The 72,089-nt window shown below is 36.9% G+C and overlaps 3 protein-coding genes across 3 annotated transcripts in view; 1 reads left to right on the top strand and 2 right to left on the bottom strand.

Moving 5' to 3' along the window:
- Positions 1 to 236: 236 nt before the first annotated feature.
- On the bottom strand, positions 237 to 13,010 carry LOC147069277 (aspartate aminotransferase, cytoplasmic-like). The gene is made up of 9 exons (XM_085951481.1): positions 12,804 to 13,010; positions 10,520 to 10,627; positions 7,652 to 7,725; positions 6,554 to 6,662; positions 5,714 to 5,931; positions 4,849 to 4,999; positions 3,233 to 3,398; positions 2,634 to 2,705; positions 237 to 496 (listed from the first exon to the last, which is right to left on the bottom strand). Exons 1-9 carry the CDS (start codon positions 12,913 to 12,915, stop codon positions 283 to 285), a joined length of 1,224 nt encoding a protein of 407 aa, XP_085807607.1. The 5' UTR covers positions 12,916 to 13,010; the 3' UTR covers positions 237 to 282.
- A 17,535-nt stretch (positions 13,011 to 30,545) lies between these two features.
- Positions 30,546 to 48,293, bottom strand: LOC147069278 (aspartate aminotransferase, cytoplasmic-like). Its single transcript, XM_085951479.1, has 9 exons — positions 48,081 to 48,293; positions 42,728 to 42,835; positions 41,623 to 41,696; positions 39,412 to 39,520; positions 36,511 to 36,728; positions 35,433 to 35,583; positions 33,360 to 33,525; positions 31,576 to 31,647; positions 30,546 to 31,010 (listed from the first exon to the last, which is right to left on the bottom strand). The coding sequence occupies exons 1-9, from the start codon at positions 48,190 to 48,192 to the stop codon at positions 30,755 to 30,757; spliced, it is 1,266 nt and encodes a 421-aa protein (XP_085807605.1). The 5' UTR covers positions 48,193 to 48,293; the 3' UTR covers positions 30,546 to 30,754.
- A 7,868-nt stretch (positions 48,294 to 56,161) lies between these two features.
- Mcm7 (minichromosome maintenance 7) overlaps positions 56,162 to 72,089 on the top strand; it is a 23,931-nt gene continuing 8,003 nt past the window's right edge. The window contains exons 1-9 of the mRNA XM_085950909.1: positions 56,162 to 56,290; positions 56,365 to 56,468; positions 59,203 to 59,343; positions 60,954 to 61,078; positions 65,813 to 65,904; positions 66,639 to 66,865; positions 68,964 to 69,146; positions 70,242 to 70,429; positions 71,463 to 71,784. Coding sequence (XP_085807035.1) covers positions 56,260 to 56,290; positions 56,365 to 56,468; positions 59,203 to 59,343; positions 60,954 to 61,078; positions 65,813 to 65,904; positions 66,639 to 66,865; positions 68,964 to 69,146; positions 70,242 to 70,429; positions 71,463 to 71,784 — 1,413 coding nt within the window. The 5' untranslated portion in view covers positions 56,162 to 56,259. The remainder of the gene's footprint in view (positions 56,291 to 56,364; positions 56,469 to 59,202; positions 59,344 to 60,953; positions 61,079 to 65,812; positions 65,905 to 66,638; positions 66,866 to 68,963; positions 69,147 to 70,241; positions 70,430 to 71,462; positions 71,785 to 72,089) is intronic.

Here is a 72,089-nt window from a genome sequence, read left to right on the forward strand (position 1 = left end):
GTTTGTCGCTGAAATACTTAGAACTTACTCACAAAAACTCACGAATTTTGGCAATTTATTATTCAGGTCCACAAATCTTGGGACTATCATAGTAGGTATCCATCCTAGAATATATCTAGCTCTATTTTCTTCGCCGATGGTATTTTCTTATAAGACCTACCTAAATTCATTTGAAATTCAAATTAATAAAACATATAGGTAGATATTTGATTATAACAGGTAATAAAAACAGTGATAATATTTTAATTTCATTATTTTATTCGTAAAAAAAATTGTACGATGCTAAGCTGGGATAGATACAATTGTATCATGAATAGCTTTAGCAGTGTACTTCAGATTTCTAGTATTGAGTCCACAGAGACTAACCCTTCCTGATATTGGCAACGAAATGTGGTGCTTCTTCACCAAGTATTCTACTTGGCATTCGGTAAGACCAATGAACGAGAACATCCCGAACTGAGTGATGATATGGTCCCATTTTCCAGGAGTTTTCAACCTAAAAAATGAAAAATGTGTTACATTCAACCCGCCTCCGTGGATTTTAACCGTTTTTTGTCCAATCTACTATTCGCATGATAGGCATATTTATGTTGTTAGTGAGAGGGGATGAGTTCCACAGAAAAATAAAGGGAAAGAGATAATAGATAGTCATACCCAAGCCCTGAACAAAAACGAACTGTAAGTACGAGTGAGAAAGCATTCGGCACGCTTATGTTATCCGCAGTGACATCCCGTGGGGGTAGGCAGATTGAGCACCGCTTGGGGGCGGCAATTACTCGAAGGGCGGCAAATCGAGGAGAATCATTAGGTGTACATAGAAATAGGTACCTAACTTAACTTAGTAATAACGGAAATATCTTTCTATTAAAAGATTGAGCTCACTGATTGGAAACAAAATTTATTAATTAACATAAAGGGCTTGCGCAGACAGAGAGCGGTCAGGCGGCCTGCGTTCCGCGTTCGGAGTTCTGCGTTCTTTGTACTGTATGGGTACACAGCCGGCGGTCAGACCGCGCCGGTCAATTGGAACGCTAGCGTTCTAGAGTTCTATTCCCGGAATTACAAAGAACGCCGTACCTCCCGTCCAGTCCCGTCATAGGAATTTGAGCAGTCACACAACATAGAGCGAAACCACACGGGGGAGTGAGTACGCAACAGCGGTGCTTTCTCACTTCCACTCGCAGTCGGAATATAGCGGTCTCGCATTATGCAGCGCCTGTATCACTACAACGTTTGTAAACAAATGGAACGCTTATTGTTGACCGCCACCTGTCTGCTGTCCCTGAACGCTAGCGGTCAACGGTCGGTTGAACGCAGAACTCCGACCGCCCTCTGTCTGCGCAAGCCCAAAGGGTTTAACAGGCCTGAATTTTTTGTCGGGTTCGCGATACCTAGTTTACTTTCGCTGTCCTTGAACGTCACATCCTTGATGATTAGCAATGACACGTACATATTTGCGAATTATGGGTATGTACATACTGACATAATTTATCCAAATATGTTTGCCAATCATCATCATTCACGAGTTTTGAAAGTTGTCATGTGTATATTTAAATGTATCTGAAACCATAGACACGCCATATTGTCTGTTGAAGTAGGTATGGCATTTAAATTATTTTGTCTAGGGACGTCACTGATTATCCGTACTATGCGTTAGAGTAAGATAGAATTTCTACGGGTTGATTAAATAATTTTTGTACACGTCGCCGGTAAATATTGGTTTGAATGACTCCATTCATTCAAAAACTGCGACCACGTATTGCGTGTTAAATATAAAGTTAGGTAGTGGTAATATTTTTTAGTTAATTTAGTAGAAATATGGTTAACTATGTTGTGTTTAAATTTGGTAGCCGTACTGAGAAGCAACATGGTGGTATAACGTTAATACTAATAAAATTGAGGTTCTACTGTGCGTTATACGTGTGGGAGTAATGTATGGTGGATGAAAGAGTCGAGATTTGGTGGTTGCTCCGATGGACGGAGGAGCGAGTTTTGTTTGCAGCGTAAACAGTCGGTACAAGAGTATTTTACAGTAGGTAGTTATGTTACAATACTTATGGTACTGTTCCGAGGTCCGAGTCTCGGTATAATGAGATGTTGTGCGGAGCGATAGAGAGACTGAGATACTAAGTGACTGGGAACTTATATTCTAGTGACAAACCCAATGAATTATGATTCGCTATTTTTTATTAACGTACTCACAATCAAAATAATATCTTTAAAAGAATATTTAGGAAATAATTATTATAATTGAGTCAGCTACTCTATATGGAGTTTACGCCATTGGATATGGCTGACTATGTGGAAAAACGGATATTGCGGAAATTATAATTGCAGTAAGCTATGTACTGAGTTTACCATAATTGACATTACGGGTAATGGATATTAAGGAATTCGTAATTGCCGTCAGTTAGTTAATATCGCCGATCAATATATTGACACGGATTGAGTTGTTTATCCCCATATACGCAAGAAAGACGGCTTCATATGGCTTAACAATACACACTCTCTTTCTCTTTATATTATTAGGTACTCTGAGGTCATAACTTAAAATAGTATTTTATTTTGATCAAAATACCTACCTACTTACGATAATGGTAATAATATTATTATAATGTTAAATATATACTTACGCAACTAATTCTTCGTAAAGAGCTTTCCTTATTGAAACGATTCGGGAAGACATTATTGCAAGACACTCCTTCCTGTAATGACAAAACTGTGGTTATTTTTTCAGTTAAAAAAAGGTTAGTTAGCTTTCACAAAAAAATATGAGTAGGTACTTACTTAACCCATTAAGTATTTAAATTTGTATGATAATAAACATATCCATTTGGAGCCTATTATGTACCCCATAATCAGGTCCACCATGTACATGTGTAAAAATATGCATTGCACAGGGACGGCAGTATTTGTGTCGCTAGATTTCAAAATCAGCCAAGTCCATAATAGATGAATAGGAGAAAAACAGCTTTTTCTTTTCTCAAATACAGTCACAAGGGTGAAAGTTTATATTATTTCGAGTATAGAATATTTAAAATTAATAAATTCCACATTTTGATAATGCAGAAATGTTAGAAAGCACTAGTTCTTCAGCAATTCACAAAAAAGTCAAAAATACCTAAAGGTGGACTTGGCTGATTTTGAAATGTATGACACATTTTAAAGGGTGATATAAAATCAATTATTTGTTTTCACTATTGTTCAGCAGAATTTTAATATATCTACACACCATTCCTGGAAAAGCTCGTCGTTCTGAAGAATTCTCGTAACAATTATGGGACCGTAAGCTGATGGTCCAGAGTACATTCCTCTAATATTGATACATATCCAAGACTTTATAATATCTATTGCAGCGATATCCTTCACCACAACTGCCAAGTTACCAGCGCGTTCGCCTGTTGACAAACGAGGTCTTTGTAGTAATGATTCAATTCAATTCAATTATACATATAAAGGTATAATATGAGGCACCAAGCCCAAACGGCCTTTTATCCTCGTCATAGCTAGTCTAACGTAATCCCAGTTAATGTTAATCCGCCTATCAGTGAAATGTGACAAAGATGAATCAACCCTTAAATTGGCAGTGCCGTACCAAAAGTGAAAGTTCCCGGCAAACCGTTTTAAAAATCAATGTTTGTCCTAATGTAATAAAACCAATGCTTGCCCAATTCTAATAAAACATAATTCTGCGCGGAATTATAAAATAAATACATGTGTTATCAATTTGTGCCCGTTATATTATTGTCTCTCACTCCCTAAACATCAAAAATGCCCGAATGAAGGACTCCACAACACACACGTGAGTTCCAAAAAGGTATTAATAGGTATAATATGAGGCATCAAGCCTAAACGATCTTTTATCCTTGTCATCTGTAGCACTCGAGTTTGTACACCTTTAACGAAGAGCGCATGGCTCTTCCTCGTGGGTCTGAAGAGGAAAAAATGAAAAGAAATGGGAAAAATAGGTGTTACCTATACAGTGGTTTATCATTCGAAATGACGGAGTCAACTTTCTAGGCCTTTTATATTTGGGAAAACTTTATGTGACTTGCTGAATGATCACCAGATTTTATCCATGTGACCTGCTGAATGATAAGTAACGCAATGCCAAAATACTCAGAAAGGTCATACGCATCTTAGAGTCGGCAAATAAAAGAATCAATATTGGGAATAACCTTTCTTAGGTTAGGTTACGTGGATGAGAGTTTCTCTTAACCACCTTCTGTGGCACAATTCATCGCTGATACTTCTCATGGACACCCCTTGGTATCTGAATACCAATTTAGTTCGATTTTTTCTCGCGTATCTGTTGCTATTAATTGTAAATTAATTGCTAACTATTAATTGTTAATAATAATAAAATTGAGGTTCTGCTGTGCGTTATACGTGTGGGAGTCATATATGGTGGATGAAAGAGTCGAGATTTGGTGGTTGCTCCGATGTACGGAGGAGCGAGTTTTATTTGCAGCGTAAACAGTCGATACAAGAGTATTTTATGGTAGGTAGTTATGTTACAATACTTATGGTACTGTTCCGAGGTCCGAGTCTCGGTATAATGAGATGTTGTGCGGAGCCATAGAGAGACTGAGATACTAAGTGACTGGGAACTTATATTCTAGTGACATGCCCAATGAGCTGTGATTCGTTATTTTTTATTGACGTACTCACAATCAAAATAATATCTTTAAAAGAATATTTAGGAAATAATTATTATAATTAAGTCAGCTATGGAGTTTATGCCATTGGATATGGCTGACTAGACAGTAAGCTATTTACTGAGTTTGCCATAATTGGACAGATTTTTTCTCGCGTATCTATTGCTATTAATAAAATTTAAAATTTTACCATAGATACCAAAGATCTTTGCGAATGACTGGGCACAGAACAGCTCAAAGCCTCGTTGAACAAAATATCTCACAGACCAACCATCCCTGTCTAGGTCTCCAGAAGCAATCCCTTGGTACGCGCAGTCAAAGAACGGGAACAACTTCTTTAACTGGAAAGTCAAAGATATTAAATAGTATAATAATAAATAGTAAGTCCTATTACCATTACCAATTCCATCTGACTGGTTCAGTTCGAGCTAGGCGCACACACAAGACGTTGAAAGGGGGATTTTTGCGTCCAGTCGCCCCCCCCCCCAGGAATGGAAAAATACTAATTATTTATGTAAATCAAATATTATTTATTTCTATTGCCCTAATTATTAATATTTTTTTATTTCCTTACCCGGCTAACATGAAAGTGATTTTCAGGTTAACCATAATGAGGCCTGAGTAACCTCGCCGTATTCCTTGATTAGTACTGAATCACTCACGCAATGTACTAATATACTATCCTCACGAGTGAGAGAAGATGTAAATCCATGCGTTTTAAACTGATGCGTAGTTTCTTTTTACCGTCCCACAGTAGGCTCTTAGCACAATATGACAACAATTTAACGATAAGTGCCCAAAAGACGACAAAATCATTTTCACGACGAATGAGAAATAGAGTAGCTATGTGATGATAAAATACAAGTGTGTCAAATATAATACGTTTGTCCAAATTTGAGTATGACGATAAAAGAGTGTGGTAGATCACCAATGGGACGTAGATCATAGCCTACTTGAAGTTTAAACATTGATGATGTACCTGCTTATAATATGATAAATATAATATTATACAGGTACCACAGTATAAAATTAACATAGGTACAATAATTTCTTACTTCCATGACGTCAGCAATGCGTTCCCATTGTTCTTTCGTAAGATCACACCCAGTCGGATTGTGAGCACATGGATGCAGTATCACAACCGACTTCTCAGGAGCCTGAAGAAGGTCTTCAATGAGACCTTCAAAGTCGACACCGTTTGATTGTGGATCCCAGTAGCGATAGGTACGGTGGTCAGTAAATCCGGCATTCATGAATATACGGTGCTGATTTTCTGAAATCGTCACAATAATGATACCTATTATCTTATTAATCAAGAGTCAGCGGTTTAAATACGAGTAGCTGTGAATTTTATTTATTACAGTCATAATATATTATGATACTATGGGAATGGATATAAGACTAATTTTCTATTGCGATACCGTATTTAATATCGCCAATCAATCTGCTGACACATGTAATAAGTTGTTTACCGGCATATGAGTCGCTGGGAATTTATTATTGCGGTCGAATAATTTGATACATTAAAAATAGATATTTGATCAATAATATACTGACAGCTACAAATCTTAATGTAATTTATATGTTAAAGGCTCTGGTTTTTATTTCTGTGAGTATTTATTCACTTCGTCTTTTCTTTCCTTTACACCCTGTCACCATATGAATGAATAAAACATCCACTAGGTATTATAGATAATTTTATTATCGAATCAATTTAATGGAATATAAATACAATCACAATTAGTGGGATTTTTTGTGACCGTATTAACACTAGTCTGAGTACATTCACTTCACAATCTAAAGTTACTAAATAAATCTTTCTTTCCCTTCGCTTAGCCTTATTATATTGTGTGGTTGAAAATGTTCTTATGTAATAGTAAAATAACTCGACTTACCCCATGTTTGTTGAGAATAGTAAAACACTTTCCGTTTCATCTGTTGTGCTAAAAAATCTGCCCCTACTCTCAAAGCACCCGTCCCAGAAAAGGCGTGAATACCAAAAGCCTACGAATAAACAGTCAACCACATATCAGATTAATACACACGTCATTAGAGGTGAGTTGGAAATACTGTCACCAGTTTGTGTACTCAAGTTTCGGATGAAACTACCCATACTCAGTAGGTATGTGTGGCCCAATAAACTTGTTCCAAAAAACTTGTGATGATAACATCGCCAGTCGCTGTTCTGTGCACTCGCCAGTTGCTAGACTCTCAACAATTTTGAAATTAAATGCGCGCGAACGAGATAGCACTTGAATATAGGTATATTTTAATTTATTTGTCTATTGCGTTCGAATGTTAATAGTTTTGTGTCGTAGCACAGTGGTGAGATGACGCACAGGCTTAGGCTTGTTATATGACCCCTCAAAACATGATTAAAATTAAAAAAAAAAACACTGTTATTCATTTTTGTTAACATGAATATTGTAACCTAACAGAAAAACAACTCATAAATTTAAAATGTGTTTAAAATTTTATAATAAATGGGACTTTTCGACAAGCGGAGCTCAGTGTATTTTTAGCGATTGTATTGAAGTCGATACACAGTCTGAGTTCCCTGAGCTGATACGTATTTCAAATACTAATTTGGAGTTGGTTTTAGTTTCAGTTGAGTATGAAACTTTTGTCGCATACGTACGCCAAACGCTCTATATAGTATTCCAAATACTACTAAGTATTTTGGAATAAGTTTCTATACTAAGTATTTTTTTATACTGGTAGTAAGTATACTTAGTCTTCAAAATCAACCAGTTATAACTCACATATTCCAAAAATCGAGTTTGAGATAATCATTAAAAAAGAAGAAAAGAAAAAAAAATGTAGAAAAGTAATGAACTGCCTTGATATCATTTTGAAATCTAACTATTTTTTGTAATCTTTAATGAAGTCCAGAGCCACCCATGGTGCGAGGCCCGATTAACCAAATTGCCATAAGGCCCGAGAAATTAAAGTAGGAATCTAGAATTCTGTTTATCAAATTTTCAAAAGTTTACCTTATCTTCAACAATGGCAGGACTGTCTGCTCCCAGGAGAAGTTTTGTAGCTGCCATGGAAAACTGAGCATCACCTACAGAAGAAAAATATTCAAATTGCAGAGACCAATATAATATCTAAATCATTACTACTTCTTCTCCATTGTTCTACGCCTCTTGGTTTAGCCGCGTACACAAGACCCGGGTTTTCGGATCCGGACCTCCCCCTCCTCAAGAAACAGCATCTTATTCTTAGCTAGGACCTCATGGCTGAGGATCCTGACCGAGATGATTTAACTGTCAAACAAAGATGCGGCTTGTCTAAAAGACAAGACAGCGCGGACGGCACAAACGGTCACTAATGATCTAAATAATAAATTATTATGACCGCTCAGCCACGCGTATTCGATAACCACATGTGGATGCGCAATAACTCGTACGCGAACAACCTTAGTTATACCTGCATGCCAGGTGTTTATCGCTAGACTCAAAATGCGGAGTGTCTGGGTATGTTTAATTTATCTGGAAAAGTTTGCTGTAGTGACGAGAAGCTATGAATACCTAGTAGGCGGGGTAAATGTGGAAGTCAGTGGCAGTGGTAGGTACCTACCTGTGGTAGGTGATTGGATACAATTTGAGTATGTATATATAATGAATTGAATAGTGGCGAAGGGTGGAAGTAGGCTGTAGAGATTCGACAGTAATTTTCCACACTAAATTGTCCCTGTCAGTCATAGGTAGGTAGGTATTTGTTTTCATTGAACTAATGATACAAATTGCTGATGGTATTGGTTAGTTTTTTAAGCCCTGCCTAAACCAAGTCATAATAGATAAAAAAAAGTATATATTTTATCTATTGTGGTGTGGTTTAGGTAGGGTTTAATTGATTTTTAAAAACTAACCAACACCATCTCTGTAATTTGTATCATTAGTTCGATGAAAACAAATACATATGACTGACAAAGACAGCGTGTGCATTATTTTTGTCGGATCTCCACAATCTACAATAGATTATGTAGTACACATCAGAGAACACAGAATGAATGGGAACTGAAATACGTTATCGGATGTGGAGTAACAGGCAACCGATCACGAGTGTGGAAGAATATGGGATAAACTTAAACAAATTGAATAACAAAAAACAAATTAGGGTTTTACAATGGAATGCCAGAAATATGAGGGAAAAAAGAATGATATTGAACTTTACTTAATAAGACAAAAAATATTAATAACATTAATCTCAGAGACTATTGGAGAATTGGAGGAAGGGCCTGATCGGCGGATCTTCTTTCAGGTGATATGACGCGATTTGACAATATCAAGTCACCAGTGACGTCCCGTGGGGGTAGGCAGATTGAGCGTCGCTTGGGGGCGGCAGTTACTCGAAGGGCGGCAAATCGAGGAGAATCATTTGGAATATATAGAAATAGCTACCAAAACTTAGTAGGTACAAAATAACGAAAATATCTTTCCATTAAAAAATCAGCTCCGTGGTTTTGTCGGGTTCGCGATATCTAGTTTACTTTCTTTGCCCTTCAACGTCCTTGGTGACCAGAAACGACACGTGCAGATTTGTGAATAATTACAGTCTGATATTTTGTTAGTAATGTATCCATACAACACATTTCTTAGATATTGGACTCATGAAAGGATGATAAAAATACTGTATAACAAATTGTCATGTTACATTTCACGTGACATGTCTACATTTCAAACGCAGACTTAAATAAATAATGTTAATTAATTAACAACAAAATTTGGCACAACCTTGTTAACAGTGTGTGTCAACCTTGTTTCTAAAACAATGACCGTTAAAAAATGAACCAATCAGGATTCTTCCCGCTTTTTTGAAAGCATGATGCAAACAAATAACTCATTTCCGCCCACAAGATCTCACTCCGGGATTAGATTCAGTGCAGTTCGGACGTCATCGGTTAACATATAGAAACAGTTTCAACGCCATTTGTGCTTCCCCTTCGGACAGGAAGATATACAGTTACAGCCAAGCTGAAATAGCAGCCATCATTTAAAATATAAAAGCTAAGTAATCAAAACCATTTAAAAAATACTCTATGACCCATACCAAACAAACGCATCTCGAATTTGTATTAAAATTTCTATTTGTTTTTTTTTATCAATTTTAAATTTCAATGTAGTACGCTTGTCGTACGAAATTGATAGTGTGTAATTGAATAACACTTTTAACAAATTAAGCTGTGTTCTTATTTTTATATTGTTATATTTAATTTGTAAATACACACAATAATATGTTCAAGGCGCCCAAAAATTATAATTTAATATTTCAAACGAGTTTGCAAATGACATTTTATTCGAGGTAGATAATGATTTATAAAGCATTCTTTACAGAAGGTTTAAGTTAACAGAAAGCCGAACTTATATGCTTGAGATTAATAGTACTAAATATTTCATGTTTTATCGATTGAATTAGTTGGCACTCCATGTTTAACAATTGTGCATTACAATTGTTAAACTCATTTCTATTATCATTCTAACGATACTACTTTACACTTTTTTATTTTTTTTTAAATATAACGAAATTGGGCGGCATTTTGGCGCTGCCTAGGAACGGCATTTTATCTAGGGACGTCACTGGGTTTTTAACCCGTGTCTTTTAATTTGATTTTCAGCCAACTGTTTACAAAGGTTTGCAATCGCTGGCAAACTTAAGCACGTGTATAATGACGTGTGTTTCATTTTCGTATGACACATTCAAAACCCTGCATCAAAATGTAGTGTGTTTGGGTATAGTCTATCTGAATTATATTTATTAATCTGTTCTGTGGTCCACATCCACCCTTCGCTACTAATATAGTACTTGTTTCCGATGAACCAATATTGTTGGAAATTGTAAAAAAAAATCGAACTTACCTAATAGTCCAAGATATTCATGGTCCAAAGTGAGGTCGTCAGCCATGGCCTTTTCAGTCTTCCGTACAACGGGAAGCAACCATGTTTTTTCATCGTCGTCTTTGTAAACTATTTAAAAACAATTACAAGATAAAAAGAACTTTTTATATACAAAGTTTTTAAATTTTCTGTCGAATCATATAAACTTGACTTGACTAGCTTAAACGATCAAAAAAATTTGTACTTGATATAAATACTGAATACTGAATAATTAAATGTCATTTCATATTAATTTCCATAGTAACGCACGTATAATATATTATTTAATAATTTAGTTGCTAGGACCCCCTAGCAACCAATAATGGTATCGAAATAACTTTTCATACAAAACAGAATTAACTAAAAATGAAATCAAAGTAATAAAAAAATGCATTGGCATCGTGTTCTGATATTTTTTTTTTTTTATTTAAATGTGTTCTGATATATTCTAAAAGTTTAAAATGTCCTACTAGTCGGGAAGTTAGTTAAAAATCGATTGCAAGATTTGTACCGGACAAATAATAAGAATACGAGCTAAGAAAAACGTTGTAATGAAGTATTTTTAATAATAATACAAGCTGAATTTTAAACCAAGTGTATTTTATTGTTTTATCTACTATTACGAAGGCGCATCTATTGTTTCGTTGATAATAATACCATCTTGATTAAATTTTAAAAATATACCTGTCACAATCATAAACAGGGCTCGAAATGGACCGGAACGCACCGGAGCGCCGTTCCGGTTCGTGACATCGATAAAATTATCGCTCCGTCTCGTGGAAAAAATATTTTGACCGTCTGAGCTAGATAGGCCATGTAATAGAAAATGTAACACATTTTTTTATGAAGTAGGTACTTACACATAAAATTTGGTAACTATGTAATATCTTCAGAAAATTGTCGAGCGCTCCGGTTCGTGAAATTTTCCATTTCGAGCGCTGATCATAAACCCCTAAATCCATAAACTAGGAATATCCAAAGTAAATTAAGTAAGTCAACCGTCATTCCACTCGAGTCCAGTCTATCAGTTCATTAATATAATCAATCACTTCCGTATCCGCGATTATAACCTCACGCTGTTATCTTTATTATTGTATTTATTTATTCTTGCGATATCGATAAATAAACACCTCTCCGAAACCGCCAAGCAACAACGACTTTATCTCCTCCACCTCATCTACCCAGTGACGTCCCGTGGGGGTAGGTAGATTGAGCGTCGCTTGGGGGCGTCAGTTACCCAAAGGGCGGCAAATCGAGGAGAATCATTAGGTATATATAGAAATGTGTACCTAAACTTAGTAATAATAATAACGGAAATGTCTTTCCATTAATAAAACTAAGCTCTCTGCTTGGAAACAAAGGTAATATAAAAGTTTTAAGAGGACTTTATTTTTTGTCGGGTTCGCGATGTCTAGTTTACTTCCGCTGTCATTGGACGTTACGTTCTTTGTGAACAGCAATGCCACGTGCATACCTAATTTAAAAATTTATCCAAATATAATATATATTATAATATAATCCAAGTTTATGAAGTTGTCAGATGTATGTTTAAATGACTCGCAATATTGTCTTTTGAAGCAGAGATGGCATTTAAATTAGATTTAGTGGTACCTATATATTTTGTTAGTAATGTATCCATACAAGACATTTCTTAGATATTGGAGTCATGAAAAGATGATAAAAAGTCCTACTGTATAAAAAAAATGTGGCGGCATTTTGGTACTGCCTGGGGGCGGCATTTTGTCTAGGGACGTCACTGCATCTACCTCCAAAGTGGTGACCCCGACGTGACCCTATACAGCTACCGCCAATTATTGAACCAGAATAATGTATGTATTGGTTATTTATTGGAATTTTCTTTTAGAAGTAGGGCAACACTTTTTCAAAAAATAATCTCCAAAAATAGTTTGCACGTATGCCAACTAGGTAGGCATTAAAAATATAAATAAATTATCTACGAATGATGCCAACTTTCACTCGATGATCAGTTTTCTAGATTTATATTTAAATATAATAAATTAAAATGTAGGTACTATGTAGGACTTTATAATACAAACAGTTAGGTAGGAGTATATTAGTATATTTAGTTAGTTGATGTCTCATGATATTATAGCTAATAAGTTTTATTACAAATGAGAATGATGTATGATGTCAATTTGAAAATACTGCTAATTCGTTTATAATCATCATTCATGATTCAATATAGATATTGTCCTTGAGGTCAAAAATATATAGGTATAGGTATATCAGCAAATAAAATACCTACCTCCAGTCGCGAGATTGACCTTTTGTGGAAATGTATCCTGTTGAAAGTCTCTGGCTAAATCGAATACTTCAATCGATTCCCCGTGTTGGAGGTTTGAGAATGCTGAAGCCATATTATTTTCACAAAACAACAACTAAATCTTATCACAATAATAATAATATGCAAACTCCCAACAGAACTGGCACCCGATCTTCTGAATTGAATACTAATTATTGATAATACGAGTATTATATTTGCGTACCTATACGTTAGGGTTGTCAGCAATCCCGGACGGGTAAATTTAAGTATCCAAATATTTTTTACCCGGTATCCACTATTACAGGGAGGGGCAAACTGCGGCCCGCGGGCCGCATGTGGCCCGCCGGGTATTTTTTTGCGGCCCGCCATCATTAATTGTACTTCTGATTACGAATAACTTTTTTATAATTTTTTAAGAAATATTGACAATAGATTAAAATTTGAAGAATTTGTTGTTTCGTAAATGTGTTATCTCAGTAGGTACGTCTTCCTTGCGTCTCGTCTCACACTATGTAACCAATATTTTCGACGTTGAACATCGTGACATATTTAAATACTTTTAACTCCGCGTTGCAAGGAAAAAAAATATATGCCCATGATATGGTAAAAAGTTTGATTGGATTTCAATTAAAACTCAAGTTAATCCTTCGACAAATATCGAATAACAACGTGGACCACTTTCCAACTTTGAAGTTGCTGAATATACCAGAATATAAATTTGAATAATATGGTAAAATTATCAAAGCTCTGAATGACGATTTTTCACAAAGATTTGGTGACTTCCAAAAAATTGAGACAAGTTTAGCAATAGTACGCAATCCATTTTCAATAGATATTGATAGTGTACCGCATGGCCCCCACAAGGGGGGAGCTGACAGGGCTCTAGCCTAGGGGCCCGGGCTCAGGGGGGCCCAGCGTGACGGGTCGACCAGATAAATGAGATAAACACACATCTTAATTTTGCTCTAATAGCAAAAAAAAGTCGCCTGCGGCGCTAGCTTACTTCTAACTTATTACCATTTTAAAACATATAGTTGTTGGGACGTGTTGAGAAATACTGTGTTAAAAAATCGCTAAATTACACTGAATTTTATTTGACCTCGAACACCATTTGAAAAACAATACTGGAGAGCGTCAGACTGCCTTTAACCATAGCGATAGGTAGGGGGCCCGCCCAAGACCCTGGCTTCGGGGCCCGCGTCAAGATGTGGGGGGCATGGTGTACCGACAGAGCTACAACTTAAGATTATTGATCTGCAGTGTGACACTGATTTAAGAGAATTGCATCGTCGTGAAGAAATCTCCAAATTTTACAAAGCCCTTAATTCAGACAAATTCGACCAACTTAAAGATTATGCAAGAAAAATGTTCGTTATTTTTGGATCAACCTATATATGTGAACAAACATTTTCGATCATGAACCTCAATAAAAATTCTTTACGATCAAATATCTCCGATGCCCATTTACAAGCAGTTTTGAGAATATCAACTACAAAATTAACACCTGAATTTAAAAAAAAATGTTCAAAAATGCACAGCAGTTTCATTCTTCTCATTTTTTTTTTGTAATGTTTATTTTTCGTGATAATAAATAGTGTATATCTAAAAATGGTATTTTACTTGCGGCCCGCCGCTCATTTTGAATTCTTGAATTTGGCCCTCCATCCAAAAAGTTTACCCCCCCTGCTCTACTATATTGGGCCAGTCGTATCAGATTCCTAACGCATTGTAGGTATATTAAGTCACTTTTCGTAATCAACAAAACCTCTTTCTGCCTTAGCTGGTGCTAGTGACTTCCGAATACATTCCCTTCATCCCAGTGGCGAAGGGTGGATGTAGGATGTTAATATCCGCCATAAATAGTGCACATTAAACTTTGTTAGTCATACGTACATGTTTTTATTGAACTTAGACACAATTTACAGATGGTATTGGTTAGTTTTTAAAAATCTATTAAACCTAAAAAATCTATTAAATGTTAAAAAAAACAGTTTCGTTCTTCTAATTAATTTTTTTGTAATGTTTATTTTTCGTGATAATAAATAGTGTATATCTAAAAATGGTTTTTTACTTGCGGCCCGCCACTCATTTTGAATTCTTGAATTTGGCCCTCCATCCAAAAAGTTTGCCCCCCCCCTGCACTATTATGTTAAAAAAACTTTTTTGGTTTAATAACACTTTTAATAATTATTTACAAACAATTAAAAATATATTATAAAAAACAACACCGGAAGATTGACAGATGAATTATTAACAAAACGATGCATACTATTTTCATCATCATCAAGGGCGCGACAACCCGGTGTGGGTCCTGGCCTCCACCAACAGCTCCCTCCACCTGTCCCTATCCAGTGTGGCCGCTTTCCAATTTGGTACCCCCAGAATACGGCAGTCACTGGCAGCTCCATCTAACCAGCGAATCTTTGGCCTCCCTCTTCTTCTACGTCCTATTGGATTGCTGGACATCACTCTCTTTGCCGGTTCATTGCCATTCATACGGTGCACATGACCTAGCCATCGCAATCTCCCAATCTTAATTGATTGAACTGCGCTGCAATCTTCGTACAGCCCGTAGAGTTCAGCATTATATCTTCTCCTCCAATTGGTGCCATCCCTGATCGGTCCATATATACGGCGGAGAATTTTTCCTTCAAATATGTTCAGGGCTCGTTCATTTCGCAGAGTTAATGTCCAGGTATCCGATGCGTATGTGAGCACTGGCTTTACAAGTGACTTGTAAACAGTGCTTTTAGTTCGGCGAGATAGTATGCGGGACTTAAAATGTCTTAACTTCTTGCATACTATTTTGGTCAGACTTTATTCTAGATCTAATTATTCCAGTGCCCAGGTACCTAGTGCTTATAGGTAAGTATATTATTAAAATATTTATTTATCAGTCTTATCAATTTATCAAACTATCATTACCACGTTGATAGTTCAATAATTATTTATATGTGATACCTACCTTAACTGAACTAATCTTTTGGGAAGTTCATCTGGTTATTTGGTCGAGCGAGTCATCAGATCTTGTTAATCTATCTTCGTGTACCGTTTGAAGTATGCTCTGCTTTTGTTGATTAATCTCTTTGAACTCTGAATAAATACTAAACCGGAAGTGGTTCTATTTTATAAATAAAAAAACAAACCTGCTATAACTGGCGTCCAACGTGGGCCCAAAGTGTTTCTATGTGATAAAACAATAAAAAACTATTCTATAGGTATGATGAATATTTCACACATTTGTACCATTTATTAGCTAAATCATTAGCATAATTGAAATGCCGCATGATTTTACTCTCAAAATTTACATAATAATATATTCATAACCTACATACTTACTTATTACTAGGTTATTATATTATGTCTTCTCGGTTGTTAATATAATGAATGTAATATACATATATGCAAATCTTTAAAAATAATTTAGACATTCTGTTGAAGTTTGGAAAAATAGCCAATTCCTTAAAAACCCATTCTAAATTGTTGAGTTTGCCAACGCCAAGAACAGATAATAAATAGAATACCGATAGGCTATATTCAACACGCCGCATCTTGATGCAGGGTTTTGAATGTGTGAGTGTCTTACGAAAATGAAGCACGCATTATGCACGTGCGTGTAATACACAAACATTAAATGAGCGTAAATGCATAAACCGAGAGCAGTTTTCAGTATTCGACGTAAACGGTAATCTTGAGACGTGTGTAAGTTTATCCCGGATTTTTCCTTACTCAAGTCGGTTACCTGCTATCGCCTTACCCGTTATGTATTTCAGTTCCCATTATTTCTGAGTCCCTGCATATCGCTTACAATTCAGAGTTGGCGAACCTTTTTACGTACGCGTGCCGAATTTCCCAAATATTACTTTTCGACTGTCTGATGTGCCGAGCAGTTTTTCATGGGGAAAAATAATAGTTTTTAAGATTGCTATTAAAAATGATGTTGTTCTAGATATTACTGAACATAACATTTATCACGTTTATCACGTTTTTAATTACGCCATACACTTTGGTCCACCAATTTTGAAACAGGCTGCCAGAATTATTACTTGGTAGGTATAAGCTCCATCAAGTTTTTGATTCTTATTTGGCACCTTAGACTATATATACATCTAGACGCCACCCATTGCATTGCTAAATGAAGCTGCGTGCCGTGCGTTTGGTTTGTGGGCGAGCGAACGCATTCGTATACAAATGTTCAAGTCAATAAACCATTTCGCTAATCCTCGCCCAAAGTGCTCGCACTAGACGCTCCGAATTAAAATATAATTTTCTATTTTTTTACGTTATATAGTATTTTTAAGCGGTCAAAATGCAACTATTAGGTAAAAATATCCGTAATTTAAGTTATTTTAAAGAAACACGGTCACTTGATATTAAAACATATAATAATATACAAATAAATTATCACGAACATATATCAAATTACCTATGAAACGTAATACCACCTACTTGCTTATCAGTACGGCTACTACATTTTAATACAACACACAGAACCATCTTTTCTACTTAATTAACTAAAAATATTTACCACCGACTTTATGTTTAACACAAAAATATCAATTTTAGTATCACGCGCTCGCAGGTTATCGACGCTTAGTTAAGCAACAAACAAAGATTTGGCGGCTACGCCGACAACAAAATCTTCTACACATCTGTAAACCTTTTATCTTACTCTAGCGCGTGTCGCAGAGAGTATAAGGGTGCCGAATACTTTCTCACTCGCACTTATGCATCGTTTTTGTTCAGGCCTTGTTTGGCACCTTAGACTATAGATACACATTGCTCCGATCAAACGAGGCATTTTCTTGCTACAGTGGTCTCAGTGGTGCAATTTGAGACATTTTTTTGATAATATACATTTTAAACTGTATTAATTAATAAATATGTAATTACTTACCTACCTATCTGAAAACATTAAAAACAAAAATATTTTTTATTTCCAGTCAAAGATAATCTTAAAATTTAAAAATATGTGAATTTTTTAGGATTCCATCTTATTGTTACATAAGTATTATTGTATTGTCATATTTATTATTATTATCTTCTCTTCTTCTTCTTTCAACCTGTCACGACCCAGCATTGGAGTATAGGGCAAGCACAAGTTTGCGCCACTTCCATCGGTCCATCACCAACTCTCGTGCCCCCTGCCATGCCAGACAGAGGGCGACGGACCTTCGAGTCTGTGCCACAAGGGTACGAAGTGTCGCACTCATAAACACATGTCTCAGCCACGTAAAGCGTCTCTTCGTGATTACCTCAATCACCGAAGACTGCTGTGTCCGCTCACGAACTCGAGTGTTTGCAACGCGGTCGTACCAATGTACCTCTAAGATTCGGCGGAGACATCGATTCTCAAAGCTCAAACGCCGAAACCTTTAAAGCTTAGGAATATGCCATGTCTCACAACCATACGGGAACACAGGTAGCAAGCACGCGTTTAGCAATCAACATTCGGTCCTCACAAAATACAGCCTTGACCTCCATGCGAATCCAAGTTGGCTGAATGCAGCCCGCCATACCCATGCGGATTCCAAACTCACTGGAAATACCACCATCATCGGCAACCTTGGCACACAAGTATTTGAACCTGGACACCAGCTCGACGGGCAGACCGGAAACCCGCAGAGGAATGTCGGCGTCGATGCACTGCACATGGATTTAGTCTTAGCCGCATTCAGATGAAGACGTGTGGCTCTTCAACTTTCGAGTTCGCGGCTAGTCTGTTCATGGTTACCTACAACAGCTCGATCGTCGAGTCAAACACGACTGCGTCATCTGCATACTCCAAATCGCACAATCTTTCTTCACATAGTTCGGTTGGGTCATCATGATGTAACTTACTTAGAATCTGTGGTGCAGTGCGTAAGGCGCTGGCCTTCCATCCTGGAGTTCTGGGTTCGATCCCGGTGAGGTCAAAATATATTTACATGATCTAATATGTAAATTCTACAAACCTGGGAGTTTTACCACTATTATTGGGCTTCACGGCCTGAGATAAAGAAACAAATAGGTAATAATCTTAGACTATTAGGTAATAATATTAAAAAATAAGTTTTATATATATTTTACAATTCGTTGCAATTAAAAAAAAAATCAAAAATAATATGCACGGTGACATATTGGCAGCCCTGCGAGTCAGAAAATTTTAGTATAGGTACATAAATTAAGAAAAAATGTTGATCATAAAATTACCGCAAAGCGAATAAAATGGTTTAGATGTCATTTGAAAAATATAATATTCTTAAAAAAACTCTTTTCGACAAAACAGTCTTCATTCTACATATAACTTCACTGTGAATATGAACTATTTTGTAATAAATAAAACAAAACTGCTCTAATTTCATGTTTTCTTCTTTCAAATACGGCGGTTTATTCGTGGGATTGCCATAAAAAAAATAAACATTCATCCACAATAATTTAGATAAAATTTTTAAACGACCTTATTATTTTAATGAAAGGAGTTTTACCTACTAATAAAACTCTTATTATTCATGTTGACTTATAAAGTCCTTCTTCTCCTCTTTCTTCTTCGCATGAGGTGTTATTATACTAATTTATATCCCTTTTGTGTAACTGTTTGTTTCCTTAATAAATAAAATAAAATATCTCTCGGGTATTTTTCTAACTAGGTAGTTTAAAGAAACCACCGCTGAGCGGAGACTGCTTGGTGGTTCTTGTAACCCTGCTTCTAACAGTACTGATCTTATCCAATTTCCTATAACTGACCTGGTGGCTGGTTTTGATGGTTCTCTTGTAGATATAAATATTTCCGAAGTATCCCCACCTTACTCTCTTCTTGGGTTTGACACGCAGATGAGTTTCCGTAACCAGACTACTGGGTCGATGTTCTGTCACGTAGAAGTGCTTATCTTCCATCCGGGTTGACGATTCTTGGCGGTATTTGTCTTTGCGCCAAACACTAACAATAAAATTATGTGGTTACCCTTATCCACTTATCCATTGTCTAGGTACTATACTGAGTAGTGTGAGGTCATGAACCCTTCGTCCCGATGAAAGAAGCAGCAGAGTAGCTGTCCTGCGAGACGTTTTGTATATGCTGTATTCCACCGGTGTTGTTTTACTAAGACGATCTACCACTTGTATTGGATCCCAAATCGGTAGTTTGACGGGTTTGGTTTTATGTACCGAAATTGTCCTTAACCTGTGTCGTACAACCACGTTGGTGCTTATATCTCCAATGACCATCGGTTGCAAAATGTGGCTATGGCCGCCTTATACACCAGGATGGTGTTGTACGACAAACTATCCTTGTTGGGTAAATAGGCTAGGTATCTGGACACTTCCATTGGTTGAGGGCTATTATGATCCATTAGGTTCGTAATTCACAATGTCTTCCATTTGTCCCAAGCTGGTTTGTATGTTTTAGAGTTGAAGGCCGCCATCCGGAAGTAAAGAGTGCCCCTTTTCTACCGTCCAATCTGATGTTATTTCTGCCCATCCAAAATTATCCATAGATGCTAAGATGAAGGTATAGCTCCTGGGTCCTTGGAGGTGGAAGGTTGGTCACCGTATCTGCTAGTGTCGTCTGTAGGTGAAGACGTATTGTATAAGTTGGTATTATCGCCCTTCATCGTAAGTCTACTCCCCGAAATCATTATTACCTAAGTACCTACTTCCATTTTGCTGAGTTCAGGTGAGATAGGACTCATGGAAGTAAGTTTAATGGGGGAAATATCTACGCCAGTCTGAAGTCCCATACTTGGCTGAAGGCATCGTGAAACAGAGCGCCACTGTCTGTAATGTCTCGTGAGACGTACGGTGCGACGACATGTGCTGTTTCGGATGTGAATAAACCCACCTCGAGAACTCCCCATCTTTGAAACAGGGGGATGGTTGTGGTTTTGATGAGGTGCCATTTGGGAATGAGTTTCCTGCAGGAGAGACGATCTGCCATGCACTTGTACTTTCCGGGGAAGTATTGTGCAGTAAGCGTGATGTTGGCTTGACTGGTAAATACTAGGATCTATCGGCCTAGGCTTAGGAGGCTGACAAGACTTTGTGCCGCCCTCGTTGTTGATGTATGCCACCACTGTTTTGTTGACTTTTTGCATAAACAGATCTGATCCATTGATTGTTTGTACCCGGGATTGAATTGCAGAGAGAATTGCAAACATTTCCTTCATGTTGGAATACCATGCTAACTGGTCTTGTTTCCACGTACCTGATAAGTGGTGTTCGTCCAGTTGGGCTCCCCAGCCTGTGACGGTTACGCCTGATATCAGGAAGTGATTGAATGTCGGTCTGTGTATACTACTCGGATGATCCTATCGCCTGGAGCCACCACATGATGTTCTGTTGGGCCTGTGGTGGGATTGTCATCAATTGGCGAAGATGGGACCTCGGCCATATTGATGACTGGAGCGTTGTAGCCGTCATCAATACAACCTTCCTCGTGGAGGTAGGATGTGAAGTTGAGTCGCCCCAGAAGGGATTGGATATGTGCCTGTCTGAGGGGCCAACTGCATTTTTGCACCTGCGTTAGCAGATGGTGATGGTGTGCTACACAATTCTCCGGCGACAGGAACTTTCGATTGTTGATTTGCAGTTGAGTCGCCCCAGAGGGGATTGAGGGACCAACTGCCTTTTTGTATCGGCGTCAGCAGATGTTTGTGTGTGTTCCACGTGATAGCCAGGAACTCTCGTTATTCCACCCGAACTGACAGTGTTTCTCCGGATTAGTTGGCCACCAAGAAGTCGTCTAGGTATGTGACTATTCTCAAGACATTCTTTCAGAGGCGTTCTCGGTGACCCAATTGGTCAGGGATAATGGAGCAGCTGACAGCCCGAACGGGAGACACGTGAATTGTAGGAGCTCCCCTCGGTATTGATGTTGATAAGCTATGGGTACCTGAGATACGCCTGGCTTAGATCTATTTTTACTAGCCAGTCTTCTTTTTGTAAGAAGGCTGGAGCCTTGCAATGGTGAAATAGTTTGTATGGGTTTGGCTGTAGTAACGCATTCAAACGCTTTAGGTTGGAGACGGGTCGTACGATCCCGTCTTGTTTCTTGATCAGAAACAGAGTTGAGAGAAAACTGGGGGTCGACCCGCTTCCTCTAGAACCCCTAAATTCTTCAACTCCTCGATCCGGAGAGTGACATCTGTTGATTGTCATGTTTGAAACTCTTTCCGTAAAAAATAAAGAAGGACTTACCAATGGTGGTTTCCGCACAAAGGGTATGCGGGCTCAGGCTGTCATTTTTAACAATGTTGGGGGAGGGGGAACCCTCCGCCATCCAGATTCCATGAAAGTCTCTCAGGCGGCCCGCAATATTGTTGGTCGTCCAGATGCGGTCACCTCCGCTTGGAGTACGGACCCCTGGTAGAGCTCTACCCCCTCTGGATAACCCCCTTCACACAGGACGTCGCCCCTTGGGAGGACCTTGGCCATGTAGCGAGGTCGAGTGCCTTCAGGGACGAAGCTCTCATGGAGAGGGCTTCCTCTGAGCTCCTCGGATGTTCCCGCTTGTCTGGACGAGGACACTTTTTGTTTCGTCCCGAAGAGTATCTCCGGTCCATCTGCCGGATGGAGGAAGGCGACCAGTTGGTCTTAATTAATTAATGATTCTGAGCTCGGACGATCATTTGATAGTGCCTACAGAGTAAACGTATCCTTCACCGGAGACAAAATCACCTGGCGCCGAGCTTTTATAATCTCGGCGCGTGTCCCAGTGAAAATCTGAGTCATGTCCTCGAAAATTTTATTATGAGTGGACCTGTCCCCAAAATCCTCCTCGATTTTCTGGTACAGGCCCGTGGCTGTCATGGTTGTTTGAGGATTGGTTGCCCAATCCACTAACCCTTCCATCCCTTCCAGAAGCCCGTTTGGAAAACATCGCATTCTAGAGGGCCGCGATTGTTCTCTCCATCAGATGGTTAGCTGATGACGAGTGGTCGCAATTCAGCCCTAACTCTACGAACTTAGGGGCCGCCAAGAATTGTTTTTGGGCGTCGGCGTACCGTACACCGGCCCAATCATCGGTGTCGAAGTAATGGAGTCTTGCCAATTCCGAGACTGGAGACGGGTCCGGTTTGAGGAACATCGGTTCCTTAACCGTGGTCTTAAACACAGGTACTTTGACCCCCAAGGTCGTTTAGGGGTGGGGGGGGGTCGGCACCTGGCGGCGGGCGTAAACAGCTCATCACCGATATTTTCTCCGCCTCAGGAGTTGGTGGTGGTTGTGCCACTCTTTTGCCGGTCCCTCTTCTGAAATAAGGTACGTAATGAGGATACCTCAAATGTCAGCGTCTAAAATGATGCTCTCACGTCGAACTCTTCTTCTTGTCGTGTAAAATTTACCTCACGGTCATTCAGATGTTGCGCCATAATCACTGTTCACTTAACCTTCACCTGACGATCACTTAACGTATGTCCAAGATTTTTTTTTGATAATTAGAAACGTCAAATTATAGGCAACATTTGAAAGTGTCAAAAGGCAAATCCATAATGAAGTAGAGGTACTGACAAAATTCATACGTAAAAAAAAGTGTGGCCAGTAAACTAAAAAGGACCAACGGCAAGAAAAAGGGATATAAATTAGTAGAAAAACACCTCACGCGAAGAAGAAAGAGCAAACCCTATCTCAAGGACTCAAAGTCAAATTCGAATAATATGTGCTTATGATATTTCCTTATACAATATACCCAGGGTTAAACTTACACTTAAAAGGGCCCTGCGCATCTATTCTATACACAATACTGGTATCGGCGGCTATCGAGGATAGTTTTTCATATTTTTGTATTAATTGAAGTACTTATTATAATTTTTACAATAAGCTAGTTGTAATTGTTACAATGACACCCACGGTGGCCGCGCGGCTTAAGCGTTGGACTATCACGCCGTGGGTCTCAGGTTCGAATCCTGGGTCTGGCAAGTACACATATTGTTTTTCAATTTGTGTGTGAGTCAGGGTATGAACCTAATAGGTTGAGCAAGTGGCTGACATCCATTTCTCGTAAAAAAAAAATCTGTTAATACAAACCTCTACTCTGTGGAGGCCCATATGATCCTATTAGGATCGGACATGGTCGGAAAAATTGTTACAATAAGTGCTGTGTTTTAACAGCACCTCTCTCGGCTGTGCTCAATTTTAGAGCGAAACCTTTAACGAGTTTTGGCTGTTTAAACCACGGGCTCCCAACCTATGGGTCGCGACCCCGAAGGGGGTTGCGACAGGTTTTCTGTGGGGTCGCCAACTTATAGTCAACTAAAAAAAATATTCACTACTTATAATGAAATTTTTTTTGTTAATGATGTCTTGAAGTTTGAATAATATCGTATATTTTTTTTGCCAAGTGAAGGCAGTCGCTTTGTCTGCCTGAAGGGTTTTTTTTTTAATAAATTTTGTCTAAAATTTTATTTTCGGATCCCAGCAGCCCTATGTTGTAACTTGTGACATGAAGTCACCCGACGACATGACGTAATTGTGACGTATGCTCAATACACGCATCGAGGCGAGCCGCCCAATGCACACGGCTCACCATAGATGTTATTATGCTGAAACACCTATTTGTGTATGGGGACAATGAATAACGCCAGTATTAGAGTAGCGTTAATTTCTCGAAGACTATTGACTCACTCCGGTAGTACGTCACAATTAGGGAATCCAATCCCGAGCCAAAATTCTGATCCCGGGATTTCGGGATTACAATTTAACAATCCCGGGATTGGCATTTTTTACCATTGTTAATATATTTTTTTTATATTTACAAATAACATTGATAAAATTGGTCAAAAATAAATCTAGTATAATTTATACTATTTAGGACATTATTGTTAATATTGTATATCTACGTTCAATCTTGGAAATACACAAGTTTAATGGAGTAAATAATATTGTAATATAAATAATAATGTGAATTTAATATGAGATTGCTGTTTCTGATAGTAAAGACTTAATGAATGGATTAGCGAGATTTTTAATAGTAAAGCAAATAATCATGGTGTACTTATGGCCTTTCCGCTTCATATATCTAATTAGTCAGCCAAATACGAAACTGCCGTAAAACCTATGAGATCATGGTGGAATTACTTTGTTAAAAGTGCAAAGCATTATTTTTTTCCAATCTTTCTCATTTTTATTAATTTATGTGAAAAAATAAAATGAATTGGCAACTTACACATGGGTATAAATCAAACTTCATTCAAACTCAGTTTATTTCTAATGTAGTTATTTGTTATTAAAAGTATTTTTTCTGTTATATTTTCGTTTTTGTTTTTTCTCCATAAAAATTGATAAAAAAATCAATCCCGGAAGTTTCGGGATTATGTTTACCAATCCCGGGATTCATAGGTATCTAAAATAGGTCGGGATCCCTAGTCACAATGATGTCATATGACGTCATGTCCCCGGGTGACTTCAACTCACAAGTTACAACATAAGGCCACAGGGACCCTAAATAGGCTACATGTGTATACCTACCTACCAGTGGCGAAGGGTGGAGGTAGGCTGTTAAGATCCGACATAAATAGTGCACACTAAGCTTTGTCAGTCATACGTATTTGTTTTCATTGAAATAAGACTACAGTTTACAGATGGTGTTGGTAAGTTTTAAAAATTAAATTAAGCACTGTGAAAACCAAGCCATAATAGATAATAGTCAAAAAATACTCATCTATCTATAAAATATCTAAAATTATGCAATTAAATCATAAATTACTTTAGATATTTAATAGATAGAATACTATTTTTTATCTATTATGGTTTGCATTAGACAGGGCTTAATGAATTAAAAAAATGAACAAACACTATGTCACTGTGTTATATATTATTAATCCAACGAAAACAAATAAGTATGAATGAAAAATTGTGCATAATTTTGTCGTATCGCCCATAGAATACCAAAACTATTATCGTTTGGTTTAAACAGAGTTTAATTGATTACCCTCAAAAGTATACGTATAGGTACAATATTAAAACAATTAAAATAAATGGCGATGTAATATTTTTGTCACTCTTTATAAAATATAATAAATTAGGATGGTAGGTATTCTTTCCTTAAAATCATAAGAAAATGAAGTCCTTTTTTTCAAGTGATATCTCGTTCGCGCACATTTAGTGTCGATAGTGTTGAAAGTCTACCAACTGGCGAGTGCACAGAACAGCGACTCGCGATGATATCATCACAAGTTTTTTGGAATAAGTTTGTTGGGCCACACATACTGAGTATGGGTAGTTTCATCCTAAACTTGAGTACACAGACTGGTGACTGACTGGAGTATTTCCAACTCACCTCTAAAGCCCATATTCCATTGGCAGATTGCGTCTGGCCCGATCGTCTGCCACGACTGTCAAACTCTATTCTCTATGGTTTTCAAGGATCGTGAGCGATCGGGTCGAAAGTGGAAAATTTCCTATTATCCGTCGTGCGATCCTTTCATTATCAAGCGAAGATTGCCGAAAGCGTACGAAAATAGCCGAATATGCGCCTGAGTCATGCAAACGGTCGTTCATTTCATTCTACTGGTCGATTTCAACTGAACAACTGCAAGATGGCGAAAACTTAAAAAATATATATGGAGTATCACCGAGGACACAGTCCTCGTCGAATAAATACACGCCAAAGATATAGTGTGGAACGTAAAAAAATCCGCCATATTCAATGGCGATCACGCTGTTCTTCAGTTAGCCAACTTTTGACCCAGTGTTATCGTTTACGGCGAGTCCTGACCGCCTGAGCCAGTTGAAATATAGCCATACTTGCTACAATAAATTAGTCTTTGGATTATTCGATTTCGATATTCGAATTACTCAATTGGTTTGGAGATTCAAGCTCGCCCAGTTATTCATGATGTAAATTAACAATAAGTATACAAACTTTCTATAAATGTCAAACGGCCGCATAAATTTTAACAGATCTGATGCTCGCTAGGTTTGACAGCTGACAGCTCAGTTTTGTTGACATAAAATTGCGCGGGAATGCGTTCAGTGTAGCCACCAATCTAAGAAATATCTAGTTTTCACTCAACCTATATTTTTAATAATAGCAACACTAGTATTATTTTAACCAATCAAATCAAGGACCAACGAGATTGAATCGTTGCGTGTAATTGCAAATAGCTAGCGACAACGGTTGGCGTCGATCGTTGGATCGGGTTGGGTCTGTGCGTCTGCCAATGGAATATCGCCTTTCACACACCGATTTTTTCAATACAATTGTTTTATCACCAATGTGTATGTGTTACACCGAATGTGCGAAATTGACTATTACATGAAATAGGCAAAATTTTGGCTAATTCATGTAATAGTCAAGCCTGTTGCCTTATTCATGAATTAGGTAATTTTTCTGCTGAGTACATGAATTCGCCACGGTATGGAATTCTTGAACTGTCAACATGACAGAAGAAAAAGTAAATTTAATACGGATGGTTTTATTAGTTATAATTGGACATAATATAATATTATTATTATTAGGTTAGGTTAGGTTAGGTTAGGTTAGGTTAGGTTTTGTAATTCTGAATTAAATTATTCAACTGAATGTCCATTTTGAGGTTAGCTATCAAGTGTCAACAAACTATCACAAACATTCAATCGACCTTTGCACAATTGATACCCAAGCACGAATCAAATCGCGAAAATACTTTTCAATAAAATTCTTCCGTTATCATATTATATTGTCCGGCAACTTGATCTTGGCTACGTGGCAAAACTGTGAACTACAATCGAACTTCCGGTTTCAAATTAGGAACGCCCCTAAATTATTCATTACATTTTTGACATTTGCATTGGACGCATCTATCTATTACGTAATTTGAAGCTTATTATATTCAAAAGATGTCCAAAACTATACGAAGTGATGTTCGAAATATTATTAGTAAACTTTTGATGTATTGTGAAGAAGAAAAAGAGTCGCATTTAAAAGGCGAGCCTATACAATTCACGGGTGGCGGCCATGTCTGGTATGTCAAAATTCAGTGTTGTAATACTAGAAATATTTCCCCAAATACTGGAAATTATGTTTGTTTATTATATAGTTGTGTGTATCGTAATATGTTTTATTCATATTTTTAGACGTATAATAATAAAGTATAAATGGTCATTTAAGTACACTTGCAGTGTAATAATAAATTAGCAAGAAGAATATTTTCAAGAATAAACATTATTGTAATTAAATCAATTATTACAGAGATGTAAAATTTACAAAAATGCTTAAAATTATAAAGATACTTACAGGAAGTGTATCATTAATTTACAGAAATATCCCCAAGGACAGTTTCGAGAATTAAGAAAGAAATGGCTACAGCGAGTGCCTCCTCTTCAAAAATCGTAACGCCTGGAAAAAAACGCCGTGGAAAAAATAAGATTGCATTGGACAGTATGGACTTATGTACCATACGTCAAAAAGTGCAGGAGTTTTATACTGTCCGCAAACAAGTTCCGACGCTGCGAACCTTACTAGTTTCTTTAAGAGAGTGCATGGACTTTCAAGGAAGCAAAGAATTTTTACGGCGATGGTTACATAAGCTAGGGTTTAAATTTAAAAAAAGCCTTTCTAAAAGAAATGTCATCATAGAGAGACACGACATAGTTGCGTGGAGAGGTAGATATCTCAACACTATGCGAAATAATCGACTTGGTGAAAATCGTCCTGTGTTCTATGTAGATGAAACATACGTGCACGCATCCTATGTTATGAATAAATGTTGGCATAGTGATGATATTAGAGGAGTTTTGAAACCGGAATCCGCTGGTCCTCGATTATGCATAATACATGCTGGGAGTGAAAATGGGTTTATTAATAATGGATTGGTAGTATTTAAATCTAAATCAAAATCTGGAAACTACCATGACGATATGAATACAACTAATTTTAAACAATGGGTGGAAACACGCCTTGTTCCAAACATTCCCACAAATTCTATAATAGTTATCGATAATGCCCCTTACCATAGCGTTAAAATAAATAAACCGCCAACTATGGCCAATAAAAAAAGCGTTATGAAAGAATGGCTGAAAGAAAATAATATTATATTCGAAGAAAATATAGTTAAAACTAAATTAAAAGAAATAATTGATAGAAATAAACCACCACCAAAGTATTTATTCGACGAGTTGATCAAAGAAAAAGGCTCAACAGTAGTTCGTCTACCACCATACCACTGTGATCTTAACCCAATAGAATTTATGTGGTCACTTGTGAAAAGAAGAATTGCAAGTAATAATGTTGATTGCCGAGCAGCTGACATGCAGAGGCTAACAGAAGATGCTTTTGGAACGATAACACCGGACGATTGGAAAAAACAATGTGAACACACAATACATTTGGAAGAGGATTATATGATAAAAGATAGATGTTGTGAGACTATGAGTGACCAAAGTTTAGTTTTTAGTGTCAATTTTGATAGCAGTAGTGAAAGTGAATAAATTAGTATCGAGTGATGATGAAGCCAATATGTCTGGTGTAGAATACCTCACATGATGATTGGTTTAATCAATTTTTAATGTCGTGTCCTTGGAAATGTACTTTTAAAAGTTGTGTTGACGACCTTACATATGATGTTATAAATTATTTTAATCTTATTTGTATTTACGGTTAGTTAATTAGTTGTCCTCTTGTATTTTTAAACCGATAAGTAGGTACATATTGTTTTAAAGTTTATAATGTTAGGTGAATATAATTTAATTTATAGAAAATTATTTTCACAGTAGGTATGTGTTTCTACAACAATTTTACTAAAAATACGATATAAAAGACGTCATTTGTAAATTATAAAAAAATGTGATTAGGTCATCAATATAATATTGAATATGTTATATCTTTCACTTCTACTTATTTAGTCATAATTTGTGTTATCCTAATTATTTAATTCATAAATACCTGCAGCAATATTATCAGTTAATGTGGGTTCAATGATAGATTTCCTTACAAATTCAATAATTACGCTGTATTAATTAACCTAATATAATAGTAATGAGGTGAAATTATTTTTCTATTGATACTTATCAAACAATAATTAGATTTATAAATTAATTACTTACTGAGAATAGAATTGTTATAAATTAAAAACCTAATTTCGCGAGATTTGTTTTCTCAAAAATGACAACACTGAGAAATATTCTATAAGTGACACGGGCGACTTCCTGTTGTCGCCTAAATAATGTTGTCGTACAGTTAGTAGTTCTAGAATTTTTTTGCTCATAGTAAATGGATATGAACGTCATTCAAATCCATAGTGTTCAAATCAATGACATTTGACACATTTGTTTAGTTGCAAAAAACACCACGGAGCGCGATCACCTATTTTGACCATAGATAATATAAATGTACATTTTGACCAATCCATGAGCATTTGATACATTTAGTTTAGGTGCAAAAAATACCACCGTAGCGCTACTATCTAATTTGTCCAAGACATGAAGTAGGCAGAAAAATTACTGCCGATTTCACGCGCTCTCCAGATATTTTGTCTAATTCATGAATAAGGCAACGGGCTTGCATTTTTCATGATTTAGGCAAAATTTTGCCCTTTCATGACGTAATATTCAATTTCGCACATTCGGCGTAACATATATAAAAGCATTGACGCAAAGAATATCTGTTCTGTGAACTATTGACGTCTCGTAAAGGGCAATTTGGTTGAGTACAATTTGTCTTGAAAGTTATTTTTTTGTTACCAGCTAACCACTATTTCGCAAATTTGTAAGTACAACATATGTATGGATCATTACAAATCCAGAGATACTCAACAAATAAAATTATTTTTAATAGAAAAATATTTAATTTATTATCATGTTTAGGTATTTTTATGTAACAAATTTATTTCAATTTAATCTGAACCTCAATGCAATACTAGGTAAGTATTCTGACGAGGCTCTAGGATTTTACGAGACGGCTCGCTTTTCTTCGGGGATTTTACGAACCGGTGCGCCATCCTCGTGATTTTTACTAACAGGAATGCCATCCTCAGGAATTTTACGAGCCGGAGCTGCGCTCCGGTGCATTCTCTCCCATTCTGAGTGCTGGGAAAGATACAATTGCATCATGGATAGCTTTAGCAGTGTACTTGAGATTTCTAGTATTTAGTCCACAGAGACTAACCCTTCCTGATACTGGCAACGAAATGTGGTGTTTCTTCACCAAGTATTCTACTTGGCATTCCGTAAGACCAATGAACGAGAACATCCCGATCTGACTGATGATATGATTCCATTTTCCAGGAGTTTTCAACCTAAAAAAAGAAAAAATCCATCACATTGAATCCGCCTCTAGGTGGAAAAAAATACCGATGTCTACTTCGAATATTGGATTTCAACCATTCATTCGCATGATAGGCATATTTGTGTTGATAGTGAGTATTATCCGCAATATGCGTTAGAGTAAGATAGAATTTCTACGGCTGAATTAAATATTTTGTGTACACCTCGCCGGTTAAATATATTGGTTTGAATGACTCCATTCATTTAAAAAATGCGAGCACATATTGTTGAAATTCATTGTTTTTGTGTTAAATATAAAGTTAGTGGAAATTATTTTCAGTTAATTTAGTAGAAAATATGGTTAACTATGTTGTCTTTAAATTTGGAAGCCATACTGAGAAGCAGCATGATGATATAACATTTCATAGTTAAGTTAATAATAATAAAATTGAGGTTCTACTGGTTATAAGCTAGAAACACGGCTTCATATAGCTGAACGATACCCACTCCCTTTATGTTATTACTCTGAGGTCATACCTTAAAATATTACTTATTTTAATTTGATCAGAATACTTACGATAATATTATAATACTTACGCAACTAATTCTTCATAAAGCGCTTTCCTTATTGAAACGATTCGAAAAGACATCGTTACAAGACACTCTTTCCTGTAATGACGAAACTTTGGTTAATTTCAGCAGTGATCCTGAAGATGTATCTATCCTACCTATCAGTTTAAAAAGAGTTAAGTAAACTTTTCACGATTATGAAAAGATTCAAATCCAAAGAAAAGTAGGTACTAAATAATGCGCATTAAATGTTTAAATTTTGCATAATAATATACCCATGGCTAGAGTTGGGTTTCGGGAATTTCCCGAAGGGAATTCTCGAGAAATTTTTGGGATTTTCCATCCCGAATCTCGAGAATGAAAATTTTTAACATTTCGGGAAATCCCGGATCTCGAGAATCTTTTCTCGGGATTCGGGATTTCTTTATTATCAAATATTAATTGAAAAAACGATTTTCTATATGGAAAAAGTGGACAGAAAACACAAAAGGACTGATCGGGGCATTTAACACAATTAAGCCAACGTCGAATCAAAATGAGTGCATTTTTTGCAACATCGGGGAATTTCGTGTCTCAAAAACGGACGCGATTGTCAGACGCAGCAATTGACAGTCTGTGTTTTTTGAAATTCTATTTTAATAAGTAATGTTTTACATTATTTTTGTTTTCCGACTTCTATTTTGTTTGTCTTCTTACATAAATAAAAAATAATCATATTTTTTTGGAATTTGTCTGTTTTGACACAGATTTTAGGATTTTTACAAGTTTTTTTGAAATTTCCCGACTTCTCGAGAATTCTTTTCGGGAAATCCCGAATTTCGAGATTGAGATTTTCTCGGGAAACTCTACCCATGGCCCCCATATCCTAAAGCAGGCCCCCAGGCCAAGATGTTTGGCGGGCCTCCCTACCTAACGCTAAGGTTAAGAGCCGTGTAATGTTCTACAATAGTGATCCCCAAATTCCCAAAAAAAAACTAAATGGTTTTCGAAGATTTTTGGCATTTTAAAATAAATCAACTTGAATTGTCGGCACGGTATCATAATTATTATGAAGCAATGCAATGTGCATTGCACAGGGGCGGTAGAATTTAAAGGGCGACATATAAATTAAGTATTTGTTTTCACTATTTTACCACGTTTTTCTTAGCTCGTATTCTTGTTTGTCCGGTGGTTGTTTATCCAGTACAAATCTTGCAATCGATTTTTAACTAACTTCCCGACTAGCTACACATTTGAAACTTTTAGAATATATCAGAACACGATGCCAATGCATTATTAATTTAATACTTTTAGCCATCTTTAAGTAGAATTGAATTCATTTTCAGTTAATTCTGTTTTGTATTAAAAGTTATTTCGGAAGAAATCCGTAATCCAATCCACTATTATTGGTTGCTAAGGGGGTGGTCCTAGCATCTAAGTTATTAACATATACGTGCGTTACTATGGAAATCAAAATGACATTTCAGTATTCTATATTTGTTTGTTTGTTTCTTTTTTTATTTACTTCATATCAAGTACAAGTTTGAGCATATTGAGCATAATAATTCAACAGAAAATTTAAAAACGTTGTATATAAAAAGTTCTTTTTATCTTGTTATTATTTATATATAACGGTAACTTTGACTATATCAAAGTAAAATAGCAAAATAGCAAAAAAAATGATTTGTTGACAATTTCCTTATTTGTCCTATATTATTAATTCATATAATTGTCAAATTTATATGATTCAACAGAAAATTTAAAAACGTGGTAAGTATATAAAAAGTTATTTTTATCTTGTAATTATTTCAGCATAATTTTAATATACAAACCATTCTTGGAAAAGTTCCTCGTTCTGAAGAATTCTCTTAACAATTGTGGGACCGTGTGCGGATGGTCCAGCGTGCATACCTTTAATATTTACACACATCCAAGACTTTATAATATCCACTACAGCGATATCCTTCACCACTACTGCCAAGTTACCAGTGCGTTCACCTGTTGACAAACGAAGTCTTTGTAGTAATGATGTAATTCAATTCAATTATACCTATCATGGCCCCCACAAGCAGTAACGTCCCATAGGGGTAGGCAGATTGAGCGTCGCTTGGGTGCGGCAGTTACTCGAAGGGCGGCAAATCGAGAAGAATCATTATGTATATATAGAAATAGGTAGGTACCTAAACTTAGTAATCGCGGAAATATCTCTCCAATAAAAAAATCAGCACACTGGTTGGAAACAAAATGTATTAATTAACATAGAATGTTTAACCGGAGTGTTTCTTTGTCGGGTTTGCGATGTCTAGTTGACTTCCGTTGTCCTTGGACGTCACATCCTTGATGACCAACAATGACACGTGCAGATTTGAGAATTATATATGAATTATCGGTAGGTACCTACATACTTACCTAATTAATTTATCCCTATATATTTTTGCCAGTCACTCGCGAGTTTTGAAAGTTGTCAGGTGTATATTTAAATGTATCTGAAAACCGTGGACACGCAATATTTTCTATTGAAGTAGAGATGGCATTTAAATTAGATTTATTGGTATATATTTTGTTAGTAATGTATCTACACAACACAGTTCTTAGATATTGGAGACGTGGAAGGGTGATAAAAAATACTGTATAAAAAATGGGGTGGCATTTTGGCTAGGGACGTCACTGCCCACAAGGGGGGGCGGCTGACAGGGCTCTAGCCTGGGGGTCCGGGCTCAGGAAGGGCCTGGTGTGGCGAGTCGACCCGATAAATGAGATAAATACAGATCACAAATTTACTCTAATAATAAAAAAGACGCATGCGGCTCTATTTTACTTCAATGATATTAATAATTTAAAATATTTGATTGTACAATTCATTTTTTATGTGTATGACGAAACTCCACAACTCCATAATTCAAATGGATGTAGGTACATATTAAAAATACAAAAAATCGCTAAAAATACACCTTAATTCTACCGCGTAGGCAATTTGGAAAACACTACTGCAGCGCGTCACACTGCCTTTACCCTTAGCGATGGGTAGGGGGGCCGCCAACCATCCTAGCCTGGGGACACGCTTCAGGATGTGGGGGCCATGGTGATACCTATATGATGATTGCTATAGGTACTTAAATGATAACTCCCGTGTATAATTTAGGAAACACTACTTTAGACCACCACACTGCCCTTAACCTCAGCGATAGGTAGGTGGGCCCGCTTCAGGATGGACAAAACAGAACAACGATAAATATAACTATGACCTTTCAGGAAAAATATAAGTTTAATATTGAAATTGTCTCATTATGTTCATAGATTTTTATCGCTAGAAAGGCTCAAATAAACGGGACTTAACTCGGTGTTGCCGGCAAGCTTAGGATATCTCATCTTAATCAATATAATAATATGTTCAAAATGATTGGGTGACGAAAGTACAACGAAATAATGAGTTTAATAATTCTGCAGAGATAACAAACGGAATTTTAGCTATTTGAAAATGTATTTTAATCTATCTATTAGCAATATTAGGGTGTCGGAATTAAAAAGGGATGGATAATTTAATCCTTAGGGTTTTCGTTGAATATGGACAAATACAAATTATTTCCAAAGCGCCATAAAATAAATGCATTTTATAATCTGTCCCATATCTTGTATTTTACCTAATTTGATTACATTATACAAAAATGCATTATTTTCAAAATAACCGTTTTGTAAAAAAAAAAATTATATATATACCTTGATGATTTCACTTAAAAATTGTTTTTTTTTAAATATTACATATTTATATATAAGTATACTTATGTAGGTATTTCGTTAAAAATTTAATTAATAAATAATTGCAGTAAGCTATTTACTTAGTTTGCCATAATTGGATAGTTTTTTTCTCGCGTATCTATTGCTATTAATATAATTTAAAATATTACCATAGATACCAAAGATCTTTGCGAATGACTGGGCACAGAACAGCTCAAAGCCTCGCTGAACAAAATATCTCACAGACCAACCATCCTTGTCTAAGTCTCCAGAAGCAATTCCTTGGTACGCGCAGTCAAAGAACGGGAACAGCTTCTTTAACTGGAAAAGACAAACATTAAATAGCTAGTTCCTACTACTTCCATCTGACTGTTCAAGCGGGGAGTTCGTGTTCGGTCCATCACATTAACGAAAAAAATACAAATTATTATTAATGTAAATCAAATATTACTTCTTCCTTTTGCCCTATCGTTAGGGTCGCCATAATTGCCAAGCGTTGATACGGGACGTTTATGGGCTAAATAAATGAAACATGAAAAAAGTGGGTAGGTAACGGTTTATTGTATTTTAATAAAAAAATGATAAAGTTTAAGAAATCTAACAAAATAAACACGTAGAATAATAAAAAAGATGCAAGGCTAATCCTTTTTAGCCCAGTCATATTTTGTAGATTTTGATTTTGTAGATATAAGAGTGTGGTAGATCACTACCAGTTTTAATGATGGAACGTAGATCATAGCCTACTTGAAGATGAACATGTCTCAGTTAGAGTATTAACACCAGTGACGTCCCTAGATAAAATGCCGCACCTATGCAGCGCCAAAATGCTGCCCCATGTTTTGTTCAGTATTTTTATCATCCTTTCATGAGTCCAATATTTAAGAAATGTGTTGTATTGATACCTACATTACTAACAAACTATCGGGCTGTAATTATTCGTAAATCTGCACGTGTCGTTTCTGGTCACCAAGGAAGTCAAAGGGTGACGGAAGTAAGCTAGATATCGCGAACCCGACGACACCTGTGAGCTGATTTTATTTAATGGAAAGATATTTTTGTTATTACTAAGTTTAGGTAGCTATTTCTATATATTTCAAATGATTATCCTCGATTTGCCGCCCTTCGAGTAACTGCCGCCCCCAAGCGACGCCCAATCTGCCTACCCCCACGGGACGTCATTGATTGACACTGATGATGTACCTCATTAAAATATGATAAATATACACACCACAGTATAAAAATTCTTACTTCCATGACATCAGCAATGCGTTCCCATTGTTCTTTCGTAAGATCACACCCAGTCGGATTGTGAGCACATGGATGCAGTATCACAACCGACTTTTCAGGAGCCTGAAGAAGGTCTTCGATGAGGCCTTCAAAGTCGACACCATTTGATTGAGGATCCCAGTAGCGATAGGTACGGTGGTCAGTAAATCCGGCATTCATGAATATACGGTGCTGATTTTCTGAAATCGTTACAATAATGACACCTATTATCTTATTATTTATTTAAAAAATATAAACATAATATAGTAGAAGCGCTATAGATACTATCGAAGATTCGTGTGTTTTATAAAAAAAACATGTACCTATTGATAGGTATAGGTTTACGTAGGATGTTGATTTATACTTTTCACTTATTAAAAACACTGATTCAGGGACATTAAGTATATTTCGCTTCACAAGTAACAATTAATTACTACGAACATTTGAAAACGCACGCTTTGGCGCGAAAAAGGTAGTAAATTGTATTTTAAAGGCGACGGTCAAGGCTCAACGGTAGGTTACCGACTGACCGTACCTACACTCGATCCTTCGTCCGCCCAGAAACAGATAACGGTAACTTTCTTTTTGTTTGTTTTGCTGTACATCCTGGTCTAGCCTTGACTCATTTACAGTTACAATAATATTATCATTATATTCCCAACTCTGTCGATTGGAAGATTTTTGATGGGGGATTTAGGCATTATGATATTTGGTATCACTATCTATGAAGGTAGACACACCCAGCGGATTCTCATCAACTTAGTGGCTGGCTGAAGGTCCCCCAAAGAAGGCAGAGAATATGCTGGTCTCAACGACATGTTCAGCGGTTGGATTTATCATACAAAACGAGACCCTAATATTACGGTAGAGTAGCCGTAACGCAGCCTTGCCATTTGGAATAGATTTTTTTGAATTAAAACGTGAATAAACCAATCGAGTGCTCGGAATTTACTAATACACCCGATCCTCTTTTTGCACGGGGGATACGTCCCAAAGACTACCGTGGAAAAAAGGATAAGGTGCCCATTCAAAAATGGTAGATAGGTTCCATTACTTAAAATCAACTAAAAATACGAAATTCTTAAACCCAAAAATTAAAATTATTTATACTTACATAAAATACATAGTTTTCGATTTAAATTAAATTTAGCAAAGAGAAATATATTCATTCAGTGTCGCTACTTGACAATAAACGTGCCCCTTTGCTGGCGAAAAATTACTGTCATCGCTGTAAATATTTAATTACGCTGACGCCGAAGCACGCGGGTCTCTCTTATCGAACCCTAAGTGACTGACTAGTGACGTCATGCATGTACGTTTGTATGTCTGGGCGGCATCCAGCGACAACATAATATGTATGCACCAGTGGCGTGCGGTCCATTGCAACGCATTTTTTTGATAAATACATATGTATTTTTATTTTCTTTTTAGTTTTTTTAAGCCGTGTTAAAGCAAAAAAATCAGTGTAAATAAATAAAATAAAAAAATCGGTACTTTTTTTTAAACCGTGTTATTTCGAAACCGTGCAAAAAGAGGATCGGGTGTACAATTATACGGCGTACGCGTGTAAACCAATCGAGTGCCCGGCTTTTACTAATACATTTATACGGTTGCGTATACACACAAATCCTTACAATGGCAAGGTTACGTGGAGGATAGTCTACCTACGTTTGCAGCGTATTCGATTGAGGCAAGCGATATATTATTATTATTTTCTGGTAAATTGGTCACCGGGAAGCTCAGCCAATGGACATAGATATCATTACATGGCAGTTCCATTATGTATTTTTGTTATGTGTGTATGTTTTATTAGGTTTTATTTCTGTGTGTATTTATGCACTTTCTTCCTTTTACACTATACGAATAAATAAAACATCCACTAGGTACTATATAGAATGTGAATATAAATACAATCACAATTAGTGTGTGACCGCTGTGACCACATTCACTACACTAGTGATTTCCAAACTGGGAGGCGCGGAGTGTTGCAAAGGGAGGCGCGAAAAGTTTAACACAATTAATGTGGCCACAGGTTTGCAGTTTGCAAATGCATAGTTTATAAAACGGCCGTAAACTACATAAAAAACAGTCCTATAAAAGGATGTTTGCAAACCTGTCTGAAAATATGGAGACTAATATTATAATGCCTCATATCATTATAAACCAAAATCGATAAACTGAGTTCTTGATTAGTTTGCTATTGCACTTATCACATTATTTTATTAATAGTATAATAATAATACACCTGCGGTGCTGTTTTGTTTCAGGGCTATTAAATATTTTAATTATGTGGTTGTGCGTTGCAATTTGATGTGATATAAGTAGGTACTTAAATGATAACTCCCGTGTATAATTTAGGAAACACCACATTACTATAGGTCACCACCACACTGCCCTTAACCTCAGCTATAGGTAGGTGGGGCCGCCAAAGATCCTGGCGTGGGGGCCCGCTTCAGGATGTGGGGCCCATGATAGAATCCATTTGTCAATGAACGATAATGAATTTGGATTGACTACTATTGAAATCAATTGTGCTATTATGTGTGTAGCACATTCGTCGCATCATGAAAAACCAATTAATTTAAAAATGAATATAATATACTTCAGTAGTAAAACCTTGTTTATTTTCATGTTTTTTTTTTATTTTTGTATTACTACATTGATGACTATTTAAAAAGGTGTCTGTATTATTTAATGAAATAAAGGGGGGGAGGCGCCAAGATTAGTTTTTTTTAAAGGGAGGCGTAGTAACATTAAGTTTGGAAACCACTGCACTGCACAATCTAAAGTTACTAAATTTAATAAAGCTTTCTTTCCTTTTGCTTAACCCTATTATGTGTGGTTGAAAAAATTCTTATGTAATATTAAGATAACTCGACTTACCCCATGTTTGTTGAGAATAGTAGAAGACTTTCCGTTTCACCTGTTGTGCTAAGAAATCTGCCCCAACCCTCAAAGCACCAGTCCCAGAATAGGTGTGAACTCCAAAAGCCTACGTATAAACAGTCAAGCACAGATCAGAAAATATTGAGACTAATTTTTATAATACCTCACTTCTATACTATTGTGAAACGCGTTCGATATCTCGTGAAAAAATAAAATAAAAGGGTCAAATCATAATGTTGAAATTTGAGGCAAATTTGTTTAGGAACGATAATTTTGTTGTTAAACTTGTCTATTTGGTTGAAATTTTATAAAAATTGAGTGAATAAATCAATTCAAAGACCACTAATGCATTCACTGATTTAAAAAGACAAAATGAAGGCATTCATAAAAAATTGGAGCTTTGGAAATCAAAATTACAAAAAAAAAAAAAATTCGCCATGTTTCCACTTTTAAATGATTTCTGCGCCATATATTGAAGAAAACAAAAATCTATTTACTGAGTTCTTGGTTAGTTTGCTAATGCACTTTTCACATTATTTTATTAATAGTAAAAAAAGTCGCCTACTTTCTTTCAGAGCTTATAAATATTTTAAATATGTGGTTAAGCGTTGCAATTTGATGTGATACCTATATGATTGATATACTTAATAATAACTTAACCCCCGTGTATAATTTAGGAAACTACATTAGAGCACCACACTGCTCTTAACCTCAGTCTGGGGGCCCGCTTCAGGACCTGGAGCCCATCATAGAATCCATTTGTCAATGAACGATGATGAATTTGGATTGACTACTATTAAAATTGATTGTGCTAATAACAAGCACATTCATCGCATGAAAAACAAATAAATTTAAAAATGAATAAAACGTAGTACCTAACACCTTGTTTATTTTTACATATTGTTTTTCATTTTTGTATTAGTAGGTACATTGTTGACTATTTAAAAAGGTGTCTGTATTATTTAATGAAATAAAGGGGGGGAGGCGCCAAGATTAGATTTTTTTTGAAAGGGATGCGTAGTAACATAAAGTTTGTGAAACCACTGGTTTAAAGTGACTTTTGATAGCCAACTATTTTTCTTTATATATCGGTTATCGGTTTTTGTATATTAAATTAAGGTAGATACGAGTATCAATAATTAAATGCCGTAATTACTAACCGACGTCGCGGATCACTCCATTAAGTTTGTATATCGTACTTAGAGTTGCTAATAAAGGGTGTTTTTTTTAGAGGTATAGAACTTTGAAATGGAATAAAACAAAGATGACTTTTTATATTGACATGAAGTTTACTTTATTCGAAAGATGCTCTTCTGGCATTATAATTTAAATATGACTTCTGGCATATGACCGCCACGGCTCGCTCGGGCGTAGTCTAATCTGGAGGTCCAATTTTCGATGGCTTTTTCCAACATTTGTGGCCGTATATCGGCAATAACGCGGCGAATGTTGTCCTCCAAGTGGTCAATCGTTTTGGGCTTATCGGCGTAGATTAGCGACTTCACATATCCCAACAGAAAATAGTCAAGCGGCGTTAAATCGCACGATCTTGGAGGCCAAATCATGGGTCCGAAACGTGAAACTATGCGGTTACCAAACGTTTCCTTCAATAAATCAAGTGTGGCATGAGCTGTGTGACATGTTGCGCCGTCTTGTGGAAACCACAGCTCCTGCACATCATAGTTGTTCAATTGATGAACGAAAAAGTCAGTAATCATGGCTCTATAGCGGTCACCATTGACTGTAACGTTCTGGCCAGCATCGTTTTTAAAGAAGTACGGACCAATTATTCCACCAGCCCATAAAGCACACCAAACAGTCAATTTTTCTGAATGTAACGGTGTCTCAACATACACTTGAGGATTATCATCACTCCAAATATGGCAGTTTTGTTTTTTGACGTATCTATTCAACCAAAAGTGAGCTTCATCGCTAAACAAAATTCGCTTATGAAAAAAGGAAGAAGGACACACGGTGGAAACCCAAAAATCTACTACGATAAAAAACCAACCGTGAAAGCCTCAAAAATTATAGATACCCAACAGGATTCGTGCCCATGTGGGATAGAATTTGGAATCGAATTATTTTTTGTCATTTTTTACGAAGCCCGAAACCACCTAAGGCGCGAGCCCCGGTTAATAAAATCACCCTAAGCCGGTCCTGCGTACTTTAAGTAGAATTTTATTTATCAAATTTTTAATAGATCACCTTATTTTCAATAATGGCAGGATTTTCTGCTCCCAGGAGAAGTTTTGTAGCTGCCATGGAAAATTCATCGTCACCTATAATATAATAGAAGGAAATTATTCACATTGCAGACTGCAGTTAACAATATAATATCTAAATAATTACCTATTATTTGTCGTTCTACACCTCGTAGGTCAAGCGCGCATACAGGAGGGTGGTTTTTGGATCCAGACCCGCCCCCAAGGTACGTCAAAAATACTAATTATTTAGTTAAATGGAATTATTCTTAGCTAAGCTTAGCTTCTTCATGGCTAAAGATGCCGACCCAGTTGATTTGGATGTCGAACAGCCCTCTGAACAGGATGTGGCTTGTTTAAAAAACAATACAGCGCGGACGACACGAACGGACACTAATGATCCAAATAATTATTATGGCCGCTAAGCCACGCGCATTCGATAGCCGCTTGTTGATGCGACAGCTCGCAATAACTCGAAAGTGAACAACCTTAGTTATACTTGCAGGCCAGGTGTTTATCGCTAGACTCAAAGTGCGGAGTGTCTGGGTATGTTGAATCTACCTGTAAAAGTGCTGTGTAATGACTAGAAGTAGGCGTGGTAAATTTGGAAGTCAGTGGTACCTGACGTTGGTGATTGGATACAATTTGAGTATATATATATAATATTGAACAGTGGCGAATGGTGGGGGGGGGGGCTGACGGGCTCAGATGGGGCCCGGCGTGGCTAGTTAAACAGATAAGTGAGATAAACACATATTATCATAAATTTGCTCTAATAGTAAAAGGCGCTATTGTCCTTCAATAATAGTTTTACACAGTTTCTGTACAATCTTTAATTGTGTAGGTATGGATACTTGACAACTCCATAATAATTAAAATGGATGTACGTATTTAAATATACAAAAAAAACACTAAATATACACATTAATTTTACTGCGTACACCATTTGGAAAGGCTAGGTACTGTAGAGCGTCACACTGCCTTTATCCTTAGATAGGGGGGCCCGCCAAAGATCTTAGCCTGGGGGCCCGCTTCAGGATGTGGGCGCCATGATACCCGTACTTGTTTACGTTGAATTAATAATGTTTGAAATTGTAAAAAAAACTTACCTAATAGTCCAAGATATTCATGGTCCAAAGTGGGGTCGTCAGCCATGGCCTTTTCAGTCTTCCGTACAACGGGAAGCAACCATATTTTTTCGTCATCATCTTTGTAAACTATTTAAAAAATTAAGTATTTCTTAATGAGAATACAAGCTGAATTTTGAACCATATAAATTATTGTTACCACATAACAGATTAATAAATAGAATTCAGATAGGCTATACATAATGTGACCAGACGTCCTGTTTCACCGGGACAGTCCCGTTTTCAGGCGGCGTGTCCCTGTGTCCCCGAACACAGCTTCGGGACGCCAAAATGTCCCGTTTTCGAAAAAAAAGAAACTTGTGACCAGGATACCGAAATATTTGATGAATATTCACTTTTTACGACGTTTTTCTTAGCTCGTATTCTTATTTGTCCGGTGGTTCTTTGTCCGGTACAAATCTTGCAATCGATTTTTAACTAACTTCCCGACTAGCTAGACATTTGAAACTTTTAGAATATATCAGAACACGATGCCAATGCATTTTTTAGCCATCTTTAAGTAGAATTGAATTCATTTTCATTTAATTCTGTTTTGTTTGAAAAGTTATACTTCTTTAGGTGCGTTTGGAAAATCAGATTAGAGTGTATTTTTGGCGTGTGACATGTAACACATAATTTATTTTTTCACACGAAAAAAATCGCAATCGATTGGATTCGTATCACAGATTGTTCGGTTATCAGCCGAACGCACTCCCTTTACGCCACAGTATGATAATGCAATCGTGACGATTATACAGTATAGTATTATAGCTTAGAATTGTTCCGTTACCTAGGCAGCGAATTTATTATTATATGTACGAAGAATTGTTCCGTTGCCTAGGAAACGAATTTATTATTGTTGGCCAAAATAAAATGAAAATAACGAGAAATAATTAAATAATTTATTTAGATATAAGTTAAATATATAAGCTAGTTATTTAGATATAAGTTAAATATATTAGTTAAAGTGTCTAGAAATAAACCAGCGTCACTCCAATGAGCGGTCTTTCTTTATTCTAGGTTTTTATTGATATGGGGCTATTAAAACGTCAATTCTATCTTATATCATACTTTATTATTTGACAGATCTGAAACATGACGTCTCGAGCAATGATGTGATCATAGCCGACCATAGTGACCATAGAATAAGGACTATGGATTATTTTGCTTGATGAAAAATATTTTTCGCGTTGTGAATTGTACCTACTCCTTTTTATGTGTGATTAGCTGTCAAAACTAAGCTTAATATTTTTAAGTGTGGTAGGTACGTTACTTTACATATTTAGTTTATATGTGAAAACTATTAACTAAACTGTTTGAATATTTTTGGTTGATGTGAATTTTGATTAACGCGATGTGCGATTATTTTATTTTGTTACGCCAAAGAAGTATAACTTCTAACGCGCGTACATAAGTACACACACACCGATTTTTTTGATAATAAAAATCTGTTAACCAATAGGTCAATCAATATTCTGGATTCAAGCACATTTAAAAACAAAATGTGAATTGCACAGGCACGAGATACGAACCTGCGAAACGGTAAGCCACGCGTCAACCACGGACGATAATATAGATATAATAAAAAAGGCAAACATGTAAATTATCATTATTTCTTGAGTGAAAGTAATAAGTATTGATACACTTTTTACGAGGAATGATTGTTAGGCATTTTGCTATATGCCCTCCAGTGTTTCCCAAAGCGTGGTACGGTTACCCCCTGGGGTACCTACGGGAAGAGTTTGGTGGGGGTAACCGCTGCACCGAACTTTGGCTACACCTGGTGCAACAAGCATTTTTACAACATCCATGCTAGAAGGTTTATCGCATTCGGAAGAAGAGCAATAATTGTTGGAATTAGCTTCAGACGGATTCTTCAAAAATAAATATAAAGAGTGTATTTTAACATCGTTCTGGTTGCAAATGCAACACGTGTATCAAGTTTTAACAGAGAAAGTCCTGAAATACATCTTGCCTTTTCCAACTTCATATCTATGTAAAGTTGCTTTTTCGGCATTTGTAGACAAAAAGGAACAGGCTTTTGGATGTGGAACCGCATCTTAGATTAAAATTAATAACCAGGGAACCAAATTATGATGATCTGTCGTCTCAACATAAACAATGTCATCCTTCTCATTGATTATAATGAATGCTATTTATAATATAATTTTATAATGAATGAATTTTATAATGAATGAATTTTATTTTTCGTTTATTATTATTTTGTTTTTGTAGGTAGGTACTAAAAAGGAAAAAAATAAATATATTTTGATTGTTATTAAAGTATATGCATTTTTTTTTGACGAGGGTACTCAGTGTTATGAAAATTATTGAAGGGGTACACACATGTCGAAAGTTTGGGAAACACTAATCCATTGGATCCATGGAACAAACAATCATTGGAAAATAATAACGTGTGATTTTTGCGAAATAATGTGGGATTCGAACCAGTGTCCACGGCATCAGAGACGGTACACCATGAACCACAATAAATATCTGCAATTTAGATAACAGTCTTCAATTTTAATGATGAAACATTCAATTTATACAGTATATAAAAAATATACAGTAATGTCTGAAGATAAAAATTTTCCCATTCACTGATTTTCAATACAGCCACCTTCAATTTGGCTCAAATAAAGTTGTAACTACATAATATATTAATTTATTACTTAGGTACTATAATAGGACTTTTTATCACTTCTCGGATGACTAGAACAATAAATAATTACAAGATAAAAAGAACTTTTTATATACAACTTTTTAAAATTTTCTGTTGAATTATTATGCTCAATATGCTCAAACTTGTACTTGATATGAAGTAAATAAAAAAACAAACAAACAAATATAGAATACTGAATAAATGTCATTTTGACATTTCATTTTGATTTCCATAGTAACGCACGTATATATTAATAATTAAGTTGCTAGGACCACCCCCTTAGCAACCAATAATAGTGGATTGGATTACGGATTTGTTCCGAAATAACTTTTCATACAAAACAGAATTAACTGAAAATGGATTCAATTCTACTTAAAGATGGCTAAAAGTATTTAAAAAATGCATTGACATCGTGTTCTGATATATTCTAAAAGTTTCAAATGTCTAGCTAGTCGGGAAGTTAGTTAAAATCGATTGCAAGATTTGTACTCGATAAACAACCACCGGACAAATAAGAATACGACCTAACAAAAACGTTGTAAAATCGATAAAACTCTGACATATCTACCTACATAATTGAAGCCATTTGGGCAGCCATAGTTAACCAGTGCAGCAGACGAAAAAAATCTCATCTCAATGAAATTTATTCAAACTAAAAAATTGTAATACTAGGATATATTCCATTATTAAATTTGCTGTCACTAAGCAACAAATTACCTGCCTACCTCACGATTCGCCACCGAACGTACTATAATTATTATATATCATTCAGCATTACACGGGTGACACAGTTTTGTTGTCGAAACAAAACAATGTAGTAAAAACGATCTTCAGCATTTCTTCAATCATAACTAAATCAGTAGGGTCTATTATGATTTGTTAATTGCAACAAAGTTTCTTGTAATATATGGACTGCATATTTTGTATAAATAAGAAGGACAATCCATAAATCCTCACTCTCTCATCGAATCCGTCACTTGACGCACCACTCTCACACCGAGTCCGGTCACTTCACATAGTCAACCGTCATTCCACTCGAGTCCAGTTTCCATTAATATTATAATCAATCACATCCGTACATTCGTACCCGCGATTATAACCTCATGCCGTTATTTTTATTGTTCTATTTATTTATTCTTGCATCGATAAACAAACATCTATCCGTAACCGCCAAGTAACAATGACTTTATCTCCTCCACCCCATCTACCGCCAAAGTTGTGACCCCGACGTGATCCTATTCATCTACCGCCAAAATATTGTACCAGAATAATGTATGTATTGGCTATTTTGTTAATAATTTTCTTTTGTATGGCAACATTTTTCCAAAAAATTAGCTCCAAACAAGGCCTAAACAAAAACGATGCATGAGTGCGAGTGAGAAAGTATTCGGCACCCTTATAATCTCTGCGACACGCGCTAGAGTAAGATAAAAGGTCTACATATTTTTGAGTCAGTTTCCAAAAGTTTCGATAATCTGCGAGTTCGTGTTGCTAAATTTGCTATTTTTTGTGTTAAACATAAAGTCAGTGGTATATATTTTTAGTTAATTAAGTAGGAAAGGTGGTTCTGCGTCTTGTATTAAAATATGGTAGCCGTACTGATAAGCAAGAAGATGGTATTACGTTTCATAGGTAAGTTATTATTATTTATTTTAATATCAGTGACCTAGTGTTTCTTTAAAATAACTTAAATTATGGATATCTTTACCTAATGGTTGCATTTTGACCGCTTAAAAATACTATATAACGTAAAAAAATAGAAAATTATATTTTAATTCTGAGCGTCTAGCGCGAGCACTTTGGGCGAGCACTAGCGAAATGGTCTATGGTCTCGAACATTTGTAGGCGAATGCGTTCGCTCGCCCACAAACCAAACTCACGGCACGTAGCTTCATTTAGCAATGCAACGGGTGGCGTCTAGATGTATCTATAGTCTATGGCTCCAAATAATTACAAGATAAAAAGAACATTTTATATACCACGTTTTTAAATGTTCTGTTGAATCATATAAACTTGACAATTCTATGTATTAATAAATACTTTTTTTGTACTTGATAGACCCGATTGATATGACCCACTTAGCAACCAATAATAGTTTTACTTTTTACGGATTTCTTCTGAAATAACTTTTCATACAAAACAGAATTAACTGAAAATGAAATCAATTCTACTTAAAGATGGTTAAAAGTATTAAAAGAATGCATGTGCATCGTGTTCTGGTATATTCTAAAAGTTTAAAATGTCTAGCTAGTCGGGAAATTAGTTAAAATCGATTGCCAGATTTGTACTGGATAAACAACCACCGGACAAATAAGAATGCGAGCTAAGAAAAACGTGGTAAAATAGTTTGCACGTATGCCAACTATTCAAAATACCTAGGTATTATCTTTGATGCTAACTTTCACTTCAGTGATCAGTTTCTTGATGTATGTACATAGAAAATGTACATGACTTTATAATAAAAACAGTTAGTTATATTAGTAGATACTTAGTATTAATGTCTATCATGCCATCATATATGTAGCTAATACATTGTATTAACAATGTGGATGATATCAGTTTGAAAATACTAGTAATTAGTTTATAATTTATCACTAATTATTCAATAATTCGATGTTGTCCTCGAGGTCAAAAATAATATGTCAGCAAATAAAAAAAAAACGTGATACCTACCTCCAGTCGCGAGATTGACCTTTTGTGGAAATGCATCTTGTTCAAAATCTCTGGCTAAATCGAATACTTCGATCGATTCTCCGTGTTGCAGGTTTGAGAATGCTGAAGCCATTTTTTCACAAAACAACACCTAAATCTTATCACAATAGGTAATAATAATATGCGGAACTGCAACCTGATCTTCTAAATTGAATAGTAATTATTGATAATGATAATATATCCACATGTACGTTAGGGTTGTCAGCAATCCCGGACGGGTAAATTTACATATCCGAATATTTTTACCCGGTATAAACTGTTAAAAAAACTTTTTTGGTTAAATTATTTTTTTAATTAGGTACATAGATAATAGATTTACTTTGTACCTATATTTATTTTGGATAACTTTTTATCACAGAACAGATATTAAATAGAATACCGATTGGCTATATTCAATACGCCGCACGTTGAAGCAGGGTTTTTGAATGTGTGAGTGTCCTACGAAAATGAAGCACGCATTATGCACATGCAATGTGTGTGTAATACGCCAACATTAAATGAGCGTAAATGCATAAACCGAGAGCAGTTTTTAGTATTCGACGTACAACGTATTCTTGACACGTGTGTAAGTTTAACCCGGATTCTTCCTTACTCGAGACGGTTACCTGCTATCGCCTTACCCGTTGGGTATTTCAGTTCCCATTATTTCTGAGTTCCCTGCTTTTTATCGTAATTTTCATAATAAAACTTGGATAATCACATTACTGCAACCTACATGAATGTACCGAATTTTACACGTATTTTCGGAATGCTGAGCCCTATTATAACTTTTAATTTTTTTAAATATTCTTCTCATAACTTTTGAATATATGTTTATCGATTAATAAACTTTTCTAGCTATTTTTCGATAACAACTTTACCTAGAGACGTCACCTAAGGGGGAGAGGCATGCCAGCAGAGAACCTAGCGGAAAAATACGAAGCTTGCAATTTGAGATTTTTTTGTTGATAATTTACAATTTCAACTGATTAATTAATAAATATGTATCTGAAAACATTAAAAAGATTTTTTTTTTAAATCAAAGATAAACTTACAATTGTAAAAAATGTAATAAATGCGAATTCGTTGCAGGGTCATATCTTATTATTACATTATATATCATGGTCATATTTATTATTAAAATTTAGTTTATTAAGTTTTCAATTTTTGACTAATTCATCGTTTTAATATTTTTTATATTTATTTTAAAAAACATAGATTTTTATAAAAATATAAATGTGTATAACTTGAAATTCTTTTTATTTATAATAATCTCTGGTGGCATCTGGAATACATGTCCCACATGGCTCTCGAACTCGAGAGTTTGTAATGCGGTCGTATTAATGTACCCCTAAGATTCGGCGAAGACATCGAGTTTCAAAGCTCAAAAGCCGAGGCGTTTGAAGCTTAGTAGATGCCAGTGGCGCACCCAAGATTTAATATTGGGGGGGGGGCAAGGAGGAGAATGTAAATTAGTCCCATAGGCTCTTTTTCTTCTTCACAGCCTAATTTCTCGTTTATCGGTCTTTTGTCTATTGCACTCGGTGTACCTACACCATGGTCCCCACATCCTGAAACGGGCCATCAGGCTAGGATATTTGGCGGGCCCCCTACCTACTGCTAAGATTAAAGGCAGTGTGAAACTCTACTTTAACGTTTTTCAAATTGTGTTTTAGTTCAAATTAAGGGTACTTAAGTATACAGTGAAGTATCGGCACATAATAATAAAAAATATATTGCACAATTATATAAGTAATTAAGAATGTTCATGGCAATGAAGTATAATAGCGCCACAGGCGACTTTTTTTTACTATTAAAGCTAATTTATGATGTGTGTTTATCTCACTTCAACCCGTCAACCCGACACGCCGGGCCCCCCACAGCCCTCCCCAGCCATGGCTTCGGGTGGACACCGAGAATTTTTTGACAGTTCCATTAGGGATTGGGTTTCTAAAAAAACCTGACATTAGTGTTTCGAAATTTTTGTGTTGGAAATTAAAATCTAAGAATTTTTTCTAAAAAGGGTGCTGGAGAATTATTATAAATCATTTTTTTGTCGTGTTTTTATTTGTCTAAGCCCAAAGGTATAGTTTATTGGCTTTCAATTTCAATGTTTAAAATCATTCTGATAATTTTCATGTTTGGGGGGTGCCAGGGCCCCTTGCCCCCCTCCCCCCGCCTGGGTGCGCCACTGGTAGATGCCATGTCTCAAAGCCATACAGGGGCACAGGTAGCACGCACGCGTTGAACAAAGGACATTATTTGGTCCTCACAAAATACAGCCGCGGCGAGCCTGTTCACGGTTACCTCCAACCGTTCGATTGTCGAGTCAAACACGACTGCGTCATCTGCATACTCCAAATCTCACAGTCTTTATTTGCATAGTTCGCTTGCGTCATCATGATGTAACCTACCTGGAATCTGTGGTGCAGTGCGCAAGGCGCTGACCTTCCATCCCGGAGTTCTGCGTTCGATTCCCGGTGTGGTCAAAATATATTTACATAATCTAACATGTAAATTCCACAAACCTGGGAGTTTTACTACTATTATTGGGCTTCACGGCCTGTTGTGGTGTTTAATAAAGAAACAAATAGGTAAAAATAATAAACAATAAGTAGGTGAATTTTATATATATTTTACAAGTCGTTGTAATTTAAAAAAAAAAACAAAAATAATATGCACGGTGACATATTGGCAGCCCTGCGTGTCAGCAAATTTTATTATACATAAATTACCGCAAATTTTTTAAATTTAATAAATTTCATGTTTTCTTCTTTCAAATACGGCGGTTTATTCGTGGGATTGCCATAACAAAAATAAACATTCAACTACAATAATTTAGGTAAAATTTTCAAACGAACTTTATTTTATTTGAATTAAGCAGAATAAAATATATGCATAAAATTCTTACCTATTGTATCGTTATATTTTTACCACGTTTTTATTAGCCCGTATTCTTGTTTGTCCAGTACAATTTTTTTCTTGTTTGTCTAAGATTTATATTGGACGATTCAAGATTTTTAACTAACTTCATGACTAGCTAACACGATGACAATGCATTCTTTTAATACTTTTAGCCATTTTTAAGCAGAATTGAATTCACTTTCTAATTCTGTTTTGTATGGAAAGTTATTATTGTTGGTTGCTATGGGGGTCCTAGCAACTAAATTATTAATATTATATACGTGCGTTATTATGGAAATCAATATGAAATGTCAAAATGACATTTCAGTAGGTATTCTATAATATTTATTATTCGAATTTGACTTTGAAGTCCTTGAGATAGGGTTTGCTCTTTCTTCTTCGCGTGAGGTTATATTCTACTAATTTATTTTCCTTTTTCTTGTCGTTGGTCATTCCTCCGTTTTTATTTACTGGTCATACCCGCGCGTCCATTTTTTATGTATGGAGCTTGGGATCCCTTTGTCTTTTGCGAGAACGTGACTCAGATCCTTACCGGAAGGATACCTTCACTCGAGAGGCACTATCAAGGATTCATCCGAGCTCAGAGTCCCAGAAGGCCCACTAACTCACATTATGGCCGGGGTACTCTCAAGGGGCGACGTCCTGTGGGAAGGGAGTTCTTCATCGGAGGTACGGGCTCCACCAGGGATCCGTACTCTAAGCGGAGGTGACCGCATCTGGACGACCAACAACATTGGGGGCCGCCTAAGAGACTTTCGGGGAGTCTGGATGTCGAAGTGTACCCCCCCCCCCCAACATTGGTAAAAATAATAGCCGTAGCCCGCATACCTTTTGTGCGGAGACCACCATTGGTAAGTCCTTCTTTACTTTTACGGAAAGAATTTCAAACGCAACAATCAGCATAGGTCACTCTCGAGATCGAGGACTTAAAGAACTCAGGGGTTCTAGAAGAAACGGGTCAAACCCCCAGTTTTTCTCTCAACCCTGTTTCTGATCAAGAAAGAAGATGGGACCCTATGCCCTGTTTTCAACCGAAAGCGTTTGAATGCGTTCCTACAGCCAAAGCCATTCAAACTAATTCACCATTACGAGGTTCCAGCCGTCTTACAGACAGAAGACTGGCTAGTAATAATAGATCTAAGCCAGGCGTGCCTCCAGGTACCAATGGTTTCTCAACATCGTCGATTCGTTCGACTAACCTACCAAGGGGCGCTCCTATAATTCTCGTGTCTCCCGTTCGTGCTGCCAGCCGCTCCGATTATGTTGGCATCCCTGACCAATTGGGTCGCTGAACGCCTACGAAAGAATGGCTGAGAATATTCACTTACCTAAACGACTTCTTAGTAGCCAACCAATCCGAGAAACAGTCTCGGTTCAGGGGAATACAGGATAACCTTCCTACAGTCTTTAGGGTGGTTAATAAATGAGTACCTTGGTATCAAAGTAGGACAAACGCCACCTCCCACTAAATTCATGTTTTAATTGATTATGGTAGTGCAAGTGATGCTCTTTTCAAAAAATCCACCAAAAGTATCAAAAACGGTAGTTTTCATAGAGATTTTTGAGTTTAAAGTTGGTATGTTATATGAAAAACAGACACTTTTCACACATGTTTGTGAGTCTCCTGTAAAATTTTGTAAATGGCTTATGTCCCACTTTGATACCAAGGTACTCAAATATTAAAAGATCCTGTCTCAACCCAAGCCAACAATGAGGGTTCCTGGACATCACGTAGGACACACACAACAAGCGGAGGTTTCTGTCGCCGGAGAAGTGTGTAACACTCCGTCACCATCTGCTAATGCAGGTACAAAAAGGCAGTTGGTCCCTCAGACAGGCACATATCCAATCCCTTCTGGGGCGACTCAACTTCACATCCTACCTCCACGAGGAAGGTTGCATTGCCGATGGCTACAGCGCTCCAGTCATCAATATGGCCGAGGTCCCATCCTCGCCAATTGATGACAATCCCACCACAGGCCCATCGGGACATCATGTGGTGGCTCTAGGCGATATGATCCTCAGAGTTGACACAACGCAGGTACAAAAAGGCAGTTGGTCCCTCAGACAGGCACATATCCAATCCCTTCTGGGGCGACTCAACTTCACATCCTACCTCCATGAGGAAGGTTGCATTGCCGATGGCTACAGCGCTCCAGTCATCAATATGGCCGAGGTCCCATCCTCGCCAATTGATGACAATCCCACCACAGGCCCATCGGGACATCACGTGGTGGCTCTAGGCGATAGAATCCTCAGAGTTGACACAACGCAGGTACAAAAAGGCAGTTGGTCCCTCAGACAGGCACATATCCAATCCCTTCTGGGGCGACTCAACTCACATCCTACCTCCACGAGGAAGGTTGCATTGCCGATGGCTACAGCGCTCCAGTCATCAATATGGCCGAGGTCCCATCCTCGCTAATTGATGACAATCCCACCAAAGGCCCAACAGGACATCATGTGGTGGCCCTAGGCGATGGGATCCTCAGATTTGACACAACGCAGGTACAAAAAGGCAGTTGGTCCCTCAGGCAGGCACATGTTCAATCTCTTCTGGGGCGACTTAACTTCGCATCCTACCTCCACGAGGAAGGTTGCATTGCCGATGGCTACAAAGCTTCAGTCATCAATATTGTCGAAGTCCCATTCTCGCTAATAGACGACAATCCCACCACAGGCCTAACAGGACATCATGTGGTGGCTCCAGGTGATAGGCACCTCAGAGTTGACACACATCAATCACTTCCTGACGACAGACGCAGCCGACACAGGCTAGGGAGCCCAACTGAATGAACACCACCTATCAGGTACGTAGGAACAAGACCAGTTAGCATGACATAGCATTCCAACAGGAAAGAAATGTTTGGAATTCAATCTCAGGTACAATTAATCATGGGATCAGATCTACTTCTGCAGACAGACAACAAAACAGTGGTGGCATACATCAACAACGAGGGCGGCATAAAATCTGTCACCCTCCTAAACCTATGCCGACAGATACTAGTATTTACCAGTCGAACCAACACCACGTTTACTGCACAATACTTCCGCAGAAATTACAACTGCGTGGCAGATCATCTCTCCCGCAGACAACTCATTCCCGAATGGCACCTCAACAACACCGCAACCACCCCCCTGTTTCAAAGATGGGGTGTTCCCGAGGTGGATTTATTCGCAAGCGAAACAGCACATGTCGTTGCAACGTATGTGTCACGAGACGTTACAGACAGTGACACGCTGTTTCACGACGCCTTCAGCCGAGTGTAGGACTTCAGACTGGCGTGGATATTTCCCCCACCAAACATACTTTCACGAGTCCTAGCGCACCTGAACTCAGCAAAAGGGAAGTACTTACTAGTGGCACCGAGCTGGAAACAATGCTTTTGGGGAGTGGACTAACGAAAAAGGGCGATAGTACCTCCTTATACAATGCCTCACCCACATTCGACACTAGTAGGTATGGAGACCAACTGTCCACCTCCAAGGACCCAGGACCTGTCTCTTTAACTATGGATAATTTTGGGTGGGGTGGAAATAACATCAAATTGAATGGTGGAAGAAAGGGCACTCCTTACTTCCAGATTGTGGCCTTCGACTCTAAAAACTTACAAACCAGCTTGGAACAAATGGAAGACAATGACATGGGTAACATGAACCTAATGGATCATAATAGCCCTCAACTAATGGAATTGGCCAGATACCTAGGCTACATGCACAACATGGAGGGTTTGCCGTACAACACCATCCTGGTGCATAAGTCAGCCATAGCCACATTTTGCAAACCGATTATCATTGTAGATATCAGCATCAACGTGGTAGTACAACACAATATGTTACGGGCAATTTCGGTACATAAAACGAAACCCGTCAAGCCACCGGTTTGGGATCCAGGACGAGTGGTAGATCATCTTAGGAAAACAACACCGGTGGAGTACCTACAACCTATTCGAAACGTCTCGCAGGACAGCTACCTACTCGGCTGCTTCTCGCATCGGGACGAAGGGTTCATGACCTCACACTACTCAGTAATAGTAGACAATGGATTAGTGGATAAAAGTGACCACATAATTGTATAGCCAATGTTTGGCGCAAATACAGATACCGCCAAGCATCGTCAATCGGAATGGAAGCTAAGCGCTTCCACGTGTCAAAACATCGACCCAGTATTCTGGTTACGGAAACTCGTCAGCATGTCAAACTCAAGGAGAGGGGAAGGTGGGGATATTTCGGAATTATTTATATCTTCAAGAGGATCACCAAAACCAGCCACCAGGACAGTTATAGGGAATTGGATAAGGTCAGTACTGTTGGATGCAGGGGTACAAGAACCACCAGGCAGTGTCCGCTCAGTGGTGGCTTCCTTAAACTGTAAATATACCCAATAGATATCTTAAAGAGAGGTAACTGGCGTAGTGAGTCGACATTTCACGACAACTACCAGAGAACGATGGACACACCACCATCAGAAGAGGAAAAGAACCCATTAACTTCTCTATTCAACCATATACATTGAAAGTCACGATGGTCTATACCTCGTCAATGAATCATTGTCACATACAGGAATTTGGCATACCCAAAACCAGGTGATAACAAACAGATATCTCAAGGACTTCAAAGTCAAATTCGAACAATGAAAGGAGTTTTACCTATCAATAAAACTCTTATTCTTCATGTTGACTTTGAAGTCCAGGTAACTTCTACCTGGTTCCTTGAGTCATATCATAATGAAGACAAAGGGATCCCAAACTCCATACATAAAAAATGGACGCGCGGGCATGACCAGTAAATAAAAACGGAGGAATGACCAACGACAAGAAAAAGGAAAATAAATTAGTAGAATATAACCTCACGCGAAGAATAAAGAGCAAACCCTATCTCAAGGACTTCAAAGTCAACATGAATAATAAGAGTTTTATTGGTAGGTAAAACTCCTTTCATTCAGAATTTCTATCGAGTACTTAGAAAAAAAAATATTTATTAATACATAGAATTGTCAAGTTTATATGATTCAACAGAACATTCAAAAACGTGGTAAAAAGTTATTTCATACTAAAATATAAATACGCTTAACCGTAAATTGATGCACGCATTAGCATACGCTTGACATAACGAAACATAATTTCCCGCCAAATATTGACAGCGACAAAGCAAAACGAGTGTGTGAAATAATTGTTTAACGTCACTTTTGTAAATTCTGTTAAACAGTATTTAAAGTCGTGTAACATTTGCAAACATGGTTGGCCGTGATTATGCTGCTGACAGAGGTTAGTATAAATCATTTGTGTGACATAAAATATTGTTTTCGCTGATATTTACCACCTATGTGTTTGCTTTGCAGAAACATTCAAATCTTTCTTGTCAGAGTTTTGTGCGTCCAATGACGACGGACAAAAGATCTTCAAATATGCCTTGCAGATGACTAAATTGGCTCACAGAGAACAGGTATTTATCTACATAACCTATTTAAAAGTTATCAACACATTGTTGTCTTTAACCAACTAAGTACTTACTGTTAACATCGATATTCTAATGAAATCGAGCTTTGGCGAGAGGCTTCCTCCACCGGCGACCAGGGCAACTTTTACAGTCTGATATTGATGACAATACTGCCCTTCCCGATCATCTTTTGTTCAACATTAAATTCTCAGTTTAGTTCAATTCTTTTAGTTTAGTTCAACAGCAGCTTAGGAAGGTGAAGGGTTCCAAATCTCCGTGTAATCCAAAGACTTCGTGGTCATTGTGCCGCAGAGGTGGACACGAGCTTTTATATATTTTTTTTACAAAAACAGTTTATTCCATGTAGACAATTATAATAAATACCTTTTTCTGTCAGTGCATCGGATTTTCGATCCAATAATCTTTAATTGAAAATTTGAAATTTTCATACATTTTGATACGCCATTATTACAAACTAAGATTATATGAGGTAATATTAGGTTGGGGTAGGTTAGATTAGGTTAGGTTTGGTTTGGTCTATAAATAAAGTTGTAAAATCTCATGTCCACCTCTGCGGCATATTTATCAAGTTCGTAATATAATAGATACTTACCTAAAACCGCCTGTAAACGTGCATGGATTTATTGGCAACAATATCGTGTAAATTAAACTATCGCGACAATAACTATTTACATACAAAAGTGCTGACTCTCACCAATCTCATTCTTCAAGCGTTAGCGACTGCTATTGTCATTGTATGGTGTTATTTGACAGGTTGTGAAAGTCAGTAAACGTCAAAAAGCTATGTGTGGTGTATATCGTATTTTCCGTGTCGGGTTCTCAAATATATTTTATACAGATATCGTGTAAGTTGCAACTATCGTGTGAAAATTCAGAAACCGCTGTAGTTTTTTGATCCACGCGTGCAGTCTTGCAACTTGCATGATAATACGTGTCATTTGCATTTTATACTTAGCAGTAAATCGATACATGTGTAAATGGGCTATAATAGCGCCTGTACACATGCATGGATTTATTTGCACCAATAGTATGTATTTTAGACTATCGCAATAATAACTGTTTACACGTAAAAGTATTGTCTGTCTCGCCAATCTCAGTTTTCAAGAGTAAGTGAGACGCGATGTTGTCATTTTATGGTATTAATTTGACAGTCGTGAAAATAGGTTAACTTCAAAATGAATGCGCGGTGTAGTTGGTTTTTTTTCCGGCAGGTTCGCCACTATCGTTCTACTGCACAGGCGTACATATCAAACAAATCCCAACTATCGCATGAAAATTCAGAAGCTTCCGAACTTTTTTACTTCATGCATGCAATCTTACACCTTGCACGATGATAATACATGTTAGTTTTATGGCCGCCATAATACGTACTGCCAGCTGTAAATCGATGCACATGTAAACAGGCTATAATGACAATTCAACAAAACCTTTAGAGCCGAGCCACACCGGGCGACTCTGGTCTCGAGACTAGTCACGCAACTGTGGTCTCTCGGGGGATTTACTCGGCCGACTTGCAGGCGACCATAGAGGCAGCCAATAAATAATAATAATAATGAATGTACACGCAAGCTATGTAAAAAATACGTTCTCTCCGCGGCGTGGCTGCCCATGAGCCCGCGACTGATCTCCCAGTGTGGCAGCGCTCAATACATAGCTACCGATCGCCCGACCAGAGAGACCGGGAGACCAGACAGAGCGCAAGAATGAGATTATACTGATCGCCCGACTTTATTGCTTGCGCGACTACTGGGTGACAAGGTGTGGCATGGTCCATATAACTGCATACATCGGTCTGGTCTCGGCGACTGGCCTCGAGACCAGAATCATCCGGTGTGGCCCGGCTCTTAGTGTGTTTGAATTGGTTCATAAGTAATAATATAAAGAGAGTGTGTATTGTTCAGCTATTATGAAGCCGTGTTTCTTGCATATAACGCACCGTAAAACCTCTATTTTATTATTTTTAACTTAGCTATGAAACGTTATACTTACCATCACCTTGCTTCACAGTACGGCTACCAAATTTAAACACAACATAGTTAACTAAAAATAATTACCACTAACTTTATATTTAACATAAAACAATAAATTTCAGTAATACGTGTTCGCAGTTGTTGAATGACTAGAGTCATCCAAACCAATATTTACCAGCTACGTGTACAATTCAGCCGTAGAAATTCTATCTTACTCTAACGCATATTGCGCTCACTCGCACTTATAATTCGTTTTTGTTCAGGCCTTGGTTGCTACCCATAGAAAAATTTATATTCTGAACATATATTCACCATCGATTGATACACTGTTTGTGATTATTCATCAAAGTATACTAAATAATGGTGCTTCAGTATTTTTGACTATGTACAATAATTAACAATGATTTGTTCATTCACAGACAGTTATAGCTACATTTTGTATTACAATATCAATGCTTTGGTGTAGTGCAGGTCGAACATCGGACTCGGTAATCCGGCACCCATATTTTTTCACCTATGCCGGATTATTGGATTTCTATAGGAAATAATAAATAATCTGTCAAGGTCGGGCACCGAACTGCCGAGTGAACAGCTCTCCGCTATGTAATCCGGCAGTTTAATGTGAAACCTGCCGGATTATAGAGCAGGAGAGCTGAGTAAGGTATTATAGTGGATACATATATTTTTTATTAGATTGGAGTGGTTTTCATCGACATCATTAATTGACGAATGTATTTTCATGTTTTAAGGTTGCATTTATAATAGACTTGGATGACGTTAACGATTACAATGAGAGTTTGGCGTCGGCCATTGTTGAAAACACTCGGCGGTACACCAACCTCGCTTCCGATGTCATATTTGAGCTCCTACCACAGTACAAGGAAAGAGAGGTAGGCTTGTTCACAATCTAGACTAAATGACTTCTTAAAACAATTTCATTCTGGTCACTAAACGGCCGATTTATGTCGCACTTCATTAAGGATGCTTATGTTCATAAAAATGTTCATAATATCTGGCCCTTAGTTAAATTAATTTAACGGTCTCTGCATCCTCTGTCATCCATCCATCCATAACCACATCCTCTGGGGATGTGCGAGAATGTGCTCCAAAAGAGAAGAGATGTTCAAGTCAGTTCAACCAGCTGTTGGACCCATCGGGCCGTCCGATCTGGTCGCCACAAAGGCCAATTTTATTGCGTGAAGATCTCTTCACATACATTTTGCTGTCCATATTGATTAGCTTTGTTTTTTGTTATGTGTATTATTAAATTCCTTTTCTTTATGTTGATTCTTGTGCCTTTCTCTACCACGGCACTTTGTATTAGAGTAAAATCATTAGAATCGGTCAAAGCTCACTTGAGAGCGTGTCTTTGGGTATCTGCTCCTGAGTACGGAAAACTGCTAATGCTTGACATCTAAATGTAGGGCCTCGTGATACACTCGATTGAGAACGAGTGGTGAGGTGGGTCTGATGTTTCATATCCAAACGTAGAGCCTCATGATAGGCTCGATTATTGAGACTGAGTGTGGTGCGAGGCGGGTTGGTTTGGAGGGTCCCACATTTGTGTTGGTCTCTACATCTGGCGATAGTGATGTTATCCCTTTCTAATTACCAACCTATGGGTGATATTATTGTACTTATGTGGTATTATTATTTTCCAAATTTCATTAGTCGCATGGCCCAATTGATTTTCAGTTTTATAGTTTCCTAGCTGAAGTATCCGGCTTCGCACAGCATCGTTTCGTTGACACTTTTATAAAAAAATATTTTATTAACAAAAGAATAATAATTATGTTTTTTTATTATCAAAATAACTAGGTATCTAATTGCAATATTATGTAAAAATGAAATAATTCTGACACTAGTAAAAGTCGAACAAAAGAACATCAAAATAAATTCGAATCCAAAATATGCAAACTTTATCTAATTTAAGTTGTGGTAAAAATTAAAATTTTTTTGGAAGGAACACTTGATAGGGTAGGAACTGGTAGGAACATTGTATTTTATGTACATAGATGTCAACGTTGCCAGATAATTATTTTACCAAATCTTGATTTTTACTATGTGAAATAAAAAATGAGAATTTAGGAACAAAAAGCAGGACAACCTAAAAAAATGCATAGTTTAATATTTACACAAACTACAAAACTCTCTAACTATCAAAATAATAATATTACACAGTATTTTTTCCCGACTCACTTCTTCCTGAAGAGTTTCTTTCTGATGCTTAAGTAATGTATTGTTAAAATTCAGCATATGAGTTATATCATGTCGAATTATACAAGTAATAATTCCGATATTAACAACTCAATAGAATATCTGTTTCTTGCTTCCGGCCATTTTAAATTCATCTGAGAAAATACTCGTTCAGTATATCAATTAGATGTTGGCATGCTTAAAATAAATGAAATCAGCTTGAAATAATTTTTTGTTTCTTTTCTATCGCCATATGATTATACATATAAAATATAACATTGTATTATTGTGTTTTGATCACTAGGTGATTGCAAAAGATGCTTTGGACGTATACATCGAACACCGACTCATGCTGGAGTCTCAACACCGCAATGTCGGAGAGCAGAGAGACCCCCGCAATAAATACCCTCCAGAGCTTATTCGACGATAGTAAGTAACCAATGATATGAGAAACCATATTATGATATCAGGCATTTGACAGTTGAGGGACTATAAATGGTGTTTCAATTTTCAGTATTTAATCTCCCTCTTTCCATCATTGTCATTCTTTGTCGCACAATCTATTATGTACCCGAGCCAAAAGACAGAGGACTGTGGCTGCCCATCGTGAATCTCAAACATGCCTAATTTATTTAAGTAATACCTACATAGCATTAAGCTGAACCTTACAATACCATTTATGGAGCCTTCATCAAAATCATGTTTGAACACGTACGCCAAAAGTCACCTCTGTCGCCATCTAGATAAAGTGACCTTTGCTTCAGACGCAAGCCTGCATATTTTTTATCAAATCGCTTAACTCTTTTACTCCCAGCTGATTTAGCCTAGCATATGCGAAAACTCCCAAGCGTTTTTTGACAACAAATCGTCGATTTAGTTTTTTTTAAATAACTAATTCTACACATGTTTTAAAAATTTGAAACTTTTTTTGTGTGTTCTCAATGGTGTATAAAGCAATAATAAGTAATAATATTGATAGTTTACATCAATAAAACAAAAGAAAAAAATAATGTATCAATATTTATTTAGAAATGAACGGATAAAACTATGTTTGAACAACAAAACAAGTGTGACAACATTTTTTTATTTATAATTGATATATCAAATTTTATAATATAATCTATCCTTATGTAGTAACAGAAAAAAAAATAAACATATTATTATTTCTCTATGAAATAGAATTTTTATAAAGTAATCAAAAAAAATCGTATAGTGTCAAGGTATTCAAGAATATTATTCAATTCACGAAATCGCAAGAGAATTCGATACAGTATCGACGACTAACTGATATGGAATGAAGTAATTTCAAAAAATAAGTCTCAAAGCACTAAATCATTTATAATATTATTTATATTCATGTATTTTTTCACCATCTTACCAAAAATACAGTGGCATCCATTGTTAGTTCAAAAATTACAAATTTCATTTTGTAATGTGATATATGAATCATAAAACAACTAAAAGAAATATCAGAATTTAAAATGTGTCATAAAAATAATGTTTTATTATTTTTATGACCCTCTTTGGTCTCAAGTTCGACAGCAGAGCAATTATGACTTGTGAGTTATTAGGGTATGGCATAATTATAAACAATGCCGACACTAAAATAAATGTTAGTCACCACCCAACACACAGTGAATATAATGCTTCGTCTACATGAACGAAATATGACGGGAAAAAATTTGGAATAAATCGTAAATTTGGTTCCAAACTTTCGGCCGATGGATCGGCCCAGATGGAGTTTTCGCATAGGTATGGTGGGCCGAAATATCGGCCCCGTGGGAGTAAAAGGGTTAATTCGCGAATTCTTGGTTACAATGTATAATACGGAACAAATCAAATTGCACATGTTAAGCAATCCTTTGAAAGAAAAATATACAAGCAAAGGCGAGACAAATCACCGCTAAATAAGTTCGTTCAAGAAAGTACTGACCTCTGCCCTATCTTGACGCCCTTCCATTGTATTCAAACCATATAAAACGGGGGTATTTTTACCCGCCAATATACACTCAATTCAAATCTCTTGCAACGCAATAACATCCGTCGAGCCGTCATTTATCTCCGACACAATCTTCGTAATTATCAATTATTATAATTTAGAATCAGTAATATTAAATACTAAACGTACCTGTAAAATTGTCAATTTAATAGAAGGGAATAAATAAATTCAGAGGATTATATTTCACACGCCATTCTGTTCATTCATTGGAGTCAAGCAACCATACCTCTCCTCACACGCATCCCAGCTATAGGACAATAAATCATTCGATTTGTTTATGTTCTGCTACTGTTTTAACGGACGAGATCAACAAACGAGTAAAAAATTCGAGCATTGACTTTTTTGTGATGGTCTTCCGATAATCTAGAAATGTGGTGTTATTTACATAAAATAATAAATAGGATTGAAAACAATATAGACGAATTTTTTAAATTCAACTAAAAAAACAATTGCTAAATCTTTTATTTTCTAATAGACGGTTTAATAAACTATTCAATAAAAAAAATTAACAATTACACTTTTTTTTATCCAAATGATTGCGTATTCATGTCAGTTCGGACTCAGCTTCGGACTTCGGATTCTGTGGACTCAGCGAGTAAAATACCATATTTGAAATCCAATAAACCTGGTCTGCGGACTCGAAATTCTGCAGATTTATAGTACTCCATGCAAAGAAAAAGTCCAAAGACTAAATCATCTGACTACATGGTATGCCAATGGAGCAAGGGCATTATGGTGTGACATCATAATTATATGGACAACCTCTTATACGTTGTGGCCAGTGGATTCATTCAAAACGCACACTTTTGGTGGTTTATTAAAGCGCAAATAGCAGTCCTCCCACCTAGCGAGATAACGATGCAGATTTATTCTATATTTTATAGCTGTGCGCGTGCATACTCAATTGTCATGATATTCTGCTTTTTACAACATTTTTCTTAGCTCGTATTCTTATTTGTCCGGTACAAATCTTGCAATCGATTTTTAATTAACTTCCCGACTAGCTAGACATTTGAAACTTTTAAAATGCATCTGAACATGATGCCAATGCATTTTTTAAATACTTTTAGCCATCTTTAAGTAGAATTGATTTCATTTTCAGTTAATTCTGTTTTGTATGAAAAGTTCTTTCGGAAGAAATACGTAAAAAGTAAAACTGTTATTGGTTGCTAAGTGGGTCCTAGCAACTAACTAGCGTATGCATATAACAGCAAACTGCATTCAACGTATTTAATGCAAATTTGCATGCATAAACCTAAATAGAGACAGTTGAATAGTGACGTCACGTTGCTGACGTAACACGCGTCATGCCATGACTAACGTTACCAACTTTTAAATTTTGATTCCCCGATAATTAATTTAAAATTTTGAAATTGTGAATAGGTGTAAAAATGTACAAACGGTACCATATAAATTTAATAATTATCATAAACTTTATATAATTTATTTGTTACAATATCATATTTATTTTATACTTCAATGCACAAAAGGATAAAGTATACCCAGTAAACATTTCCATAATATGGCAATACAGCTTCATGGGCTCATTGACAATATTGACATTTCCATCGATCCTCGATATCTGTATATATTTTTACAATTTTAGCATGTTTACCATCATGAATCCATCTCTAGCCCAACGTCGACGGGCAGTTAACTTCAATCAAGACGAACTAAACCTACTAAACGCTTGTTGTGATGAACTCATTTTAGACATATTAAAGTGACACTGTCAGATCGCGCAGATCGCCACCATTTTAAGTTTGGTGCGCATTCCTGTACGCATCTTCGTGACATATGCATTTTTTATAGTTTTCTTATTCGGCCGATAAACCACTAACTGCGTTGAACGCGGTTCGAAACTGTATCAATACGGCTGTAAATTATTAATATTAATATATACGTGCGTTACTATGGAAATCAATATGACATTTCAGTATTATTTCTATCAAGTACAAGTTTTTTTGATCGTTTAAGCTAGTCAAGTCAAGTTTATATGATTCAACAGAAAATTTAAAAACGTATATAAGAAGGTTCTTTTTGTCTTGTAATTATTTATCTGCGGACCACTGAAAATTGGAGAAGCATTTTGCGTACTGCCAACTCAGAAATAAAAAATATTATTTATATAGTAACATATAATAATGTCTGATCACGATTGATTTTGTCATGTAAAACCATTAATCTATTTTAAGAACGAAATAAATGCACAAAAACTTTTCGCAGGTGCATGGGTTTTGAAGATTTATTGGAATTTTTAGCATAGGCATTTGGACGCCGAACTCGCAGACCACCTGAAAACCTCTGCGGACCACCGGTTGAGAAACACTGATTTAAATAATAATAAAAACAACGAATGTATAAATTCAAGGTAGATTGGGAATAAACATTCTTTTATTGTACATAATTAAAGATAATAAATGTGTTTGCTTATTGTGCCCACCATTCCATCTTTGACTATAAATCTTCACTGTTCTGGCAGAACCATTGATATACTACTAGATGAGCAGTTCCCATACAAGTGTCATTTTAAAAATGTACCACTAAAGATATAACGAATATCGTCTTATAATATTTCCTTGTAGGTATAATGCGTTAAGACCGTTAACATGGATTCCCGAATTTCACCCGTATTGCCCTGGCTGTAAAACTAAATTTGCGTTCTTGGAATAGTGAACCTAAGGGTGCTGCAACGCAAAACAGACAGAGCAAGTCGTCATGCGCTGACTATTAGTTAGAGTAAGATGCAAGCTAGACCGGGCTTACTCAGTAAGTTTTAACAAAGGCCGACTCGCTGAAAATCGGGCGTCATTTTAAGAAGCATATGATTCATTCAGTAGTATATCAATGCGCAGAACACACTAACTGGAGATTACTAGTTTTGAGTAATTTGAAGTTGTTAAAATGTTTGAAATGGTCTATCATGTGAGTTTATTAAGTAATCGTAAAAAGGATGACTTTAAAATAAAGACTGTTTAATTATTAAGAAGGTTTCCAGACGGTAAAGTTTGAAATAAGGAACATTTTGGTATAACTAACTCAATATGTCATTTTTTCGAATTATTGTCTTCTGCCAGATAATATTATTGTCATGATGAAAATAAGGTAGGCCTTTTGAGATGGTATCAGAGCCAATGCTGAACGTAATTTTATTTAATTTTCAGTGAAATCTACTTCAAGGACATGTCTACAAACAAATCTCTACCAATTCGAGAGGTCAAAGCGGAGCATATCGGAAAATTGGTGACAGTCAGAGGTAAAGTAAATTCTTTCTTTTTCATCTTCATCATCAAGGCAGCAAATACGTTGACTGACAAAGTTTAATGTGCACTATTTATGTCGGATCTTGACAGCCTACCTTCACCCTTCGCCACTGGTTTACATGGTATGTTTGCAATAGTTTTTTTGTATGAGTACTTTATTCCTAACTTTCACAACCAAAATTCAACTCGATGCGAAGTGTCTGGGACTCACAATTGTAAGTGTGCGGTGGTATGACTTTAGGGGCAACGAGGAGATAAGGGAATGCACCAAGCAGCTTCTCATTACGCTGAGAGTGAAGAGGCGACGTTGGACCTGGCTCGGCCACGTGCTGCGTATGCCAGAAGAGAACCTCAACCTGGCTTGCCTGTTCTTCAAGCCGACCGGATCCCGGCGTCCTGGAAGACCGCTAAATACTGTCTATAGTGTATACGGCGGAGCTACGGGATACTGGTTTTTACTTGGAACAAGGCAAGAAGACTGGCGAGCGACAGGGATTCTTGGAGGTGCCGTGTGGTGTCCATATGCTCCAACTAAGGGGCGGATATGACTGAAGAAGTATAGAATAGATGCGCATGCACCAATATTTTTTCTTGGCATTGTAATGCATCAGTTTGGAACATAACCTCATAACGTCAAAAATATGAACACTGCAGACTTCTGTCCCCTTTCCTTTGCGTTACGTTTTTGTCTGTAAGCTTGTTAATAATTTGTATATTTCCATCATAGGCATCGTAACCCGCTGTACAGAAGTAAAACCCATGATGTGCGTGGCCACGTACACCTGCGACCAGTGCGGAGCGGAAACCTACCAACCGGTCCACTCTATGACCTTCCTTCCTCTGGGAACCTGCATCACCGATGACTGCCGGGTGAATAAGTCAGGCGGGAGGTTGTACTTGCAGACCAGGGGATCGCGGTTCATGAAATTCCAGGAGATTAAGATTCAGGAACATGTAGGTTATCTTTGACTTTTGACAATTGAATGCGCTAAAACAATTGTTCTATTCGTGACATCAGGGCTAGATGGCCTATGGCCCATCAGGGCTATGGCATGCGAAAAAATTCTGTTGTCACGCGAATGATTTTAAATTAATTTTATTGCAATATATTATATTACATTACTTGATTGTCCAGATTAATTGGGGATGAAGGTAATTCGTGTAATGATAAATCCAGATAATCGAAAATATAATAAAACATCAGCTGTTTTACTTCCAGAATAAACCTTTTTACAAACCTAATATGTAGCAATTTTTGAAGAATTCACTCTTTACTAATCATATTTAAAATAAATTAAACCCTTTTCTTATCATATGAAATGAATGATCAAAAAAAAATCCGGAAATCTGGCTTGGTTTACGCAGGGTTTAACTGAATTTTAAAAACTTAAGTTAAAATTTGATATTATTTTTTATCTATTATGGTTCGCTTTAAGACGATACTTCAGTGAAACGGCAAATAATTTTCAACTATAGGCGCGACGAAATTTTGGACTCGCTGGCAATCTGAGAGCGAACGTTAGGTGTGAATACGTCAATTTGTTTCGTGATGGCGACGAGGGTATTAATTCTTAAATCGTGTAAAGATGACTAAAAACTTTACCCATTTAGTTGAAAAAGACAACATGTCAATGAATATATTATTATTGTTACTAATAGAACAATAAATAGAACATTAAATGGACGCATATTGGATTTATATGACAAATTATATTTCGTTCGCATGCGTCATTTGCACCCGCGACCCGCAATCCGCGCATCACCTAGCCACGATCTTTTTAGACCATGCCTCAACTGAAGTATAGCCTTAAGCAGGGCTTGGTGAATTAATAAAAACTGACCAACACCATCTGTAATATTATTTATTCTTAATTCAACGAATACAAATAAGTATGACGGAAAAAGTATGCACTATTTTTGTCGAATCGCCTATAGTATACCTCAACTATTATGGTTTGGTTGGCAGGGTTTAATTGTATTTTGAAAACTAACCAACATTATCTGCAACTTATAGTCTTAGTTCAATGAAAACAAATAAGAATGACTGACAAAGTTTAGTGTGCACTATTCGCTACTGATATATATATATATATATATTCTATATCTCTTGGTCGTTCCCTCATGGCTGAGGATTGTGACCACCTTGGAATGTTGTCATCTTTTGAGCGATTCCACCCTTTTCTCAGGGCAGAGTGAATACTGCCTCCAGTCAGCTCCTTCACTTGGTCGCGCCGATGCTCTTCCTTTGCTTTGCCTTCCCTGAAGGTTACCCAAAACCACCAGTCTCAAGTTATCCGGTCCGCGCCGAACAATATGTCCAAAAAACTGCAGAATGTGTTTCAGATATATTGTCGAGAGCCGTTCCTTTATCTGTAGTCTCTGGATGATTGACTGACTTATCCTGTGCTCTGTTCGAGAGATACAAAGCATTCGGCACCAACACCTCATTTCAAAGGCATCAAACGCCTTCCGCTCACTTGCCTTCAGAGTCCATGACCATACAAAAATTTGGAGATTATTAATGTTTGCACAAGCATCATTTTCGTGGCAATTGAAATTCCCTGATCTTTCTATATAGTGGTAAGACGTGTCATTGCATTTTTCACAATCTGTGTGTGCCTTTTTATCTCTATTTCACATCCGCCTTTTCCACTAATGGTCGGTCCCATATATCGCACGGTGAGAGGAAAATTAAGGCATCTGCAAATTTTTCAATTTCGAGATTAAATGCAAAAGTCGTGAACTTGATAATGTAAAAGTGAAGTAACTGAAAGAACATGCAATATAATGTAGATATAAACCAAATATTATGTTTTTTTTTTATAAACTCTTTGTCCTAACAAAATGAAGACTTCAAACCCTAATATATCCAAAATATATCTTTTGCAAATGCCTTGGTTTTACACTCATGGTGCGATATATGTATATATTACATTAAAATGTTAACTGCTACATTATGACCTAACCGTCCTAACCTAACTCCTTCCACTTTTCTCGGTCCCAAGTTCTCAGTGTCATGAATAACATCCGTCAACGCCTTCTTCATTTTCAGTCGGATCAAGTACCAGTGGGTCACATCCCCCGATCTCTAACCATATACTGCCGAGGGGAAACAACCCGAGCCTCTCAGCCGGGAGACCACATCAGCATCACCGGAATCTTCTTGCCGCTTCTCAAGACGGGATTCCAGCAAGTCGTCAGCGGACTTCTCAGCGAGACCTATGTTGAAGCGCATGTAAGTATCACTATTGCCCAGGATCTAAGTCTGTCTGGGGAGGTATTTTCGCTTTTCGAGACGGTTTCTTTCAAAAATGATTCATACAAATGGAGCTATTATATGTGAAAACACAGATGAATAAAACTTTGCATTGGAGATTCATTACATTTTTGCAATCTTCCGAAATATATTTCCAATTTCATGTAATTGTTTGTCTAACTAAATACATAACATGATGGTTCATTGCATAAAAAAAAATTATAGGCATGTAGGCAGGAAAAAACTCACTTAACAGGTCCATACACCACATTAGCGGGTTTTACATGCATGCTCAGGAGCGTACGCGCCAGAACCCGGTATTGAGCGCGTGTTATCACACGTGTCAGATGTCTGCTGCTAAAATTTACATCTCAACTATATCCTGCGCGATAGCACATGGTTTTGAGAAGCGCGCGCGGGTATTGAGTTTATAAAGGCATATCGCGCGTTCATTACCGCGTGATAGTGGAAGTCGCTGGAGCGTACAACAATTCAACGGTTTTAGCTGTCAACTGATATCAAGAAATACAAAATTACAGCTATATAGTGACAAATTTGGTAAAATTAAAATAAAATAAAAATAAAACTCTCAGAAACTTTCAGAACTTAATAATGCATCTGGCGCGTACGCTCCTGAGCACACGGTAAAGAATGTGCATAATGTAAAGGCCGCTAAATAACGATTTGATGTGTGGCACGGGTGAAAGATTGGACGCGACTAACCTCACTCTTTCCGCTGTTCGCTACGGGACTTTAAACACACGATCATTATCACGCACACTGTGCTTTCTCGCAGGAAAGATTGTGCTTCTGCGTGCCGCTATTGTTGGCACACTAATAAAACCATGTAATATGTAAAACATTATCTTATAATGTATGAAATATTGATTATTTAACATTTTTTGGAAACCGGCTACAGCGTGAGACATTAATGACCAAAATAATAAGACAATGCAACCTTTAGAACCCTGTAAGTTTTAAGGGGTTGGGTTTTTTTCAAGATTCATAATCGAGGGTTCAAGTTCGGTTCCAGTTCCAACTCTGGTTATAATTAAATTATCATATTATTTGTAGGTAATAAACTGTCTGAACCAATCGGACCAGAAGGATTCCTTGTACAACGAGCTGACGGAAGAGGAACTGGCGCAGTTGACCGAGGACGACTTCTACTTGAGGCTGGCTCAGAGCATCGCTCCCGAAATATATGGACACGAGGATGTGAAGAAAGCACTACTGCTTTTACTTGTGGGAGGTGTCGATAAGTAAGTTAATTATACTTTATTTCCTGAGACATAAATCTTATGGTTCAAATAACTTATCATCACGTTATTTGCTGTCACAGTAAGCTGCCGCTACAGGAAAATATTATGTAATATCGTTTTTCTTGGTATTTAAAATGTTATCAGACTGATGCTCCCATCCCGTAGCATATTTTTAACCTTTAAATGAACATTAGGTCAGGTTTTCATTCTTGCCAAAATCGGCCATGAAAATTGAATTAATGTTCATATTGAATCTAATAAAATTGGAACATTGTGTGCAATGCTCAACGAACAACGCGTAATTTTACAACGTTTTTATTAGGTCGTATTCTTATTTGTCCGGTACAAATCTTGCAATCGATTTTTAACTAACTTGCCGACTAGCTGGACATTTGAAACTTTTAGAATATATCAGAACACGATGCCAATGCATTTTTTAAATACTTTTAGCCATTTTTAGGTAGAATTAAATTCATTTTCAGTTAATTCTGTTTTGTATGAAAAGTTATTTCGGAAGAAATCCGTAATCCAATCCACTATTATTGGTTGCTAGGGTCCTAACAACTAAATTATTAATATATACGTGCGTTACTATGGAAATCAATATGAGTGTCAAAATGACATTTCAATAGTATTTCTATCAAATACAATTTTTTTGTCAGGTCAAGTTTATATGATTCGACAGAAAATTTAAAAACTTTGTATATAAAAAGTTCTTTTTATCTTGTAATTATTTTCATCTCGGTGCTACATATAGAGATGACCGTACCGTATAGTATACGGTCATCTCTTTCCGATAAGAAAGCTCACGGCGAACTGTGCTACGGTGAAATGTAATACGTACAATTTACATGTAATCAATCTTCATACAGAGAGTACAAACAATTCTTGCCATCCTTTTTTTTTCGAAAATGGCACATTTGATTATTACACAGTTAATATCTAGGTTTCTGATTTGTAAATGAGTACAAGGTTTACACGCTTGCTTGTTATTGACGATATTTAGCTAATTCTTGCTAATCTATTTGATTAGGCGACCGGACGGCATGAAAATCCGTGGCAACATAAACGTGTGCCTGATGGGCGATCCGGGAGTTGCCAAGTCGCAATTGCTGTCGTTCGTTGACCGCCTGGCTCCTCGCTCGCAGTATACCACGGGCCGCGGAAGCTCCGGTGTCGGTCTCACCGCCGCTGTTATGAAGGACCACATCACAGGGGAGATGACCTTAGAAGGAGGCGCCCTCGTTTTGGCTGATCAGGGTGTCTGTTGTATTGACGAGTTTGACAAGATGGCCGAGACCGACAGGACGTCTATTCACGAAGTTATGGAGCAGCAGACTATCAGTATCGCCAAGGTAGGGATGACAATTTTCTTACAGTTTATAATATTGATTGTTTTAATTATTACAAAGAAGCATCGTATACAGCAGCGATTTCCAAACTGGGAGGCGCAGAGTGTTGCAAAGGGGGGCGCGAAAAGTTTAACACAAATGTAGCCACAGGTTTGCAGTTTGCAAATGCATAGTTTATAAAGAGCCTGGGGCCCGGGCATAACAGACATCACAAATTTAATCCAATAGTTTAAAAAAGTCGCCTGCAGCACTACTTTGTTTCGCGACTATTAAATATTTTAAATATATAGTTGTGGATTGCAATTTGA

Source organism: Rhyacophila brunnea, unplaced genomic scaffold (assembly GCF_057557595.1).
Source record: "Rhyacophila brunnea isolate RB1 unplaced genomic scaffold, BYU_Rbru_1.0 scaffold_24, whole genome shotgun sequence".
Classification (NCBI taxonomy): Eukaryota; Metazoa; Arthropoda; class Insecta; order Trichoptera; family Rhyacophilidae; genus Rhyacophila; species Rhyacophila brunnea.

What these genes read in the sequence shown, in the direction of transcription:
- LOC147069277 (XM_085951481.1), bottom strand. Translation starts at nt 12,915, where the DNA reads ATGGCTTCAGCATTCTCAAACCTCCAACACGGGGAATCGATTGAAGTA. An exon ending in TGAATATCTTGGACTATTAG is followed by an intron (nt 7,726 to 10,519) that starts GTAAGTTCGATT and finishes TTTCTTCTGTAG; the next exon opens with GTGATGCTCAGTTTTCCATG. An exon ending in CTGCCATTGTTGAAGATAAG is followed by an intron (nt 6,663 to 7,651) that starts GTAAACTTTTGA and finishes GTTTATTCGTAG; the next exon opens with GCTTTTGGTATTCACGCCTT.
- LOC147069278 (XM_085951479.1), bottom strand. Translation starts at nt 48,192, where the DNA reads ATGGCTTCAGCATTCTCAAACCTGCAACACGGAGAATCGATCGAAGTA. An exon ending in GGTCAATCTCGCGACTGGAG is followed by an intron (nt 42,836 to 48,080) that starts GTAGGTATCACG and finishes TTTTTTAAATAG; the next exon opens with TTTACAAAGATGATGACGAA. An exon ending in GCATTGCTGATGTCATGGAA is followed by an intron (nt 35,584 to 36,510) that starts GTAAGAATTTTT and finishes TGTCTTTTCCAG; the next exon opens with TTAAAGAAGCTGTTCCCGTT.